The 60,948-nt window shown below is 40.0% G+C and overlaps 2 protein-coding genes across 2 annotated transcripts; both read right to left on the bottom strand.

Annotated features, from left to right (window-relative positions):
• Positions 1 to 1,293: 1,293 nt before the first annotated feature.
• Positions 1,294 to 7,171, bottom strand: si:dkey-29p10.4 (E3 ubiquitin/ISG15 ligase TRIM25). Its single transcript, XM_042412962.1, has 7 exons — positions 6,844 to 7,171; positions 4,465 to 5,396; positions 4,228 to 4,323; positions 3,541 to 3,789; positions 3,406 to 3,428; positions 2,526 to 2,680; positions 1,294 to 2,353 (listed from the first exon to the last, which is right to left on the bottom strand). Exons 1-7 carry the CDS (start codon positions 7,091 to 7,093, stop codon positions 1,809 to 1,811), a joined length of 2,250 nt encoding a protein of 749 aa, XP_042268896.1. The 5' UTR covers positions 7,094 to 7,171; the 3' UTR covers positions 1,294 to 1,808.
• A 3,149-nt stretch (positions 7,172 to 10,320) lies between these two features.
• On the bottom strand, positions 10,321 to 40,508 carry LOC121897710 (LHFPL tetraspan subfamily member 3 protein-like). The gene is made up of 4 exons (XM_042412402.1): positions 39,613 to 40,508; positions 15,500 to 15,736; positions 13,426 to 13,454; positions 10,321 to 11,496 (listed from the first exon to the last, which is right to left on the bottom strand). The coding sequence occupies exons 1-3, from the start codon at positions 40,037 to 40,039 to the stop codon at positions 13,438 to 13,440; spliced, it is 681 nt and encodes a 226-aa protein (XP_042268336.1). The 5' UTR covers positions 40,040 to 40,508; the 3' UTR covers positions 10,321 to 11,496; positions 13,426 to 13,437.
• Positions 40,509 to 60,948: the final 20,440 nt, after the last annotated feature.

The following is a 60,948-nucleotide window of genomic DNA, read 5'->3' as shown; positions in this document are numbered from 1 at the left end:
CCTTAATTCAGGTGGCTTTTCGGCTACAAGGCAAGGCCACATCCAGAGTAATTTATCATTGTACACTGCCATGCCACTGACATGGTAATTCAGGGATTTGATTCTTTGCATATCCCTCTGAGACACAAATACCGGAGTGCATTTCACCACAGCAGCCAGACGCAGTGAGGGGTATCTTGTTATGTGAGGACATTTTGACAAGAAGACACTTTGGCTGTTACCGTAAGGATATGGGAGACTCGTGGGATCATTAATGAAGACTTTGCCTCTCGATTTAGTGATGCCCCATTAGTAGCCAATAAGGCTGTCTAGAGTTTCCATACTTCATCGGGTACATTTTATTCCTTAATAACTATGTGACACATTGTTCCCTGCCAACATACTATACACCCTTAGCTCATTTAATTTAACAAGTCTGGAAAAGCTTGTAAGAGCCGGGCTGATTTTGAGTGCACCGGATGGACAGGGAGAGGAGAATTTAATCATCCTGACTGTTAAAGCCCCTCCTCTCCCTGTCTTGCATGCTGCTTTCATGTGTCAGCTGGGGGGAGAGAGTAAAAGAAAGCAAAATCCAGAGAGGGTTTTTGACTACCTTTGGATCACGTGGTTGCAAGTGTGAAATTGTTGCCATGGCTCAGCGGTGCACCTGCAAGGTTTCAAGTTTCTCATGTGTTTGAAATTGTGCCAAATGAAAGTCTGTCAGAAGAGGAAATAGACATTTTGGAGACTATTAGACTATGAAAAAAAATAATTGCAGGTGGTGATTAGATGTAACTCCTTACGAAGCTCTATTCCCCTGAGCTCTATTCTACAGGCTTTCATCCAGTCCCTTTCAATTATTGTACATTAACCACTGTAGATGCTGAGGATTTCAGGCTAGTCAATTAGCCAACAAGTTTGGATCAACCTAGATCCATGGCCAGCTGTCCCTGAGTCACTGGCATGCTAGCGCTCTACCAATCATCCAGAAACAGTTTATATAAACACCACTTTGATCCCACTAGATGACGTCAAGCGCAAAGAACCCCTCAACTCAGAATAAATGAGCCTGGGAGTTTGCAAGGAGGGCAATTTGGTAATAGTAGTGATCTGTGATGCTATAAGGAGTTTGTGCCAAAGGCAGTGTTTGTTGTCAGTAAAATTCACAAGCTGTGGGGTCAGTGTGAGTTCAAAGTTAGCACACCAACTGTCACCTGTTGAGGGGAAACGCACTACCCACCCACCCACTCACACCTGTTTCTGTGTAAATGAAAAAGGGAAGTATCAAGGCAAGGATTAACGCAGGTCTTTAGATTTCTTTCAAAACTTTGACATTTTATTTCAGTAGAAAGACAATGGCTCATCACAGGATAAACGAGATGTCGCAGAGATATAAAGAATACCTGAAAGATTTTTAAAATATAAAAAAATACAGTATTTCCTAAACCAATGTTTTATTGATCAACAGTGCTAACTTATCTCCTACGTAAAAACCTGCTCATTTGTTCATTGACTGAATTTAAAATTAAAAACATGTACAAGTTAAAATTCTGATATCAAAAAGGTGAAACAAATGTGGAATGTTACATGTGTTGTGATCAGCAGTTAGGCATGGTACAATTCCAGTGCTATCAAATGATATAAAATCACATTTAAGGATTTTTGAAATATTAAACTGTATATAGTACATGACAAAACTATCATCCCCGAGAATTTTACAAAATTGACATGTTTTTAATGAAGCAATGATTTTCACATATAAAAAAGGCACAGCGCTTTGATTTATTCTGTATATTTGCAGCAAAACTGATGGGCCACTATGCTGTGTATTATAACTGGAAGAGATCGCAGATGGCCAGCTGTGTTTTAGACACTGACAAGGCTGGGTAAAGCGGGTCAGTAAACCTGTGCTTGTAGGAATGCATTAAAGCTAGACTGCCCCCTGGTGTCACATTAAAGAATGATAAAATACCCTCCTCAAAGTCGAGGAACACTCCAACTCTCTGCAGCCCGTCTGCATCCACTGGCACCGTCACCTTGTTATGCAGAGCTTCCACCTTCCGTCTGTCACAGGCCAGGCACCAGGAGTACAGGTTGAAGCCCAGACGAGAGTTGTCCTTTTGGCCCTTCCTCTCTATCTGACCCTCACACAGCCCCACTTTCCAGCGGCCGTCATCCACAGACACATTCACCTCCCAATACCAGCGATCCCCCTCCAGGGCATGGGAGGCCAGGACCTGTGGAAAGGAGCTGAATCGTGCCTCGTGCTCTGTGTAGACCTGCTGGACCTCGTTATAGGTCACCCTCCTGTTGTTGTCAGACAGCTGCAGCTTGGGATGGGCTGTATCTGCATCCAAGACGGGGATGGTACCATCTGTGCACAGGAAAGGAAATTTTTGAAAAGGACTTAGATGAGAAGATTAAGACTGATTGAATATGCCACCTTTGGGCCTTCAGAGTGCATTTACCCCTTTGGTTTAATTAGCTGTGATTAATGAGTGAGATGAAAGTAAACAGGTGTTGGTATGAAAACTGTTTGTCCTTACAGAGCAGTCTGTAGAGGTCTCTGTCTTTGCTCGGCACAGTGATGACGACTGTGTCCAGCCGTTTCTCAGTCCACTTCTGCAGAAATTTCAGCCGGGCTTGATCCACTTCCTCTGGAGCTTCGAACTGATCCAAACAACTTCCCGTGTCACTAGCCCTGAGGAAAAAGAGCAGAGTAAGAAGAGAGAATAAGGCCGATATTACACCACAATAGGCTTCAGCTGTTTTTAGTCTGTCGCTGTTTTTTTTTTTTTGTTCTGGGCATAACATATCTAATACCAGAAAGGAGAATGTTCAGTATGTATGTGAGTAGTTCCATCCCGAAAAAAAATGATTAAAAAGGTCAGTTACAACTTGTGGTATCAAGCAGATAGTTTTATTATAACTTGGATTGGTTTTCAGATATTGCTGAGATTTCTACCTTTACCCCAATACAGTGAAGGTGAGTGGAACTACTACTACTGCTACTCAGGATGATCAACAGAACTAGAGCTGCAACTAATGATTATGTTCATTACTGATTGTTTTGTCTATGAAATGATAAAAAAAATAGTAAAAAAAAAACATGGCATTCAGCTTATCAGAGGCCACGGTGTTGTCTTCAATTTGCTTGTTTTGTTGAGCCTAAAACGTTAAGATATTGAATTTAATGTCATATACGACAAGGAAAGACAGCAAATCGCCATATTTGAGAAGCTGAAACCAAAGAACATTTCGCTTTTTTGCGTGAAAAATGACTAATAATGACAAATTGATTTCATCAGTTTTATATAGGTCATCTACTGAAGCTATGCTTTGTTGGTAGTATAGTCAGCTATTGATATATTAAACAAATCATCACTTTCCATACAACAAAGTAGAATTTGAAAGGAAATCACTTACAGTTGTGCCACCTTGCTGTATTCCTGTCATGTGAGGTGGAGAAAAAAATGTTTTTTTTGTATTTGTGTTTTTAAATCAACCATATATATTATATTTTACCAACAAACAGGTTTTTCTCTGAGCATCCATACTCACCATAATGAAGGCCTGGTCTCGGATGTGTTTTTCACCCTTGGCATCAGCCAACGCCTCCAGGGTGTGCAGGCCTTGTTGGATGGATTGCAGGGAGCTCTGGAGGTGTCCGAGTTTCTCCTCCAGCCCCCCCAGAACCCTGCTCTCCTCCTTTGTCACACACTGAAGAGTCGATTGCTCCTCCTGCTCCAGGGCCTCCCTGATGGCTCCGTACTGCTGCTGCACCCCTGCTCGAGCCTCACTTAAAGCCACCTGGTGATAGAGGAGGGATATTTCCACACACAGACACAATGTCAATCAATATCATGTAATATCAGGCTTGTCATTCTTAAAAAGCTGTTCTGATGGTTGAAGTCTCTGATGTCCAATCAGTGGTCTACCATGCAAAAAAGAGAATAAATTCATTTATGGGCATGTTTAAACAGATTCAATTCGTCTCTAATTAGAGGATTAATTGTAGGAGGACAAGTCTTCTTCCCACATGAAACAGTGTGAATGATACACAGTTGATCATATCTGCATACCAAAAAAACTGAAATCTCAATAAATTGCTACAGCTCCATCATGTATACTATTACTTTTTTGGGTCAAAATATCCAGATTAGTCTGCACATCTGTCACACATCTTGTGATCCTAAGCAATTAACTAAGAAATTATTTTAGTGAGAACTGCATAGTTAAGTTTCTTACTCTGGAGGCTTCTTTTTGTTGAGTGAGCTCAGTCACCCTGATCTTCACTTGCTGCTCAGTCACCTGCAGTTGTCTGATCTCGTCTTTTAGATTACCCTGAGGAAAAATGTACACAAAAATGTTAAAAAAAACCCCCCCAAAAAAACTCACTCACTGGCTACATTTACATCTGTCTTAGCTTTAACCAACATTACTGTGTGTCTACAACATGTATGGTGCTGTAAAGTCAACGCTTACCCTGAGCTCTCTCTCTGCCTCTCTGATGCTGACACAGACGTGGTCACGATGGGAACCTATGACTGTACACACAGTGCACACACACACTGCACACTGCCTGCAGTAGATGCGGTTCATCTCTTGATGCTCCTGGCACTTCCACAGAGAAATATCCTCCATGGGAGGAACCAGGGTGTGATTCTGGAACACAGGGGAGTCCAGGTGGGGACGCAGGTGCTCTGCACACATGGAGGCCCCGCATACCAGACAGGTCTTCACAGCAGGCTGATATACTGTTTTAGGGCAATAATGGCAGGGCAGAGGCCTGGTATTTTTGCTTTCCGGCCTTGCAAAGATGCCAACACGACTTGGGGATCCTGAAGCAGCTACACGTGGCTTGATGACATGGTGTACAGGAGACTTATCTTTTCCTGGCGTTGAGACTCCAGGAAATGAATCAGAGTTGGCAGGTGAGGCAGGTTTATTTGGCGATGCATGAATTCCTGTCACTTGTGTGTCTTTCTTGGGTGTTGCAAGAGGAGGTGAATCACATATATCTACTTCATCAGAGCTGTCAGAGTCATTCAGTGTGACAACGTCTGATTTATGCTGGTTCTGCTGGGTTAAGATTTCTTGTGGCACATCACTTGCAGGTACTGCATTGCTGTCACTGGAGGATGGACCATCACCACACTCAGACTGTGTAGACTTTTGGGTCACTCCTTTCTTAGCTGTTTCCACACCGCTCGACTGCCCAGGTTCATGTGACAAGAGAATGGTGGGAGTCTCAGTGTCACTGGACCTCTCAGAAGCAGATTCCTTACTTGATCGTTTTCTGTCAGGTTGCTCTGACACAGGTGTGCTGGCCTTCCTCTTCCCGAGGAGTCGGCTGGTGAGTGAGGGCCTCCTCAGTGTTGAGTCGCATCTGTTTTGTTCATCGTTACTGGATGTGCCTTAAAATAAAAGAATACAAACAATCAAACCTGGTCAAAGCACTTTTCCAGCAATACTTCACATAAACATCTGCAAGCTACCTTCTGCCCAGCACAGCTGCACTCAACTTCTGAGGCTTTCCACTTTCAGCAATTCAAGCGGTGAATTTCTTGCTTGTTTGCACTTCTGTCAGTTAAGATGAACTCAAGAAAGAACACTGTCATTGCTAGACCTCTATTAAAGCAGGCATATACTGCTTATTGATAAGGATGCAGCCTCCAACGTTTTATCTCTGCACACCAATACCTCAACTCAGCATATCAACCAATACCAAATACATTTTGGCTGCTGTGGCACTAAAAAAGGCCACCATGACTGAATGAATGTAACTAATAATGACTTGTATTTATGACATTGCTGAAGAAACTGTATATACTGTGGACTGCGGTCATGTTATAGCTAATACTTGATTCGCTTAAGGTCAATATCAACACAGATACCGATTCAGCATATCTGATAAGTTCATCCCTACAATTACTGTTCAACTTAAAGCTATAATATGTAACTATTCTGCATTAAAATGTCTAAAAACGACTAGATCTATGTTAAATGTTTTGTTGAACTATGTCCTTACATTATCCCAAATGTTTTCAACAATTTTCAAACCCAGAGAAATCTGTAATTTTAATCAAGGTAACAGTCTGTTTTATTTGGTCAACTGTCAATGGCATCATACCCCCTCTACCAAGAGTATACACGCACAAGTTCTGGTTGTATAGTTGGCGATTTTTCTATCGACCGACTAATCAACTTATCAGCAGCTCTAAAATATATAATGTGTAAAGGGTAAAGGTCTCAAAAACCATGATGTATACTAAATACAGTAAAACTGCATTGACACATAATTACTTGTGAGCACATGGTATAAATAAATAAGTTAACTTAGACCGTTAACCTCACTGTCTGGAGAACAAATAGACTAACAGTTAACTTACAGACTTTGGCCTCAAAAATGACTGTTAGGTTGACACTCTGAACCCTAAACAAACATGAAGTATAAAGACGGTTAAATGTCTAAAGAGCTCATGCTAAAAAAAGAAAGATGTGATTTCAGCTCTTATTGCGTGAAGTTAGATAAAGTGGCATTGAGGAAGCCACGTGTTATAGTTGTGAAACTAACGTTACAAACAGTTAATCAAGTAACGTTCTCCACAGAATGTAACGACAGCAGGCGTTAGCTGCAATTACCGTAATGACGGTATACAAAAATGACGTACAAGCCTGTTTTGACGCCTAATGGTGCCTAATGTAACATCTAATATGGACACCGCTAGCTTCATTAGCCAAGTGCCAGTTACAAATTCACTCATGTATTCGAGCACTTCACAAAGTTGTACGCTAAGGTCTCCGCTGTTTTAAACCGCCCGGCGGTTACACAAGGGTAGTTTTACGGTACGTTACCGTTACCTGCAGTGCTGCGAGGCTGAGCCCGTCGACTCGGGGTTGACGGCCGTATCAAACTGCTATCAAACGGCAGAGTCTGGTACACTGTTTTGCACCTCCACTCCGGACAGTGGTACGGCCCGTTTGGAGTAACGCTCCACAGGTCTCCAATGCACCGTTGGCAGAACCGGTGTTTACACTGGAGAGTGACAGGGTCCCGGGTCAGCTCTTGGCACAGGGGGCAGTTGGCCGGGGTGTCCAACGATTGCCCCATCTTGTTCTGGCCGACGTTTGTAATCTGTTTCCGCGATGACAAGCAGCAGACGCGGGGCGGAGCCAAACGTTTGAATCCCGCTCGCCCCTTCTTCTTCTTCTCTGGGGTTTAACGGCAGCTTGCATCCTTGGTATTGCATTACTGCCATCTTCCGGAGTCAGTCAACTCCTACAGTGCCCGGTTTGTCAGATTTTTCCTATCAATCTTGTTCTCCTAGGAAAACAGAGCAGACACTTCCTGCCCTTTCCACTCTCACCGTACTCCAGTATGCCTTTCAAACCTGCTCCTGTTGGGATTGTTCTCCTCATTCCCTCTGTTGTGTCATTTCTTTCTGATGTATATTTCCTGCAATTAACAAGTACATTTTCTCCTGTTTCTGGTACCTGACAATTCTCACAAACTCCAGTTTGATGTTTCCGTATAATGTGGAGAGTCCCGTTCAGGTTATGGTGTCCTATTCTTAGTCTGGTCATTATTTCCAGCCCCCTCTACCTCTCCAAGTGGAGCAAGTCTTAAAAGTGCAGTCCATGCATGTATGATAAAACAATTGTAAGAGATTATAAATGGTAGACAAACTTATTAGACCATATCTTCACTTGTCCTTTAAAATAGCAATACCACGTGAAATACCATGTAAAATGACAAAAACAATTAAAGGTCATCCATTCTAAATTCTGCATTTTTTTAAAATTATTTATTAGTAATAACTGTATTTATTATTTTTATTATAAAAAGTAAACAGAAAGAAAAAATAAACACAATTTACCTCCTTTTTGTTTTTTTGTTTTTTGTTTTTGTTTGTTTGTTTGTTTGTTTGTTTGTTTGTTTTTACCAAATAAATACATTTGTCCAAACATATACCAAAGATATAGAGTACCAGTCAAAAGTTTGGACACACTTTCTCATTCAAGTGAATGGTAAGGTGTAGGTATGTGTCCAAACTTTTTACTGGTACCGTACATTTTTAGCAAAAAAAATATTTTACGCTGGGTGGTCCCTCTCAGAGTTTTATATAAGTCTATATTACATCATTGGATTATTACTATTTATGTGTTAAAAATCTAAGCAGAAATTTAATGTGGCTGATTGAGGTGGAGCTACTTTTAGCTATTTTTAAGACCCTGTGCACACATGATCCACCCCCACAGATGTTTTTTGCCTGATTAGACTTTTCTTCTTCTCAGGACTATGTGAACGTTTACAAACTGTGTTTGATATTTCTTTTACTCTATTATAGGGCGGCATACAACTATTATCAAATTAATCTTTTCTCAATCTTCGGTCTTTGGTCTATAAAAAATTAGAAAATCAGAACCCCCCAATTCAACTTTTTCCTAAAAACATTCTCCATGACTCATCACTCTGTTATGGGATAGTGCAATTATATATTTATGATAGATAAAATTATCAAATAGACTGAGGTTGGTTGAAGTCAAGGGTCTCTTTAATTCAAGCACAAACAACAGACACGGAAAGTACGCAGAGTCTCCGTGATGTCCATATGACTATCATATTGTTACCCTCAAGGCCCTGCCGTCAAATATATACATACATATAATCATACCTACTTATCTAATACATGGATTTTTCTATCAATTTACTAATTCTGATTTAAAAGAGAATTGCACAACTGTCCCTACCATAACGAGCCGACCAATCAACAATTAATCCACCAATAAACTCTCAAGTCAAAACACTGCAGTTATTTTATGCACTTATGCAGTTAAACTGAAATTAAGTTAGTCCTAAACTCACCCCCTGGATACCTCAAAGGTAAGTGCAATGAACCACACACATGCAAACAGCCACAAACCAGTCCTGGATAGTATCATGTGCTGATTTGAAAGGCTGAATGCTTTGAGTGCTATGGATCAAAATGATAAGCTTCTAACTAAATTCTTCTTTATTCAGCCATCTGAGCTGCAAAGAAATTGGTTGTCGCTGGTGTTATTTAAAGCATCAGATGGAATCAATATAAGCTGAAAGTGGTATTTTCTTATTTTCCATCATTTTTCTCCTCAACATTCTTTTCTTCTTGGTGGTCTAGACATGTGACTCGGATAACAAGGCTATTGTTATTGCGAGTGAGAGGTTAATCTCTTCTAATCTTGTAGACATTTTATCTCTCAAAGAAAATGTATTTTATTGCTTGTGTTGCCTAGAGTGAGAGAGACGTGGCATATCATTGTGAATTATGCAACTCTATAGTATACTATTATATAAAACTATTTTACATTTAAATTACAAACTAGTCTTCCTCTCAAGGCCTGCAAATTCAATTTAAAAAAAACTTTCAGATTGTGGCAACATCCAGTAAATGGGGAAGTAAAGTGTGCTGGCTCTTCTCTCTCTCTCTGTATCTGTCTCTCTGACTGGGTTTCATTTATGATTTACACTCTACTTCTTAATATAAAAAAACTCTAAATACTCTTTCTATCTCAAGCATATTATTGAGTGATTGACTGTATAATCCACCAATGTTTTCCCTCAACTACCATAGAAGAAATCAGGTTTCTTTTGGAGGTTTTACATTAAGATTGCTGGAATCCAAAATTACACCCTTTCACTTAAACGTTAACTCTTAGACTGATTGGAGAAGTCAGAAATCACCAAATTTCATAAATGGCAACAGAATGATTTTGTATTCTGTCCGCAAAGTGGCCTCAAAACTTTTCAGAAAAAAATCAGTTTTTTTAAATATTTGGCTCTCCTCCCTTACAATTTACTCATCATTATGGCAAACATATTGACAATATTTGCATATTGTGCCTGATTATATCTCTCAAATACTCTGCACCTGATTGGACATGCAATTTCATTGTTAGAGACAATGATGATAAGGCTTTTTTAAAAAACTTTTGAGTCTTGAAAATCACCTTTAAAAAATACATTTTGTCGAAATGAACAAAACACGCAGCAGTATTTTACAGTGAAAACCTTTATTAAGTGTTCATATATTCTTAAATGAATCTCTTTAATTGCTGTAAGTTTCCCCCCTTTCTCCATATTTGCTAATTGTTTGGTATCTATAGAATATCTATTTACACAAGAACATATCCACAGGTGAGGCTGGGACAGGCCTTAAATTTATTTCCTCCTTTAGTGTTCACTCCCCAGGCACACTTTCCATAATACTCCAATCTCCATCATGTTACCCTGTATGTCCCAACAAAAGAAGAAAGGGAAGAGAGAGAAAGGGAGTCAAAGAGAAAGAGAAACAGAAATACAGTAGAGAGCTGGAGACAAAGACAGAGACAGACAGATTTAGATACACAACAGGACAATTGTGTGTGTGAGAGGCTGGCATATCGGTTCACTAGCCCAACAAACTATTGCACACGGACACGCTGACACATTCACACGTGCATGCACTCACGCTCACTCACATATACTTACAGACCTCCCTACACACACATACAGAAGCACACTCACACAGCAGCTACAAGTCCTGCAGCACACAGTCCTTTAATAGCCCCCATCACAGTGTAGATACCACAGACTATAAAATCTTAGAATCCTTCTGAAACTGAAGCGCTGTGCAAAGTTAGCTAGCAGGGCATTGAATGGATTTAGTTAAAATTCCTAGAACATCTTTAATATTCACTGTACATACTTTGTAATACAAGTTCTTTTGTTTTGGATGATAATATTATTATAAAACAGTCTTAAATATCTTTTTCTAGTAAATTAAGAGGAACAAAGGGGCATATGAGCAGAAGAAGAAACTAATCTTTCATTTTATCGTCAAACCTTACGTACATATGAAACACAATAGATTTACATTAACCTGATATTATCTGAAAATGAGAATTTTCTTCTTTTCACAAATAAAACATGACACACATTCTGACGGTGGTACACACGGCTAAGTGTTAACATAGTTTAATACTTGTAATTACAGAATTTGTTGGTATATGCATGTTTATGTTTGTTTTACAGAGATGTGTGTGAGCTGGCATGTGTGTGTGTGTGTGTGTGTGTGTGTGTGTGTGTGTGTGTGTGTGTGTGTGAGTGTATTTTTGTCTGTGCTCGTACTGCAGGTGTACATTTTCAACCCTGTGCCTTCTCAGGTAGGTAGTGGGTAGTCCATACTTCTCATTTAGGTAACAGTCTCTGCCCCTGCCATGGTCTATGCAATGCTGTGCAAGGGTTAGCTCTGGGATCAATGTGCAGCGGGCTCCGTCTAAGTGATTGGGGTAGAATGACGTATAGGGACTGCGAGCAGAGTAGATTGGATGACATCGAAGGTGGGTTATGATGGGTTTTTGGCAGGTAGATGTAAAAGGCAGGCTGGCTGATCCCACAGTATTCCTCTCCTCCACAAACCTGGACTGCCTCCCTCCTCTAAGCTGATGTTGAGGGACTGGTACTTTATGACAACGGACACATGGAAATTCAGGAACCTGAGAGAAAGAAAGTGAAAGAGATGGTATGTTTGTGCAACCCAGTAAGTTTAAAAGTTAATAAACATGTTGTGCTTCAAGTCACTGCAGCCTTTTTTTCTGTGTTAAACCAAGACCATGATCTTTCCCTAACCTTAAAAAAGCACTTCCCTAACCTTAAGCAGTTTCTTCTAGTGGGTATTGTGCAAGATCGAATATTTTAGCGGGAAAAAAACGACATTGTCTCTAAATATTTCACTCACATGTTCAGTATCAACATTTTTGCAACTTGCCAAATATGTTAATTAACAACATTTTGTCATTATATTAAGAGAAAACCTAATTCAGCCAGCATTACATCTTACTGAATGTATGTCCTGTTGCAGTTTAGTTGTATATAAACTTAATTTCTAGGTTGCAATGTACATGCTGAAGGCAGAGGCGGAAAATGTTGAAAGTTTATTTACTCAAGTACAATTTTAAGATAGGCTACTTGTATTTCCATTTCATGCTACTTTATGCCTCTACTCCACTATATCTCAGAGGGAAACACTGTACTTTTTTTTTTACTAACAACATTCATTTCACAGCTATAATTGCTAGTTACATTTCAGAATAGAATAAGATTTTACATTAAAAAAAACATGTGATGAGCTTATGAAGTTCAATGCATCATTAAAGATTAAAATATTTGTTCCTGAGCTTTTTGGCTTGTGATCCCTTTTTACAAAAAAGCAGTGTCTAGTTTGGGCCCCCTTGTCATGTTTCAGATGTGTATGAGTTGTTAGCAGTTCCATTTCTTCTCTAAACCGCTCAGATGGTTTTGTTTAAATAACTATTGGAGGCCCAATGTGGTGAAAGTATCCACAATATTTATTTTAATAAGATAAGATTGGATAAAAGTCTGAAAAATGAATACACATTTGTGTTGTAGAACATTTTTTCTTTTTTCCTACCCCATTAATCATCTCACAGATTTAACCTGGGAGCCTTTGTAGGGGACCTGACCCTAAACTCCACCAGTAAAATGCTACTTACCCACTGTTGCATCAGTATGAACAGTTTAATTATGTAATATATAATAATATATCACTCACAGGGGGCATTTTATGCAGAATTTTACTTTTTATACTTAAAGAACATATTGCTGATAATACCTATGTAGTTTTGCTTAAGAAGGATTTTGAATGCTGGATTTTCACTTCTAATGGGAGTATTTTTATGTTGTATTTTATTTAAGTGAAGGATCTAATACTTCTTCAACCACTGTTTTGAGGTATTTGTACTTCACAATTTTATACTGCATTTCAGTGTAAAATATTGTACTTTTTACCCCACTACATTTACTTGACAGCTATTTACTTCATATTTATACATTATGATAACCTCATAAAATAAGACATTATTATAGATTAAGCTACCCAACAGTCTACAGTAGGTAAAATTAGCTCCATCTTGACCAGCTACAACAGTAAAATGCTGCTTACACAGTAATACATCAGTAATAATAATCAAATATTATAAAATATAACAGTGACAGAGGCCAAGTGCTTCTGCTTTTAATATTTTAAGTTCATTTTATTGATAATACTTCTTTATTTTTGCATTAAGTTGGATTTTTAATGCAGAACTGTCACTTGTAATAGAATATTTTTACACTGTGGTATTACTAGTTTTACATAAGTACATGATTTGAATAATTCTTCCACTGCTGGCTGAAGGGGGAATAGTCTAAATGGTTTATGTTCCAAAAATGTATTTACATTGAATTTGCACTGTTGTATTGTCAGTGGAGACAGAAATGACATTTCATGGCTGTCAAACATCAAAGAACAATTACATTATGCATGATGACTTATGTAATGAGAAGTGGCTCTTTTTCATATGTTGATCCACATGTATATTTAAAGATGCATGTTTTATAATGTATAAGTATTTGACCTTACTTACCTATAATTTTGGTTAGGCGTTTCCTCCCTCTGCAAAAACAGAACCACAGAGAAAAATGTAAAAATGCTACAACACAGCTCTCAAGGTCATGCTATTAATAGACTCTCGTGTTCACGCATTGCCAAATACATGCACCCTTCACATTGACTGCTTGTATTACACATAAGCACCAGTAGATGGCACCAGGGATGAGCTAATTGATAAAAGACTATTGAGCTGTATTACATTATGCAGAAACGATAGATTCTACAGAGCCCTGAGCTAAGGAATGGTACATCATCGGGCTGTTTATCGACTCTTAAAGCTACTGATAATCCCATTCAAGTTTTCTCTTCTATGACATTGTCTATAGGTCTCTCATCCATTCTCTTTCTCTCATCTTTTGAAGGTCACCAGGGTTTGGATTTTAAAATAAAAACGGCATGCATCTACTCTGAGAGTTTTATGTAAATAACTCTGTAGAGGATATTACCAGCTACATCCACAGATAATTTAACAAGGCATCATAATGACAACATAGGTCACGTGTATTTAAGTGACACCAAACTAAGGTAGACATTAGTCTTTTCAAACACACCCTACCCCTTTCACAAATCTCCTCTCTTTCCCTCTCATTGCTTTTACGTCTTCTCTTTACAGGGTTGTTGGTTGTGCATGCCTGTCTGGTTCCATTACAGCTTACACAACATGAACATACTAATCCCATTTCCTACTGGGAGACATACCTGGACCCAGGTCTTTTCATAGTATCTCACTATGTGAACCTGTGATAATGAATTTCATATGCATGGACACCGGTGTGGGCCATTTCCATGACTAAATCATTACATCCACTGACTGTATGCCATCATATCTTTGATGTGAAAGTCTGGTCTAAAGGTAGGAAAGTCTGTTGGATGTTTCTACTATTTTTGGATCGTTGTGTGGTCATATTACAGTAGGGAGCAGATATGTGATTTTCAAGATAGTTATGGTTACCTTATATTTGAAGCTCCTTAAAACAAGTTAGTGGGAAGGGGATTTGTTACCTTACAGTATTTAGGATGGCATCTAGTTGAATCTTCACTCACATTTTTACAATTTTTTACACCTTTGAAAGCACAAAGACCAGTGACTCTATCTGTGTAAACCATTTTTATATCCCAATATAACACTAACATTTTTTACATTATTTTTCAACATTGCATATAAAACAGATCATGACTGTCATCAAAAGGTGTCAAGAACAGGAAACATTTTATTTTAGGTATGCCAGTTTTAGGGCTTGTGGACAAAAAAAGGGTGCTGCTTAAGAGGTGAATGAATGAATGCACAGTTAATCATTTATGGTTGCTGATGTTTTGGTACATTCAATGCATTATCCACTAGCAGGCTCCATGCAGGTCCATTGGTTATGTTCAAGTTCACCTTCCTAAATTTAGTTTTTAAGGATGGAGCATCAAACGCTCGTTACATAAAAATTCTGGCTTTCATTTGTCATAAATACAAGTAATAGTACTGAGCGTGATCATTTTATGAATTCAGCCCCTATTAAACTATGTGTTTGCAAGAACAGCGTATGTTTTATCACTACCTTGATGGCTTTCTATTTTCAGTCTGGTGGAAAGTCATGTTGGGTTGTGATAAATCAGGAGTCTATTCTTAAAGTATTCCCATTTAGTTTAAGTGTATACTGTTGCCAGCTCCACTATAGCAGAAATTGTATTGAGAGTACACTTTTAGAGCAATTCATCTGGTACCACTCAGCCAAAAAAAGATGATCAATTCCACATCAACGACTCTCAGATTTATAACCCAATAGAAATTTTAAAATAATTGGAAACACATAGGAACACAAATTCAGTAAAAGATGTAGCTTGTGGTTAAAGAAGCTGTCTTTCAACCAAAAGACATCAGTTGGAGTCTTGTTAAGTTTTCTTAAGTGAGACATTACATCCCAACATGGTCCTGGAGTGCTACTTTGAAGCTGACTCTGATTTCCAGTGTGATGTGCAAGCGAAGAATGGATTTCCCAAAGGAGATCAATAAAATATCACATCTTCATCAGATTAGATAGTACATCTCACACTCTCACCCTTGCTCTCAGCCAGGAGCTCTTCTGTCATGAGTCCGTCCTGACGGTTCCCCAGGACAAAGGCCAGGAAGGAGAGGATGAGAGCATCCAGGATGCCCATAATAGCCAAGATGTAGGCCCAGCGCATGGAGCAGGCCCCCAGGCTATATTTGTCCGTCTGCTCGCCGCACATCCGCCGGACCTCATCGCTGTCCCAGCCGTCAGGATAGATCATACAACCCAGTACCAGACAGACACCTGGTGGGAGGCAGAGAAAGGCAGAATGAGTGAGAGAGGGAAATAAAGGACAAAAGAGGTAGCAACATAAGGGGGGAGAGTCAATAAAAGAGATGAAGGAGGAGAGGAGGAGAGAAGGTAGAGGAGGGAAAGGAGTCAAGAAGCATGAAGAGAACAAAAATGAGTTGAGCAGAACAGTGCTGTGTTATAAATGAGGTCAGAGATGATGAGATCAGATGAGATTTTGTGAGGAAATGAGAGATAAAGAAGAGGAATGATCATTTGAAGTGCTTTAAAAGTCTTTACCTTTCTATTCTCTTCTATGGAGATTTACTGTGTTTTCTTTTGCATTTAATACATTGATTTTCATTCCCTCCCTTAGGCGGGAAATAAGTGTCTAGACACATTGTGTGCCAGTGGAAGAGCAGTAAAACCAGCAACGTAGCAGAGAGTGTTTTACAGTGTATACTATGACATGATAATATGAAATGTCATCCAGGATTTCCTTACAATCACATAGTTTACTTGTTTTTTGATACACACTCTTCCCAGCTGTCTCTCCCTCTTGGATTTTAAGTAGTGGTAATATTAGATTTTAACTTGCAGCTTCTCACTCTCAGATTTCGCCCACAAGATAAAATCTCTCCTATCTTCTATTTGGATCTCTCTCATCTTCAGTTTGAAAGAGAATCTTCACTGAGGTGATGCTGCAGCAGAGCAGCATGGAGAAAGTGAGAGACCATGCACAGTATTGCAGCCTTTTCTCCCTCTTTAGAATTTAACTAACCACTCCTCATTCTCAGTGTTTGCCCAAGGGGGTAAAATCTCTCTCATCTACAATTTGGATGAGGCTCTCCTCTGAGCTGATGCTGCAGCAGAGCAGCAGGAGACCTGGAAAAAGAAGCTGACTGCACAATTATCCAGAGTGCATTGCACATTAATAATAAAACATATTCTCCACTTCTTTATCCCCGAAACACTTGCTCACAATGTTTCCTCCCTCAGTGCTGTTTGTTTGTGCGTTACGGTTTATGGATGAACGAGGCTGCTTCTGCTTTTGAACATTACCATAGCTTGTTAAATGTAATCTGCATCTTTAAAGACTTGTTTGCTGCTTTTATTGATACATCTTTTAAACAGAAATATGTTTATGTAATCTATATTATCATTCATTCCTCCTTTTTTCTCATTTGTAGCTCCCCTCTGCCTTCTTCACAGTCTTACAATACAATATGCTCTCTTCTCATGTGCACACACAAGCTGCCCACACAAATTAAAGCACACACACACACACACACACACACACACACACATGCTGCAGTTTGTTACAGTAATGCTGCGGTCTTTAATAGTCCTGAAAGACATCAGAGGGTGTTAAGAGATGTTTCAGTGAGAGAAAGTAAGTATGAGGAAAATTACAGAGTAATATATGCTGCAGACAAACTGCATGCCTAACAGAGCAGAGCATCCACTAGACTCTTCCTCTACCTTCCCCCCATGGCTCTAACTGTCATAACAAATTCATATGCACACAGTGGTTCAGAGAGCAAAGACTCAGGTACTTGCCCTGATTCAGGTGGACAGCTGGCAGTGCAGCAGACTCGCCAAGATGCATGAAAATGCAATTTTCAGCACAGAAAATATTCCTTTACATCTCTTAATAGTTATGTAAGCAAACTGCAGGTGATTAAACAACGAGCAGTCCCCAGTGTTACACAGTGAAGTGTAACCACTGTTGTACTACACCTCTGTTTTATGAATGAAAAATGACGTTTATTTATATTACGTTCATTTTGCCAGACAGCCAACTCAATCAGATGTCAAGCTCTTTTCATTTAAGCAAGATTTAACGCAGTCTTCACAGGCTGTGATAGGGCCTCGATAGGACCATATAGCATCACAGTCATCACGTCCTCTAGAGTCTAGTGCATGATTCATCTCCTGAGTGAGTGTCACTGAGGCCTTGGTGTGCATCGTGACCAGTGAGAGGAATGTTGTTATGAATGAAGAAGCACAACAGATTGTGAGTTGTCTCTTGCCAAAGGGCCACTGTCACCTGCATCACATGAAACCAAACGTCCACAATGTGTGAACAAAACGGCCTCTCCACCGAGCTAACAAATCTCCAATGATCCTATCATTGATAGACTGGAAAAGAAAGCAAATGAAAATGAAAATAGAGGTACACAAATGTTCAGGTGTTCAAATCATGATCGTGACACCTTTTAATCTTTTCTGTAAAGTGATTCAGAGCAAACCAAACTGTCTCTGGCTCCAGTGTATAACAAAGACAGTCCTCACGGTTCCTCCAGTATCTAGTGACTTTTTCTGTTTTGTTCAGCATACAAGGTGTTTGACAAACAGTTAAAACACTTCCACTTGACCGCAGATGCAGAGGGAAAGCTGCCTCTGAATGTCCTTGACTCAGTAACCAAATGTATCTTAAAGAATATGGCTGGCAATTTTCTATATTTTTCTTATTGTCAACCAATCACATGTGCAGAGCCGAACTGATCCCACTTACAAGTATTGTGTGTTTATCCACAGCCTGATATATCTTATTCCTCTGTGCTGTAGACCTCCGTTGTTTTCTAAAATATATATACTATATATAGAATATTGACAGCCATATCCTTTAAATGTGAAGTCTCCCCTGCTCAAATAGTGTTTGAAGACCACCATATCTGCAAGAACAACAAAAACATAGCTAGCTAGCTCAATAAGGATAGAGGCTTATTTCACAGCAGTGAGGACCCTCGCATTGAGTTTAATTGGGTGGAAATGGGTTATTGAGTTATTTGTTGGTGCTGTCTGGAGAAAGCAACAAACAGGACAAATAGTACAAATAGTACAAATGTGAAATGAAGGTTTATACATTTTTAACATGATGAAAGCAATAATTTTGTGATCTTCTCCTTTAAAAGGAGATGTCCATCCTCAGATGGTGCTCTTTAGCTGTTTGGTGCATTGGTTTGAAAATATCTTTTTCTCCTTGGAACGACAATAAGTTGCTTCCAACTGTGTTTCTCTCCACTGTATAAATGCTTTGTATATCATGAGGGTTTATGTAAAAATATTCACTAAACAGAGAGAGTGCCATCGAAGACCAAATAACATTTGACATACTGTGAGTCAATACACATTACTATTCTCTCTTCCTCTTACTACAAAGGTAACAAAAGCTTTTCCAGATCCTTCTGAGTGTCTGCTGCATGGCTTTGGCTTGATTCAGTGTCATCATGACTTTTACATGGAGGCTCAGGGGGAGAGCGAAGACGCGCGCAGAGCTCTGGTTCAGGTGAGAGAGAAAGAGACTAACGGTGCAAGAAAAAAGACGAATAGAAGAGATATACACCGACCATGCTGATAGCATCAGGGGAGAGAGACCAAAGGAGAACAAGAGCTACAAGTGCAGTAAAATATCTGTCACAGTCACTACTGAGCGCTATCTAATCCAAAACCTGCCTCTGCAGATGAACATCTCTGAGGGATGCACTGGCCAGGCTTATACCAACAGAGGGTGCCACATATGCCGCTCCTGTTTCCAGAAACGGCATGTGGTGAGGCGAGAAGCACATGTCTCCTTCATCAAGTGTAACAGTAAGCCCGAAGTCAATTACTCCATAAGCACACAGCACAATCCAGCAGCCTCATTCCTGCACAGCACTGCATACACTTACATAATGAGGAGCTTAATCAAAATTCACAGTGGAAAAAAAGGAAAAAAAACATATCAGTAATACCAGAGGAAGAAATATGGGTTTATTTGAGGTTGTTCCACTTTCACAGGAATCAAGAAACCTTTAATATACTTTAGTATCATATTGTGTGCAAAACTGAATGGCATTCCTGTGTATTTAAGATTTAAAAACATCTCTACAAATATTTTTCTGTGTATATGGAGGTCTTAAACACATTTATATTATCTTAAATTATATGTTAAATATGATATAGTGCGTTCATATACATTTCACGAGAGCGACGATTGACAAATCTACACAGATGCAAAATGTATGGTTGCTGTTTTTTTATGACCACAGATAACAAACCAAACAGGGCAATGAGTCATCATATAAAGATGTTTCTGGCAAAGCTACAATTCAGTTTATATAGCAAAAAACCATTTAAGAATGATTAATAGACAACAACATGTTTTTATGTTAAACCCACAGAATAATAGCTTGAGCTTCTTTTTCTTAAATAAAAAAATCAATATTTAATAAATAAAAAACCCTGTAATACAAAAGAGAGTCATAATTAAATGTCTACAGCATCAGTAGCTCATAATTCAATGCAGTCAAACAGCTCTACTGTACACTTGTTGTCTGAAGGTCTTACACATCATTTTGGAAAATGTTGGAAATCAGGAACTGAATTGAAGTAGATGAAGATGATGATGGGAAAGTGAGTACAACAAAAAGGTAAATTACAAAACTGGACAAATACATAATTTTCGTAGTACAATCTTGAATTTGGTTGCATATATGTGTGGATATTTGTCTTCTGTAACTATTATAGTATTATAAAAAAAGCATGATCTGATTATCTCTAGGTATCTGCTGGCTTCACCCCTCGTTCTGCACTGGAACAGAACTTCATGCTGCAGTAAATAAATGGCGTGCTCAATATCCTCACCACAGAACTAGCAGCACACCTGACAGAATGCAGCTGTCAGTCGGAGCGGAGATATTAACTGACGGCATTATGCCATCCTTTCAGCTTTTCCCTTCTCTCCATCTCTTTCCTGCTCCGTGGAGAGAAGCAGAGAGAGGAGAGACAAATTACAAGGCAGGGCGAGGCAGAGACGCACATAAAAAGAGAGAGAGAGAGAGAGAGAAAGAGAGAGGGGAGATGGTGAGAGACAGAGCCCGTGTAGGGTGCCATGCTCCAACCCTGTGTGTGGCCGCCAGCAAGCACCAAGCACTAACGTCACTAGCGCTGGCTACCATATGCTGGAGCCCCTCGGCGGAGCTATTCTCAGCATTTACTCGTTTCTGTCTTTTCCTCGCACATGTAAACACCTTTCTGTTTGTCTCTGTCTCATCCTGGGAACGCTGGGATCATACGATTGGAAAACTGGCCTGAGAAATTCTTGTTGGCTAACAGCAGCTTATGTAAGAGACTGTAGGTAGGGCAGATTATGTACAAACAGCACTACAGGAGAGTCTGAGGGCAGACCGGCAGATGGTACAGAACGGTATGATGGTGAAGATTTGTTAGAAGCACATTTGCTCATTTTCCCAAAGAGACTAGTAAATCCCATCGACACTGATAGAATCCCACTGACTCTTATGATCTCTGTATGTCATTTGCAGGTAGTATAGGTGACTGGAGGTCAAATGTGACCTCCAGGGCTGCAGTGAGATTCGGTGTATCTGGTTTGCACACAAAGAAAAGTATTTGAAAAACTACGATGGATTCAGAGTTTAAAGTACCTCCATGTAGCATTTGGCTCATGTTTTAACATTGCCAATGCTGTTGTATGTCTGAGTGTGTTTTCAGTATGTCAGCATGTCATTGATTGCACTGGGTGGCAGATGGCAATATACAGCTGTGTGTATTTCCTGCTCTTTCCATCACTTACACATCTGCAGCACATCTAAGCAGCCATGAAAAAAGGGATTCGCATTTTTTCAACAGCCACAGTCCTCGGTGGATTCCATTTTCTCCAGCTCTCTGTTTAAACGGCTGTGACAAACTGAATTATGCATGCACACATCCTAAACTGTTGTATCTCATACTGCATACGGATCCAGGTCTACCACACACACACAAACACACACACACACATGCACAGACATATAGACTTGTACAGATGGCTCTCTTTGTGTAAAACTGACACCGTGGCTTATGTGCAGAACATCATTTGTCACCTCTAATAGTGACACATGTTGGCGGTAATACATAAAAGACTGTGTTTACTCAACTGACAGCCTGTCTGGTAAACGAGCCCTGGCTGGCAAAGTGGCATTTAAGGTAAAAATCTAAAAATCAGTTCAAAAACGAAAAAACGGCACAGACGGTCTGGGAACAGCTTTGAATGTTTATCCCAGTGGGGCCTCCTATGAATATGCATAGGTAGGTTTGCTTTAATGTAACAACTAATGTTACACTCCCACAGGTAAAACAGTGACCTGAATGTGGGCAAAATCTTACTAGTTCAGTTCAAAGTGCTCTGCTCATTTTTCTTTATAGTGCCTTTGTAGTCTTTTGTAGTCTTTCTTACAGAAAGCAACTGATGAGAAACACAACACAAGAAATGAGATATAAAAAGACAGTAGCATTATTACTCACGTCCAAACAGAACATAATAATAGCATGTGATTGTTCCTCTTTGGCTGGTAATGTGATCTACTACCCCTTAAGACATGGTTCATCCCTGATACTTGTTGTCTACGTTGCGGTTCTCAGCAAAGCTCCAGGCAGAGTGAGACTCCTGCCAGTGCTGAGGCACTTGTGTGACAGTGAGGCTGGGTGCTTGGATGACTCACGTTGCTGAGACTGGAGACAAGCAGCCCAAGGCTGAACACCACGTTGTTAGAGGGAGGTGGGAGGAGTAGCAAGAGCCTAAAGTTTAAAGGACCACACAGGTGTTTTTTGGTGTATTTTAACGGTTTAAATGACAGGTTCACAATTTTTCAAGTCTGTCTTAAAACAATAGTCAGGTGCCCATATGAATATTGAAACATGTTTCTCGCTGTCATCAGTCTTCCTGTTCATCCTGACCAGTAGAAGATCCCCTCCTAATGCACTGATGTAAATGATCAGGTAAAAAATTCATGGTCCTCATTTTGAGCAACAATTAATTTAAAAGTTTATCTGAAGACAATAAAAGGCTTTATCCGTCTGAGTTTGTCAAATAAAGTGACTGGAGTGATTTGTCCTTTAACAACAAACTAAATAAATTTTACATCTCCATTTTCCAAAGCGTACTTGAATATTGAAGTTTCCTGCGTGGAAGAGTTTTCAATTTATTCCCAGGCAGATAATACCATTCAGTGATCAGGAAGAACATAAAGCAGACCAATTTTTTTTTTACTGTGGCTCAATTTTACCTGGTTCAAGTGTACAAGACATCCTTTTTGTTCTCTATGTACACAGCTACTGTTGAGGAGCCCTTGAACAAGTCCTTTCAACTACTCCTGCAGAAGTGCTCAGTATTTTATCCCTGCTCATCTGCTCTCACAAGCTACTGGCCTGGTTAAAAGCCCAATCAGTATTTTTGAGTATGTGCAGGTTTATTCTCATATATAAAATTTTCACTTGTAGGTGGAAAATCAGCATTTTGTGCTTCCTGAATGATGTGTTTCTTGTATTTAGCAACATAAATGATATAAAATATTAATCTTTGTCTATAATTAGTTGATGTATTTAATGACCTGTCAATCAGTTTAAGATTACAAGTTCCTGTGTTCTGAATTTTAGTGGTGAAGTTATGCCCATTTTGTTAACATTTGGGTCACATTGTACCTTTAAGTAAGGGTTAGTTGATGGCTGTTTACACCAAAACACATTCAATACAGTGGGGGAGGAATAGTTTGGCAAAAGTGTCCATTGCAACATTTTGTTAGAATTGACTGAATGTTGACTGAGTAGTAAAAGGCAAATGGACGTCACTTTTACATGCACACATCGATGGAGCTGCCATGCATGGTGCTGGCCTGGCCGTTGGAAGCAATTTGGAGTTCGGTGTCTTGCTCAAGGACACTTATACGAGTGGACAGCAGGAGGTGGGGATTGAACCACCGACCCCACAATTAACAGATGTCCTGCTCAACCTCCTGTTGGTTATGTCCAGTGTATGGCCTTTCGGACAACACTGACCTGTAGCCTTCACGTTAAATGTGAAACACATTGGTATATTTTTTGCGATTCAATGAGATTATCTGCCACCGTCCAAAAGGATTTCAGTTCATAATTTGAGCCAGGGAAAATCTGACTTCTTTCATCTTTACTCTGCCTCCAAGGGAGCCTGTCATCATGGTCTGATCCTCAACTCAACATGCTTCACTCTCTCTTCTCATCCTCCATTTGCATTTTGCAGCAGGATTCTGAATCTGAATGCATTCTTAATCTACAAATCCATTTTGCATTTTTGCACCTCTCAGAAGCTGCCATTAGAAATCTATGTTGGTTTCCATAATCATGTAATAGATGGTCTTGTCTGTGATTGGCCAACCTCATATAATTCTCATAACTCTATGCTAAGAAAATATGGTCCCCGCTTCACCTACAGAGCCAATTTCTGAGAGATTTGTGTGGTTAAATGAGGGACTAAAGTGAGACTGATTAATCCAATCTGTCCCATGGCTACTCCAGACTCTAATGAAGTGTGGGCAGCATCAAGCTCCTCTTCACACTCGACAATTAAGACTTCTATCTGGCTCTAAAGATGAGTGAATGAGTAGCCAAGAAAAATGGCCTAAGACTATGGCAATGATATGCCATAATTGCGTCCAGATAAATGAAGCAATTAAGAGTGTATGATCTATATAATGGGACTAAATGGAGCATGACAAGGTGTCACCACTGAAGCCTGTTTCCAGGCTTATGAGGTGGAAAGAGAAAGAAGAAATAAGGTTATAAATATGGTGAGAGTGCTCTTCTAGAAACAGTTTATTGTATTACTTTGATAGTATTATAATCTGTGTCAGTTCATGTGCCTTTAAGAGAAGAAAACAAGACAAGAGATGAACATACTTTTAGACAGCTGGCTGGACACAAATTTAAGACAGTTCTTTAAAAAAAAAAAAAAAGTGTCAAGGATTGAGTGGAAAGTGGAGCAAGAGAAACTTTTAAAACTGACTCCAACTGTCTCCCCTGGAAGACGAGGAACATGCTTCTCGAGATGAGCTGTCTAAAGTCCAAATCTATTTCTGCTTCGGTTGCTGGCAAAACTTGTGGTTGCTAGAGGGGAGCGAGGAGCTTCCAGGCATCCTCTGTATCCCGCTCTGTCAACATCTTCAGCAATTTTCTGCAAAACGAGCACACAAGGCCCAAAGCCTACCTATCAATTCCATTCAAAGGATTAGAAGAAGCAAGAAATGGCTTATTTGATCAACTCATCTCTGTTCTGTGCCAGCACAAGTCTTGCAAAAAAAACTTTTAACCATCTTGCAATCCTGCAGATAATCTTCCCACAAGAGTGCATTGAATATTATAGTGCACCTCTAGGCAGCAAGAAGCACTCTGACTTATACAACAGGGAATAAAACTCAACTAGGAGGAGATCTTTAGAAATGAAATTGCAACTAGAGCTTCTGAACAAGGCTGATGTGTGAATCTATCAGCCTGATAAGGAGACATCTCAACCTAACAGGAGAGGATGAAAAGGAAAGGCTACGTGGAATAACAGTGCAATGTCTCTATAACCACCCACACACTCATACCCATAATCATTCAATAAGCCAGTCAATTAATTAAACAAGAAAGTGATTATTTAATATTATAAATAACTATTCATTCATTCACTTAATTAACCAATCAAATAATTATATGTCTATATTTGCCAGTGAGGACAACTGAGATACTTATTAATTAAAAAATGCTTTTTACCTAAATAAACTTATCTATTAAATACAAAATGCTTATCTATCTATCTGGAGACACGCCAACGCTCGCTCATCATCTCCTTAGAATACATGATCAATGACTTGTCATCTTTAAAAGCTTTTTTTAAAAAATATTATTCTTTCTACTTTGGCCAAATGCTGTATAGTCAGATATTCGGAGTGTGTGCTCTGACTTTTAATGTCCACAGAGAACATCCTGTGAGACGGCATCTCATTATTACACATGGATTGAATTTGGTATTAGAAAGGATAGCGGGCTGCGGATGCCTACAGGTGAAGCAGGACATATAGAAGGACACAATGTGCCCAGAAATTATCGAGTGACTACACTCAAGTGATATAAGGTTGACAGAAGTAAGCTGTGTACCTCTATAATAGATGTAGCACTTTAGGTTAAAGCAGAGGTGGGGATGCGGAGGTGGGTGGAGGGAGGGGGCAGAGGGATCGAGGGAGGAGCACAGCCTAAACCGCAGTGAGCAGAGCAGGAGGGAGTCAGGCTGGGGTGGAGAGCTTATGTAACAGGTCCAGATGCGGGATGTACCTCCACAGAGGATAAAGATTGGCAAGGGCAATGGGGATCAAAAGAGACATTTGGATTCTCTTTGAAAATACTGACAGCACCAGCAGTCCTGGGACAACAGAGGCAAACAGCCATGGCTTAACTGTTGACTGTGCTCTCACAGTCAACAGTCCGTGTAGCCCTAACCCTTGCAACAGCATTTTTTGTGAAAATATTAAACTAAAATAAAAATACACAATTTCATAAAATCTCCTTCCAGCCACTACTGTCTAAGATAATAGAGCTTAAGGGCTACACTGACTCAAGCTACTGCAGCTGACAGAAATAATTTGTACGATTTAAATTATAAGTGTTGCATATGCAGTGGTTGAAGAAGTATTCAAATCATATGAAAATAGTCCTGCATTCAAAATGTAAATTTCAATGTATTAAAGTTTTAACAACTAAATGTACTTGAAGTGTCGAAAGTAAAAGTTAAATTAGTGTTATATTATTATATTCTTATTATATTCTTTTCCTTTTCCTAATTCTGTGGGCATCATTGTATTTTGTTTTAACGCTGTAATTTAAAAATGCATTGATTTTTCACATGTGCTTTTGCTGTGTTTTGTGTTTATAAATACGCAGATGATGTTAAACACTTTATAAACCATGTTTTTGAAAAGTGCTATATAAATAAAGATAATATTATTATTATTACGTAATATGTGAATGGGACTTTAATGTTGTACTTGCTCAAGATTTAGCTAATTTGAACTACTTCACATACTGTCAGGTCATTTAATCCATAGCAATGCATCCTGTTTTATAAACTGATCATACTGTATGTAGTGGGAAAAAAGTAAATTGCCCTCTGAAATGTAGTGGTGTATTAGTATAAAGTAGCATCACATGGAAAAACTTGAGTTAAGTATAAGTGAATTAAAGGGAACATATTGTGTTTTTTGTGGTTTTATTATTTATACACTGTTATGATGTTGGATATCTATGCTAAACACGGTCAAAGTTCCTTTAACATATATAGAAATGTTCCCTGCAAGTCAAAAGCCCATTGCTCTGAACGTTTTTTTCTACCTTGCTGACGACCTGACGTTGGCTTGTCCTGCATGCCCATAAATGGCCGTCCGTTCCGTAGCCTTTGTCGCTAGGTTGTTGCTAATGTCTTTCCATGTATTGTTTGCGTTGTCCACTCTCTGGATTCCAGCTCAAACACGTATGGATGTATTTGAGAAGTTTACATTCCAAGTAAAGAGCGAGAAAAAATAGTGAAAGCTTACTGTTTGTTTCATAGTTTGTTGATGTAGCCTCCTGAGCCTGCGGACATCTGCCAAGGGGCAGCTTCCAAGAGCTGGCCAATCAGAACAGAGGAGGATAGTGGCCTTAAAGAGACAGGAGCTAAAACAGCCTGTTTGAGACTGAGGCTGAAGTGAGGGGCTGCGTAAAGGTTAAGTATAAGATAAATAAGGATTTTTTTGAACTATAAATTATGCAGAGATATTCCAGTAAAGCCTCAGAATATAAATATAGACCTGGAAATGTGCATAATATGTCCCCTTTGTCTCCTCAAATGCAGTACTTGAGTAATTTGCATACATTATGTGTGCTTGTCTATGCATGCATGTACACACAACATCATACACAAACATGTGCACTCCTACCACCACTGTCACTACAGCCTGAAAAGTTTTTTCATGGGTCACAGTGTCCTTGCTGTCCCACCTCATCCCTCCCTCTGTGGAATAAATGAGCAGCCTCCCCTGCCCGAGCCCTGGTCTGAGCCAGGCCACTTCTGAGATCACAAGGATTAACTCTGACAAATCTATAGTCCACACCCTCCAGGGCTACAGCCACACTAAACACAGGGGAGCCATGATGATGACTTGGCTGGTATTTAGAGTTTATATTCCACTGTGCTACACCCAAACTCACAGAGAGCGGGCTAATTAATCAGCATTGATCTCTTAAGTTTGGACTGATGTCCAAAAACATGACCTCAGGGTTCTTAAATGAAACCAGCTGTTCTGCATTCAAATGAGCATTAAATCTACAGAAAAATTTTACAAAAGCGCACATGACCATGGCCATAGCATGTAATTACAGGAAAGAAAAACATGCACAGTACATGCATGTAAATTAGTATATAACGTGTATAGATATCCTCCATCTGTTCTTTCCTCCTCCTGTCCACCCTGTGAGCCGCATGGATGATGGATCCCCAGTGCCTCTGGCCGCATATAATTAGATGGTTCAATTGGCTGTGCGTGTGTTTCTTAATTACAAAGATGCAGGAGTGGAAGGGTGCGAATGCAGGGGTGATTTGAAAGCAAATTACCTGTTTGGACATGAGGAAAATGGGTAAGAAAGCAAAATTAATTGCTCCTTGTTGTGTGATTGCGTATGAAATAAGGCAAGATGGCAGGGGCAGGTTAAAAGACGCACATTTAAAAGGAGCAAGGGAGAATCACAGTGATGAGTTTGTAGTCTAGAGATCTTCCCCATCTCACCTTTCGAATGTTGAACCGCCTGCTACGAAGGTGGTGTGCAGCCAGTTGATTTGATTGAAAAAAGGTTGTGGGTCAGCACATTCAGTTTAAATGCTGTTCTGAAAAGACCCAGTGAGAATACAGATTGGCAATGCAATTATCCCAAACCAGTTGTCAACACCTCTCTTTACTACCCGGCTGCCACTTTGGATCCCAGTCTCAGTCTCAGACTCTGAAGCCTATTTAGGATTTGTGAGCAACTCTGTAGGGGATTCATATTTCTGCTGCCTCAAAATCTCACATCTCACATCAAGATCTCTACATGTATCCTTATCTTTGTTTTGTTACTTAACTCCATAGTAGCTCAGTCTCTTATTCTCTTATTTGACACACAAAGGCACACTCACTGGTGTTTAATAGTTAAAAGTGCTAACACACCTGACTGTAATAGCAGCAGACAGTACTTTCTCATGTTGTTTCACTATCTACGTTACACAAATCTGCCCCAGTGGATATCTGACTTGATGTGCTGTAGAAAGACATTATTCCCTGCTCTGTGCGTAGCTGCACGACTGACTGGATACATCAAACTCTTTCTAACGTGATGATAATAAATTGCAACCCCCAAACTGTCACAGACTGCTGTAAAATAAAAAGGCCCAAGGTAACATTGGCCTCCTGTCATAGGCTGCAGTTTGGACGTTCCAGTGTTGGAACGTCCAAAGGTTAAAGGTTTAAGGTTACTCTACTGCACAGTCATGCAACTGGACAAGTTCAGACAGCACAGACTTTGCAGAGAGGAGGTGCACACTTATAAATGTTATTTGACTGGACAGACCTCAGGCAATTTATTCATCAGATTGGTGGTGTAATCTGGAAGTTGGTAGGGCTCAAGGGTAAAAAATCCTCTATTATTTTTACATCTAGTGAGGGACTGTTCGTTATTTATCAGAGCGGGGCACACAGCAGGCTGAACTTGTCATTACGTAGTGATAACAAAGCCCCCCCATTTAGAGGGAAGATATGGTTATTATTGGTCAATTTTACTGTCATTCAGCGCTCTGTAAAATTATAGTCAGACCATCAATCACAGAGCTGAAAGCAGCACTTTCTTCCCAGCAACTGTGGAGGCACAAAATTCTGACAAAAGGGGCTTCATTCATTTAACCCTTCACATTCCAACACAAACTGAATAGGCAGGTTTGAATGGTTTATTTCCTCAGAAACATTTTCCTGTCCTGTCACCATACAGCGGTAACACATATTTTGAAAAGAAAAAACTTATTTAAGGTAAATACAAAATGCAGCCATTTAAAGTTCTATGTCCCTCCCCTAAATTAAAATACAAATTACATAAGTCCCTCCTCAGTCCTTAAAAAATTATTTGACGTGCCTCCCTCATTTTGCACCACTCACCTCCCTCTCATAAATAACGAAACAGTCCCTGACAAATGGAAAGTTCCAGTCGACGGTCTGAATCAGTCACTGGTTTATTATATATTATTCCCATTACATTTCTAAAATTATGAGTTAACTGTGTCTTCAATGAACATTAGCTCAGTCACATGACTTTGCATATACCTTCTAGAAAGATTGTAAATACAAGTAGAATGGTGTTTTAAAGCCCTATTTACAGGTATCAATAGAAACCTCTACATTATCCAAAAAAACTTAAATTGTTCAAATTCCTTGATATGTAAGCTGCTCTACAGCAACTGAATACCCAAATACAGAAAAAGGAAGATAATTATATTTTTATTACTAACACACTAAAATGAACACTGACACTCAGAGAGCAAAATCTCAGTTCAAGTCTCCAAAACTCTAAACACATTTTCTGCTCTGTATCCAATATGTAATTCAACATGGCGCTTTCTGCAACACACCGCACACAGTTCTCTACATAAGACACAGGAATCTGACGTAAAGTCATGTCATAAGGGACAACACACTTTTCAACAACATCTGGCATGTCAGCCTGTCCACACTGGCCCATATTCTCCATCGAAACCAAGTGCACATGAAGCAGCTTTACAGGGTGTCTTTTGAGGAAAATTCTGAAAGAATGAAAGATCTGAGACATGAATATCTGGATGTAAGTACAAGATTGACTACAGCACACTACACACAGTACAGCATTTATTTCCAGTGGACTGGACTACACCATACAGACTGACATTTTTATTTTTTGGCTTTCAGACAGTACTGGAAATGGATGCTAATGATGATCCCACATGAGTTTATTTTCATCAATGAGGCTTCAGCCTCACAAAGACCAGAAGAAGGAGAAGGAACATTTTTGGTCACTGAGCCATTGTAGATGTTCCTGGCCAATGAGGTGGCAACATCACAGTGTGTGCCGCCATCGCACATAATGGTGTCCTCCACTGCCATGCCAACCTTGGTCCATACAACACAGACCACATACTCACAGTTTTGGACAGACTGCACAATATTTTGATACCAGGTGGACCATATGGATGACGCAGAGCAGCACAGATATGTTGTAGTGTGGGACAATGTCAGCTTCCTTTGTGCAGCCCTGGTCCAAAACTGGTTTGTTGACCACACACGATTTCTTGTTCAATACCTTCCATCCCACTCTCCATTTCTTAATGCAATTGAAGAGATCTTTTTGGCATGGTGGTGGAAAGTGTATGATCGTCAATCCTATGTGTGCATACCTCTTCTGCAGGCAATGGAAGAGGCATGTGATGATATTGATGTCGGTGCTGTCCAGGGCTGGATACGACACTCAAGGTGCTTCTTCCCTCAGTGTGTAGCCAGGGAAGATATCGTCTTGATGTTGGTGAGGTGCTGTGGCCAGACCCAGCTAAGCGGTGAGATGCAGCGTAAGTATTTTCTTTCCTGTTTTTTTTCTGTAATTTTTTTTCTGTATATTTTATCCTCAAAGTTTTCTTTTCTGTTTACTGTATTTGATAGAGAGCAGTTGTTCACACTGTTGTTATGATGCACTAATTAGTTGTGGGGGAAAAATAAAAAGGTTTTGTTTCAACAGTATATTTGTGTTTCTGCAAATATTTCTGTAGACTCGAACAATCTCTCTCTGAAGAATTCTCTACATACAGAACTATTATTATGACAAAGTCCACCAAAGAAGAAAGTGCTTTTGAATGAGCACAACAGTGTGTAGTTGGTTGGACAAAAATCTGATAGGAATATAGTGTGTGCTGTTTGGTGCAAAAGTTTGATTTTCAATAAGTGTTTATGTAGTTTTGAATGTGGTGCTTCATTTTGCAGAATATATAAGTTGTTTTGCACTTTGGGTGAGTGGTTTTGTGAATTGTGTTAAGTGTTTTGAGAAAATGAGCTCTGTTTTATCAAAAATGTCTATTAGCAATTAAAAAAAAAACAAAAAAAACTGTATGCAAAGTAGCTAACTCTTTTTTTTGGTCACTTGAGGGCAGCACCACAAGACAACACTGACATTTTAGCTTAAACATTTTAGCTTAAAAAATGACTTAATTAATTGATTAATCCACTAATCATTGCAGCTCTAAATAGTTGCTTATTTACACATACAGCAGACAGAACATTAACATCCAATTGGAGTTGTGTTTCTGGTGAGCTCACCAATGTACTGTCCAATATTCACTCTCTTTTTAACTCTGTTTTTGGTCTCCACTCACTCCTGAGGAAAATATCTCACTCTTTAGCTGCTAAATGCTCCAATATGTTCAAGTTTGTCTGTCTGCATGCTGTTTAGTGCTAGGCGGGTAACACAGAGCGGTTTTATCAGAGCTTGTGTGCTGAGAACAGTTTCCTGCTACGACTGGAAAAGACGTTGATGAGATGCTATAAAGCTCCCGAGAGCTGAGGGGAACTGCAGTGTCGGATGATATTTATCAGTGGGTTTGACACTACAAGCAACCCTTCTAACATTACACATAGTCATCAGATCCATTGTCAATATAAAAATATTGATTTGAACAGCCTTAAGTAACAGTACTGGAGCATTTTGTAAAAACTCAACCACAGAAGAGCACTTCCACAAAGTCAAACCAAATTGAAGTGAACTGAACTGTAGATAAATAATAATTCTCTGGCCTTGGTGGAGCAGTACAATGTTAACTTAAATCTTCTGGGTAAACACAGTGTAGGCACAGCTATGATGTGTGAAAACAGTCAGGTTCACTCACTTGAACTCTATGCAAATTAAGATGCAGGAGGTCATTCAAGGATGAATGCCAGAATATAGCAAAAGTCAGTCTAAAGATGAAAAAAGTAACTTTTAATCTCCTGAAGGTTAATATATGATGCGTTTGTTTTTGCGTGTGGGCAAATACTTTTTTGTTTACTACTTTGGGATCAAGGCAATTACGGCACTTCATCAAATTGAAGTCAATTCTTTTGTGCATTTTAATAGAATTGTAGTTAATTTATATGCTAATTCTTGCTATAACATAATGTTGCTTGGCATTGGGAACTTATAGAAGTTGTTTTTCAACAAAGAAGTGAGTTCATTCACTCCTGGGTATGAAGGGTCATGAATTAGCATGCAGACAAAGAATGTGCATCTATTATGTGTACTAAATGAACTGCTTCTATGCGAAGAATGCACACATACACGCACGCAAACACACGCAAACAGGAAGCAAAGCAAAAGACAAAAGTAATAGAATCAGCCTCAGTCAAGCATGGATCTGCTTTTAAAGGCCTGATAGGTATATAGACAAAAGTGCTCATTTGCAGCATTAACTCTGGAGAGCTGGAGCACACAGGTCTGGTCCTACCGCAGAGGAAAGTGCAGCTCTATGACAGCTGCTTTCATGCCGAGCTCAACCACTTTCCACCTCTGCATTCAACTAGGCTTTAATGCTCCTTTCATAACAAACCTCTCAATAGAACTAATGGACCATGGGAGTTTGAGCCTGCCAGAGAGAGACACAGATAATCATACATAAAGAAAGCGAGAGAGAGATGACCTGAAGTAGCTCCGTTATCGGATCTGTATTCTATCTTCCTTCTGTCTCTACTACTTTCTACCTTCAGACCTCACGCTGTTTCCTCACGTTATTCCCAAGTCTCTTTTTTTCTTGACTGTCATATCTGTTTCTCCTTTATCTTCTCTTTCTCCTTTCTCACCTCTGCCAGACAATAAAGGTTTAACGTTTTGATGTGCTGATCCCTCTTTCTGTAAGGGTCGGTTTGTTTGATCTTTATCTATCTTTATCAAAGTTGTTTTGTTTTCTTGAAGGCTATATATGCTGTGGAAGCATACTAGTACACTCACTCACACACACACACACACACATTCATATGTGCAATAAAATGAATATAGCAGTTACAACATCCAAGGCACTACTAGAACTAGAAAATGAGCTAAACTGGGTTGATCTTTAACAAAACTTCAATCTGCATCCAGAAAGATAAAAAGGTCTGACTAGCTATATAATTCCCCAAAAGTGAAACTATCTCTCAAAAGCTAAGAATATCTCAACATGAGGAATGCAATCCTCTTGGGCAACCTAATGAATCACATTTTGTAATGAAATAAAGCATAAACTCTTCACACCATAAGCAAATCATATAAGTGTGTCCCTCTTACAACATACTGACAACTCAGGAGGGTTTAAAATACTATGCATTGACAAAATTACACTGTGGCCATTTTATGTATTTATTTGTTGAGGATTTTGCTTTTATTTTGACAGACAGTGTAGAGACAAGAAATGTAGACAGCGAGAGAGAGGGGTATGACATGACACACAGGTCCCCAGCCAGGAGTTGAACTGTGGACATTGTGGTTATGTGGTCTGTGTCTTAACTGTTAGGCCGCCAGGGTGCACCATTGAATTTATTTTTTAATTACCTTTAACATGGTCTTTGACTGATGTGGGTTATCCATATTTTTAGTATTCTTAACCAAGTTGGATATACCAGATCTTTCAGAAAAATCCCCTTGGAGGCCGACGTGAATGTTGTTTACAAGTAGGAAACTCTTAATTACAGTATCTGTAATATGATATAAATGTGGCATAAGCACAGAAACTAGTCCTTTTGGATCAATGAGCCATCAGAAACAGTCAAGAAAAGCTTGTTGAGAAAAAAAACTTTCATTTGTTTGAATTTTCTTCAGCTTGTCATCAAAAGAAGCCACACAAATGCTGCAGAAAGTAACAGCTTGTGCACAGTCTGAAAAGTTGTCATACACATCAAAGCAGAAGCAAAGGATGTTCCCAAATGCAATTTTGTCATTTCACTTGAATTCTAAAGCAAATCATTTTGCATAATTATTTCATGAAAAACTAAATCCAGACACCCAAGCCCACACTAACATAACTGGCCATATAATAAAATAAACAAAAGAGAGGGAAAAATAGAAATCTGACCCTGAGCAATTACAGCCCTTTGAAAAGTCTTTTTAAATAGGCCACCGTCTGTCTGCACAATTGCTCTGCTGACTTTACAAAGCTTACGTCTTGCTTATTCACAGGTGACTCATGACTCATTTCTGTTTTTGAGGAGAAACAATCCTTAAATATAAAAAAGACTGGCAGCCGACATGACAGAGTACGTAGACTGGGTATAAAACTGTGAAGTAATTATCACTGACCTCACAGTCATCTTAGTTAATTGGTGTACAGACCCTTGAAGAACTGCAGTTACAGGACAGAGGAAAGAAGTGACGAAGGGAGAAGGGAAGAAAAGAAGGAAGGGAGGAGGACATGGACAGCACATATTGTACTTTAGGTGGTGAATAGAAAAGAGAGGGAAGGGAGAGGGGAGTCTAAGAAGAGAAAGGCATGAAAAGAGAGTGGAACGGGAGATATGGTAAGGTCAGAATGAGCAAGTGAAACGAGTTGAGATGCACAGAGGGGTGAAATTGTGTGAAGGTAACAGAAAGAGATAAGGTAAAGGGGCTTGTGCAGCATGTATCTTGCTGTGCTCAGCTCAGTGGGGTGAAAAAAACACACACATTTACTGTACATCTGCATGCCATGGACCTGAGCAGATGCACAGACAGAAATAGCTCCAGTGAGAAAAGTAAAAGAAAGATACAAGTCCATCTAGGGCAGGATGGATGCAGGAGCACTCAACTTAGCTTTAGCTCTGGTGGACATTTTGAGAGCTCTGATGTTTCCTGGTGGTTTGCTTTCTCATTTCTCAGCATTTTTACCTGAGCTTCGCAGAAAACTCTCTTCCTGGAGATGGCTAGAGATGTGTGTGTGTGTGTGTGTGTGTGTGAGCTCACACTAACCAATTCACTGGAGAGTAGCTCTGTCAAACGGCGTGAATTTGTTATATGCTGCAAATGCACACAACCTTCTGACCTCAGCCCAAGGGGATTTGTGAAAGCTGCTGCAACAATGGCATACAGTATATCACTTAAATTACGCATTCTGGGCAAACACATACTGTATGACCTTCATATTGATTTAGTGCATCTAAATAGCCATTTTACTCAATGAGGCATGGTACTGTTATATGCAGTTTTGTCATACCTATCATACTGTGTGGCATCCAATTGAAATCTACACAAAAGACAAGAAAAAAACTATAATATGTAACCTCACATTGAATATAAAAAGGCCCATAATAATGATTTCTAAAGCAGAGATCGGTGCCATGGAGCAGAGAGCAGTGCTGTGAATACTGACTGTGTCCTTGGACCAGGCATGGGTGACAACAAGCTATGGCTGAGCCGATATGTAAATTTTAATTTCAGTTTGCTTTATTGGCATGAGATGTGAGCAGAGTAGAGTAGAGAAATCTTTATTATCCCCACTGGGGCAATTCATTTTGCAGCAAACATTAAGATTGAGTCCTAAAACATACAGCTAAAGGAACATAATAAACATTAAGATTAAATCCTAAAACACACACAGCTAAAAGGAGACACAGTTTCAGTACTATTTAGCCAGAACAAACAAAAGTACCTATCAGACATAACAGTAACAAACACAATATCACGATGTATCAGTCCTAGTCCATATACCCTCCGGTTACAAGTTCAAACTTCGGATAGCGACTATATCTATTCCTGCTGCATCTAGGCATCCAGTACCTACATCCAGAGGGAAGGAGGGAAAACTCAGAATAAAGAGGGTGTAGAGGGTCCTGAAGAATATCTTCAGGTTTCCTAATGACCCTCTTCTGATAAACAAGACAGAGGTCATTCAGATCACAGCCAGTGATTTTAGAGCTCATCCTCACAATTTTCCTTAACATATTCTTATTTGTCAGGTTTAGGTTCCTGAACCAGCAAATAAAAGCAAAGGTAAGGACTGACTCAATACAAGATGAGTAAAACATTTTCAAAAGTGATTTCTCTACATTAAAACTGCTAAGCTTCCTTAAAAAGAGTAAGCGCTGGTGACCTTTGTTTAAGATTGACATTAGGCTCAAAGCTTAGTTTGTCATCCACAATTGTCCCCAGATATTTGTACTGGCTAATCACTTCTACCTCTTCCCCATTTATGAGGGTAGGTGATGGGGGGACAGAGGCCCTTCTGCCAAAGTCAATAGCCATTTCTTTTGTCTTTGGTACATTGAGTTTGAGAAAGGAATTATCACATCACTGTAAGAATTTGTTAACAATTAAAAAACAAGCAAGTTTCATCGTCTTCGAGAAGACTCACTATAACAAAGTCGTCATCTGCAAATTTGATAATATGTATGGACTCATGGTGGTTCACACAATCACTGGTGTACAAAACAAACAGTAGGGGTGAGAGAACATTTACTTTCACCCTCTGAACAGTCAGTTAAAAAGCTCATAAGCTGGCATAAAGTGTTAAAATCTATAGCAAAGTTAGGCAGAAGAAAAGTCAATAAAAAGCAACATTAGCATAGCTTTGACTGAATGAATGAAGTTAAGGAGGGTAATGGTGGCATCCTCTAGCTCCCTCCCTGGTTTTTAAGCAAACTGTAAAGGATTCAGTTTATCTTTGGTCATAGTAAGGATCTCTTTTCTAACAATCCTCTCAAAAGCTTTCATAGTCAGAGAAGTAATGGACACAGGATTTAGTGATGTGGGAGTCCCTACCTTGGCCACTGGCACTACAATAGAGTCTTTCCACATTTTGGAACCTCTCTTTGAAGAAATCAACACTGGAATATAAAAGAAAGAACGCCACATAATTGCCTGGCACGGTTTTTGAATAGCCTGTCCCCAATGCCATCGAGGCTGGGACTTTTTCCTCTACTCTCCACTTTCTCCTCGTCGATGATAATACTGCTCTCATGGGCTCGAGTATCATCCCTCAAAACTAGATGTTCATTTTTAAAATCATGCTCATCAAAACGTAAGTAAAAATGATTCAGTTCATCGGCCAGCGCTCCATTAGGTTTGTCAGATAAAACAGTTTTCTCGCCTTTCCTCTCCATCCTCTCCCATGCAAAACGGGAATTACCTTTGCCAAGTTCCTTCTCTACTTTGTCTTTATATTTCAGCTTAGCTTTCCTTATTTCCTTTTTCATATTTTTAGCTGCCTCTGCTCTTTGGGTGGCATCCCAAGATCTCAAATCAAAACAGATTTGACAGATTTAGTTATCCAAGGTTTGTCGTAGGGAACACAGTACACGATTTATGAGGGATAACATTTTCTTCACAGAAGGTCATATAAGCAGTAACAGTCTCAGTCAACTCATCTAGGTCACTGCAGGCATGTGAAAAAAAATGTTCGTTGCCAAAGCATTTTGGATAAAGGGAAAAGGAAGCAATAAAGAGCTTCTCACATTTTGTTCTTCCATATATCACAAAAATATTAATGATTGTACCTCCCTATCAAAACATCAGTTGACAGTAAAGGGCCCATTACAAACGCCAGTAGGCCACCTGTCCTCCGCAGGGCTAGTAAGTGAAGGCAGCGTGAGTTTAACCTTCAGCTAAGAGTAATGAAGTTTGACAGTGCTAAGCAGCCATGCTTGCTCATTAAGCATCCCTGTGCCAGCTTGTCGTGGTCAGGGTCTCTCCTCTTGGCTTTCTCTTTCATCTCTTAGCTGCAGAAGCACAAAGCCCAGCGGTCTCCTCATTAGACAGGCTTATTGCGTTAATTCAGCCCAACATAACACACTGTGCTGGACTTGTTCCAAATAATCCCCCTCATTTGTGTTTGTTGCAAACAGGAAGCCGGCTTCTTCGACCACTGGTACAGCTGAACAGACCGATGTTTGGCAATGTTTGGACCTCTTTCGGATGATGGAGGCCTCCACTCACATTGGGCGACATTAGCCCACAGTTACAGTGACAAAATGCTGCCAGCAGCTGAACCATTGACCTCTACAACATTTAAACACCCTCAGCACCCCCAATTCTAACACACAAACATACACACCTGTTAGCTGATAATCTGCATGAACATGAGAAAACACTTCACATACCGATTAGGGTGCTACAACACCTGTGTAACCATGTCATTAAGTGAATATCTTATGTGGTCACACAGCTTCATAAAAATGGAATTAAACTTCTAAATTCATTGTTCTGTTGCCATTTTTATATCAATTTTAAAGTATTAAGCAAAGATCCTGCATCATTTTATCAAATCTCACTGTACCCTAATTTTTGACCATTAATAAAAACAGTCATGCACTTTTCAGAGGTATGAGCAGCATACATGTGCACTTATGCTGTGGTAATGTATTCAGAAAGAGATCCATGACCATAGACAAAGAGGCTTAGCTGGTTTAACTTTTAAAGGCATAATCCAAGACCCCAAATATATACAAAAAAAGATCAAAAACACAGAAATAGAGCTATTGCTATCAAACTGATTGACAGGTATTTTGATACACATTAACACAAGACAAAAACTAATCAAGGTGTCTTCAGCAGTTGCTAATGGTTTGTTCACATCAGTCATTTTTGTGAATATTACAGGATAATATATATTTTTGAAAAACCATAATCTGTCAAACTCTTCATGTTCCACTACACCTGTAACTTGCAGTCAGAAAGTAACTGATGGGGCCTGTAGTCATGCCTGCCATTGCCTCAGCAACACTTCAGCACCATGGACAGCACTGTCTGTTCAGCAGTGTTGGCTGACAGCTCATGGGGAGATTCTGGATGCTGTCTGCTTATCTGCCTCTTGGCAGCTCACACTGACAACTAATTCATCTAATCAACGGATCAATCAAATTCAAATCCATCCCAGTGTTTAGGAGTTTAATGGTTTACAAACTTATCATGTCAAGGACACCAAACAGCCTCAAATCATTTCTGTAGCTGAAGTCAAATTTATACATTATCTTCTATACATTATTTTTGAATGAAGTAGCAATAAACTATCCTGAATGTTGCATTCTTCCAAGGCCCCCCTCCAGCCACTGCACCCCACTTTGACAAGCACTTACCTGACAATGCTTGCATCCAGCCACAGATCTTGTACACGGTGGAGGTGCTGAGGAGAAAGAAGAGACTGAAGCAGCCGATGCAGGTGACAACCAGCATCATGGACATTCCAATGAAGAAGGAGGCGGCCTTGAACGCACTGGAGGGGATAGCGGCGAACTCGGTAAAGCTACCCTGGCAGGCCAGCTCTCTGGAGATTCCGTCTCCAATGCAATAGTGGAAAAGGCCGAAGTAGCCGGCCTGCGGCGTATCCACGCCATCGCCAATCCAATAGGGCTGTGAGAAGATGGTCACGTTAACAATGCCGAACAGGATAGTGAAGATGGCCCATAAAAGTCCGATGACACGGGAGTTGCGGACGTAATTGGTCTGGTACAATTTCGCAGCTTCTGCAGATGGTAGCATTGATGCGGCAGTTCCAGGTATCATTTTATGCAATACCGAAGACTAAATGAATGTTGCGATCTATCCGAGCACAAAGCGAGTACTAAACATCTAGCACATAAACCGTATATATATATTTTCTCTTACAAAATCATCCCGAAAACAGCGCGAACAAGCGGAGCGGAGAATCTATGCCTGTGCAGCTGCAACACAGCAACATCTGTCAGGCGCGATCAACTCATGACGTCGCATCCTAAAGCCAGGCAATGAATCAAGTGAGGAGCTAAAAAAGCAAGAGTGTTTGAACCCTGGATGTGAGCGACAACTGTGGAAACTCAACGATTTACAGCAGGAGAAACAGGCTGCCTCCCACTTGCTCCGTGTAGCCGTCAGACGTGCACATCGCTGCCGCACTGTGTCGCTCACCGATGCCCTTGGAGATCCTCGAAAAACCACGGACTGAAAATATGTATTATTCACACTGTACTCGGCTGCACAGCATGTGACGCGCACTGATCCGTAGCAGCCAAAATACTGAGAGCCTATAACAAACAAGCTGTTTTGTGCATCTGAACGGGGTCGCATCCAATAACGCGTTACAGGCCTGTACTTACGAATTAACGCAGTCTACCGTAATAGCCATTCAGAAAATTTGACAGCACCCCTCAGGATCGTTAAATGGGAATTTATTCTCCGGTTTATGACAGCATCGCCGGTCAGCTAGTGATGCTGGGAGTCAGAGAGGGAGGGGCACAGACTGTAGACGCAGAGGCAGCCTCTGATGTGCGTGTCTATCTGTGCAAACAGTGACACACACACACACACACACACACACACACACACACACACACACACACACACACGCACACACACACATGCACACACTTCTGGCCAACGCTGCGTCAACATCCACTAGACTGATGGTTCAGTGCGATTTTAAATATCCTAAACAGAAGGGTTGTCCGCCTAAATCTGGTGCGAGTCCTGCATGTCACTGTTACCTGCCGTGTTAAAGACACAGCCAAGCACTGCTTGGCTTCATGAAGTGCGCTGCTTTGCTGCCAGGAGGTTATATAACACTTCATGAAACTGCACGACGCCCCGAAGAAGCATATAAATACACTGACTGCACACTATAAGCACCGAATACTGTCTTTGGCTTAAAATGTCAGACGGTTCCAGGGTCATTATTCTCTTTTCTCAAGAGAAGAAATCATCCTATGAAGCAAATCATGCAGCTTCTGCCACATTTTTCCAATTCTACTTGTGTATTTGTGACATGCACCCAGCCCACACACCAAATATGCTGTAGTGGGGAAAAAGCATTTGTCAGTAAAGAACGTAACTTCTTCCATAAAGCATTGCATTGCAAACACAAAACTCCTTTCCTATGCTCCATAAGTACAATCCTCCACAAAAAAGTCTCCATTTCTAGAAAAAAACTCAAGTCTCTTCCAACCGAAGGAAATCAGCAGAGATTAAGACATCTTAGTAAAAAATATTGCCCTTAGATCATCATTATAATAAGCAATAAACATAATCTGCACTTTATCTTTGGTATCAACTAAATCACATTAACTGTGAACATAACTGTGCACATACAGACTTTTGATTAAGTTCTGCTAGTCTAGTAACAACCCAGTGCCTTTATGCTTCTGTTTATGACTTACTGGGCTTTATTATGCATTATTTCTCACCACATTACCAGAGTAATCGTGACTATTCTCAGCTAAGACCAATGCATGATGTCGCTACACTGCGCTTTCCTGTGTCAGATGCACTGTCCAAATTTTTCACCCTTGATGGTTATTCTGCACAATGCTGTTTTCCCTTAGATTAATGTTTGGAGGATTTTCTCAATGCTGATTTTTGAAAGCACCAATGGATCAGTCTTTAAGAAGAGGCAGTAGTATCATGATATCTGTGAAATCAGTTTCCCATAATTGTTCAACAGATCATGTTAAAAAAAGCAAAATATGTACAAAAATCTGGTGTAATGCATATTATTCAACAATTCTGAAGGCACGCATCTTCGGGAAAAGAACATATACATTTATGCATTACGGTATGGTGCAGACATGTGCTCATCTGCACATCATACAAACGAAAAGATCATTTTTCATGCAACACAGATGTATGAGCATAATCCAGACCTTTGATTGGATGCCACAGACATTTTTTAACAATTTTATAATGATGGAGGAATATTTTGGTTAATATCAGATAAAAAAGTACTCCGTGAAAGTAGCTCAGGTTTTTAATCTGTTTTAATTAGAGGTGGCGTACATCTGCATCAATATATGAGATAACAGGCAGCATGAAAAGGCTTTGACGTGTCAGTTTGAAAATTTGTTTTTTTATATTTTATTCAAGACATAATGAAAACTTACACCATCAGTATTTTAATTATACCTGTACAATCTGCAATCTGATACAACAGCTATGTAACCTTGTGACATACATCATCAGTGATGTAACCTGGGGTCAGTGAGTGTTTTGGGTTTTTCAACAATCAGACACCCTTGCCAAAGTGACCCAGCCAGGGTCAGTCAAGCCCTGGCTTGTGTCCAGGCACTACACCACCCACAGCTCTCCTCTCCTGATCCACAGCTACCTTGATGGCAAATTTGATGGCCCTTTGCCTACTGGTCCCTGTGATGCCCAGTATGCTGAAAGCCCTGCAGAGGGACTGGCCTGCGAACCCTCTGTAGCCCACCTCAATAGGGTTGCACCTTACTTTGACATTCTTCCACTAGCTCAGCGTACTTTGCCCTCTTAATCCCATTGGTCTCCTCAGTGCGGTCCTCCAAAGGATTGGTGAGCTCCAAGAGAATGATCTGCTTGGAGGCCTCTGAGATCAGCATCATGTCTGGGCTTAACGTTGTTGTGGCAACAGTTTCTGGGAACTTCAGTTGCTAATTAATCTTTGTGAAAGTTACATTCAGTCTTGTTGACGCTGTGCCAGAGAGGTGCTGATTAAACTCTATGATTATTTATGAGGCCATAGTTAGTGATGGCATTATATTTAGAGGTGTTTCTAGTACTGTACTGTATGTGAAAAGGGGTGGACAATACATTGCATTATGAATGTTTCTATTTAAATATTTCAAATTTATTACATATTATGGAGCCCTCTGAGGCAGAGGCAGAGGTCAAGGAACCAGGAGTGATTCTTGTTTTAAGTTCTGCATCTGTTAATTTGTTGCAAAGGGGAACACAGTGGCAACAAACCACTTCTGTACTGTCTGCTCAAAGTATAAAATCAGCCTTTGCAAAGATTCATATGTCTGGACACTCTGCTGTATCTGTATCTGCTGTACTGTAGGTGTGATCAAATACTTGAACCTGAATCATCCAAAAAGCAATGACACTCCTTCTTACTGCTGTACACTTAATAGGCTTTTTCTGCAACTTAGCTCCAGTTTTCTGTGTTTTCTGAGACTTTAAACAATTAGTCTGCAATAACACAGGAATGCCTCTGATTATGAATTGATTTATCCAGTGGGGGTTAGGAGTGGAGGGTGGGGGGCAAAAGAATGTATTATGGGCTCTTACCCACTGTGGTGTGAAGAGCACCCTCTACTGTTCATGACAGAGCTTCAAGTTCAGACAAGAAGCTACACTACAGTACAACCTCTCTTAAAGGGTCAATTTGTAAGAATTATGAAAGAATTTACATGTAGGATTAATTGTTTTTTATTGTCAATGAGTGTACGGAATTTAAAATATTAGACCTTCCCCAGCTTTCTCGGTTGTCTGTAACAGCCTGTGGACTGATTTCTATGTGAAGGACCTGGGCTGGATTTTCCGCGAAACTCCAAAGGATGTGACGTTTTTGCGCACTTCTGAGTGCCTTGTTTCTCTCCCACTAATGTCAACAAACTACCGGCATAACGACACAACAAAAACGGTGCTATCCGAGTACAAACCAAACACCCTGCAAATATTAGCTCTCCAGCCAATGAGACAGCTAGCTACCTCTGTTGACCCACAGTCTATGTGTTGACCACAACACACTTCACAACAAAACACCCCCGCAATGACAAGTCGCCCTCTCCCGCGCACACACAGCTAAAACATTATACAAAGTAGCAGTGAACAAGCTCCAGAGCGATAGCAGAACATAGCTTACCCCTTTTGTTATTTAAGTTGTGTGTCCAAAGGTGGTAATAAGCACACATTTCACAACGACACAACAGCGCATTGCTCCCCGGCCACTGCTCGCTGAACCTACCGGTGTTTAGTAAACAGGATCGGTAAATCGGGTAATTGGGTGGTAGATTGACGCATATTTTTGCGGGTCACCAAATATTGTGTAACACTCGTCTGCTCTGCTCTGCTGGGGCAGTAGTGAGTTGACTGGAGAGGTAACCAGGATTACAGGATTGAAGAGACGGCGCGGGAACATCGAGTAAAGTTAGTCTACTGCTGTTTTGGATTTAAGTGACTTAAAATTGGGAGAAAGAAACCAAAAAGTTGTCTTCAGTATGTTTCCAGAGTGTCTTCTTCAGTACAAAACAACCGCTGTTCATACTCAGATACTAGCATTAAGCAGTGCTAAAATAACAGTTTATGGTAAAACCACAGTTTGAAAAAAAGCTAACGGCTTATTTCTTTCATTATTATGCAGCAAACTGAATATTTTTGTTCCAGCTGAATTGAAGAGTCTGAAGAATCCGAAAATGTCTTCAAAACAGAGGTAAGTGCTGTCAAACTTGTGTTTTAAAGTTTCAGCTAAGTAGCTCCGTGACTGGAAAGCCAACTCTCACATATGAAACCTTTATTTAAGATTAGCTTACATGACTTATTGTGGGCAAGCAAATGCCAGACCAAATAAATGTCAAGAAATGTTTGTAATACTAGATATTCAAAAGCTCTTTTTCAGACATTTAAACTTATTACAGGAGGAACAACATGGGTGTTATATATAACATTAATGATGGCTCCATTATTAAACACTGTTGTTTGTTAGTACACCTTTGTTTTTTCTGCATGTCATGTCAGAAAAATTACATTAATGTAATGTCATTTCTATGAGGTGATTATGTCTGTTTTGAATAAAGCAAAGTAAATTATAAGGCAATGTTTACATTATTATTATTATTATTATTATTATTATTATTATTATTATTATTATTATTATTATTATTATTATTATTATTATACATTATTACATAAGGAAATGTTTACATTGCCTTATAATCTATAATACATTCTGTACCGTTGCATTTTGCCACATTTTAGTCTGTTTATTAAATCAGGACTAATGAAACTTAGAGATTCAGTTGAGTTACAGACATTATTAGTTATGTACAGGGCAAAAATAGAGTATCGACAAAAATATTTACAGAGGTTGTTTGTTTTTAGCTCTGAGGAGGAGGACCATAGAAGGAAATTTAATTTCAAGCATCAGTATGCACAGTCTACTTTAAAGCAGATGTGTATTTCAGTATGTGGCGTCAAGCTGTGTAATTCTCTAGAGAATGACGGAGAGGGTTTTTCGATATTTTTCAGTTCAAGAAAATGTATAGTGAAAGAATATGAGAGTTATGAAGCAAATAACAGCTTTTATTAGTTGATAGTAAATTATTGTGTATGGCTTTTGATCTTTTTTCTCATGTCACTTGAAAGTAATGGTTGTTGAGCAACTGGAATCGACAGACCACATATTTCTATTGTTTAACTATGTTTTGAGTAAGGGGCAGGCAATGTAAGATTTCCTTTCTGGTCATGGAATGTGTACAGGGACAACAAATAACAACAACAAATAAATAAATGAATTAAATATGAATATAATGTATAATGTAGTACAGTATGTTATTTTGTCCAATTAACACTGTACACTTCATAGTATAATGTAGGTAGTTTGCTGTTAACACCATAAACTAATTCCTCAAACATTACCAGAGTTGAATCCTTACCTCACTGACAGATAATATTTGTCAAAGGTATTGCCAGGCTTCATTTAATGATGGATTTTGATATGAAGTGTTCATGACTTCTCCTCTTCTCTAAGGTGAGTCCCATAAAAGAGGAAGACAGTAAATCTTTTTATTTAACTTCTAAAAACCAATTCAGCAACAGTCTGGTAGAATCCAGTGAGACATTATTTCAAAGCAAAACGAGAAGAAGGAGCGTACCTGAAGCTGGATGCTTCGACCTACAGGCGTTTGATGTCGTCTGTTGCTTTGCTCCCAGTTCCTGTTTCCTCCAGCTTATCTTTCCTTCTCTCAGCTCCTGCTTTCTCAGGTTTCCCAGATCTCCTCCTTTGCAGAGTGTCTCTTTTGGAAACTCCTATTGGAAGCTTTCCTCCAGAGTGTCACATTTGCTGTTAAACTCTATGTTATTTACTCTCCATTATGACCCTGATCTTTGTAGTCGTCATCATTTCATTCATGTTCTCCATCTATTTCCTCATGTCCTTTCTTGAAGTAATGAGAAAAAAATATATATGTATACATATTTTTTTAAAATTGTGGTATCATGGGTTGGTAGAAGTGTTGGCCCTATGCTCAGCTGTCATGTCAGCGATGTATTATTAATTTGCACTATTCTGTTCATTAAATCAGTTTGTAAATACATCCAGTAATTTGTTTAAGATTTAGACAAATTATTAAGAAATTATAAAAAATATGGGTCTTACAAGATAATGTAAACACAATGGTAAATAAAATGTATTCACTCGTCAAACAAAAAATAATATTATCTTGTTTGTTTTGCTTTATTTCAATGTTGTCATGTAGTCATGTTGACTTACAATATTGGCATTAAGGATTAAAAAAGTTAACACATTGTACTGTTTGCTGATGACTAATTTACACTGAACAGATTGATGAAATATTTTAAGAAGGCAGTGCGTAATTGCAATATGACATCTCTACCACCTGCAGGCTTATCTACTATGAGGCCTGGAATATGCCACCAGAGTAATTGATTGTAATGTAATTTTTGACAAATACATAGTAAATAGATACATTCATTAACTATTAAACAAATTATCATTTAAACGAACATAAACTGAAAGTAAATAAATAATAATAAATACATTTACCAATTAATAATTCCATGTCCTTATTCTGTTCAATCCCCAGAGCAGCAGCAGCAATTCTGAATGGCCAGGTATGTATGCAAAAGTCAATTATACAATATATTGTCAAATAATAATAATAACAACAACAACAACAACAACAACAACAACAATAATAATAATAATAATGATAATTAGCTTAATGTGTAAATATCTAATTATTTTTGTGGCAACACCTGTAGAAGATATTTTGTTCCTGCTTGAAGATGCTGATTTAGTATTGATGTGACTTTAAATAAGAAGCAGAAATAATCAAATGTTTCTCTCATCTACTTGGAGATGGAGCTATCCATGGTCTTATAAACAATCTTCATCACATTTACAAAGGGATCGACAAGTGGATCTACATTTTTTTAGTATTAAACTTTAAATATGAAAACGGTATATTTAAGATTTTGGGGGACTTTTAATTTTTATATTAATATTTAACACACCAATTTTAAGCAGTTATTTTACCCAGGCTTTTCTTGTAAACACAATCTTAAGGTCCTTCATGTTTTACACAGAAAACCCTCTTTGACTTACAGTAATTGTAGTACTTCATCTGACCAGCAAGGATCAGTATAGGCTAACATTAGACTGTGGTACAGGCAGGCAAGCGAAGAGGGTCTAAAGATGACTCACACTTGCATCAGAGCTATCAAAATCATATCCATTGCCGCTGTAAATCCGTGTATGTTCAATTGTATCATATTATACTATAATGTCTTTAAGTCTAGCTTGCTGTTGCTGTACAAAAAAGGCCAAAATGCTCTGGAAGATGATTTGTGATGTCACTAATCTCTTGTAATCTATCGTCTGATGCCTCTGAGTGTTGTGGCCTAGATACAAAGGCCGTGCCTCTCATGCTCTGTGCCCTCTGGACCGTACCCCTCACTAAGCCTGGTGCTGTGTGGAAAGATATCAGAACAGAAGGAAGAACAGAACAAAGAAATTATTTGGGAACCAGCTTTAGTCCATCTATTCTGCATGATGAGGACCAGTGGCACAGTGCAGTTTATAATAGCGTAACCAAATGAAGTTATTACTGTGAAGTCACTATATATTTGTTGTGCCACAGGATGCCCACCGAGTCGGTCTCACCTGCTGTTTTGGCGGATGAGAAAAGTATTTGTTTAGTAGAAAAAAAGCCACAAATGGCACTGGACTGAGACAAGCCAAAGAAAAGGAAGGATGCAAAATGAGTTATGACAGCAAATTGTTCAATGTTTGCCAGAAAAAGGGAGGGGGGGCAGATTTTAGAGGCAATGCTGGGACAGAAGAGGAAACGGTGCCTGCGAGAGTTGATGAGAAAGAATGGTTGGTAGAGGATGAGAGAGATTTTCCTCCATGAATTTTGGGATGAAAGATACTGTAGGCCTGTGTGTGTATGTGTGTTTGGGAGAGAGTGGGTGAATGCCAAAGAGAGAATGCCTGGGTGTGTTGAGATAAGCATGGGTTGTTGGGAGGTTGTCTTTTTTTTTTTTGTATGTGTGTGCCGCACTGTGTGTATGTGCCCATGTGTGTGTGTGTGCTTGTGTTAATGATTGTCTCTGTATATGCACATAATGATTGTGACCAGTTGTTGAGTAGCGGTTTGGGACTTCACACAGTTCTTTTTGAAATGTCGACCCTCAATGGCGCCACTCTTCGATAAGTGTCTCCCCTCCTCTCTCTCCCTCAGTCGGCTCCTCTGTCTCTGTTTCCCCCAATGCCGTCTCATCTCTTGGAATTGAGCAACTTTCAAAGTTTTCCTACTGTTGTTTACTTTTTACTTTTTTTTAATTATGGCCAAAAGTGTCTCTTATCGTCTTTGTGCTGGGAACGGTGCCCATTAATGATTTCTTGCTGCCGTGTTGCAATCACTACTGAAAGGCCCACTCCACCGCATAAACACTGTGCTCAGACTAACTTTGTGTCGGTTGATGGCAGAACTGTGTGGGTTTGACCATCTGTTGACTTGTACTTAATTCATTCAGAGGACATAAAATCTTCTTCATTATGCTGTACAGGCATTTACAACTAAACCAAATTTATTGAACTGCTGACCTAAATGTGTTGTTATGTATTATCATCATAATTTTCGGTAATTCATAAAGCTGCAACAATTAGTTGAATAATTGATTGGTCGATTGATAGAAAATGAATCGCCAGCTATTTTTCTAATTGATTTATCATTTTGTGTCATTTTTAAATAAAATTCTCTGGTTCCAGCTTCTTAAAGATGAATATTTTCTGGTTTCTTTAGTCTTTTAGATAGTAAACTGAATATTTTTGGGCTGTGGACTGTTACCGGGACGACACAAGACACTTGAGGTTGCATCTTGGGCTTTTTTCGCTTTACTAATCTATTAAATAAACTAATCGTTTCAACTCTAATTCAGTTATCAGAAATGTTTCTGATTGACTAATTGATTCAGCTCTACATCCAACCAATCAGTTGACTGGTCCAAAATATTTAACTTTATCAGGACAAACATAACATATGAAGAACACAAGCAGTCATCTCTACATTTCTTGTTATTGAGATAAATGTGAAAATGTATTGTCATAAAGAATTTGATCAAATCAACACACCGCTTCAAATCAAATTTACAATCATATGTTATTCATTTGTAACTGAGAGATCTGAAGACGATAAGTGGTGAAACCTGGCAAACATACAAAGTGGTGATGGGTATTTTCTCTCTCTTTTTTTTTTTTTTTTTTTAAGCCTTTTAGTAATTAAAACATCTCTATGAGTAAAACCATTCATAGAAATTCTTTGGCAAATCCTTGTCCACTGTGCTTTGTTTTTCTTTTTTTCCCCCCCAACATCAAAAATTGTCTTGTGGTGTTGCTGAAGCTAAATCACCACCAGCCTGCTGAGTGCGGACTCATAGCCTCAATGCTTGAAAGGGCTGGTTGGATTGCGAGGAAGTTTCCGGACTTTTTATTTCCCAGTTGAAACTCAGACTTGTCTATTGTAGAGGTGACCCCCACTGTGTCACACAAACACTCCCTCACAGACTGTTTACCATCACAATGCTGACACTGGCACTTTCCCTCGCTGTCAGGAGGGCTCATATTTATGTATTTTCATTGTAATTACATGGCAGTGTTTTTATATTTCCAAAATGCCCTTGTTTTCCCCCACTGGCGCTTTTCATCCACAACCGCAGATCAAACTGAGCTACTGCCAACACTTTGCTTCCCCAGTGCCTCTGAGAATAAAACCCACCAGTAAACAAAAGATAAAACACCCAAATGAAAGCTGGAGAGGGAGCAAAATCAACACAATGAGAGGGGTTTTTGAATAGTGGCAAGAGTACTCGGTTGTCTGATGCTGGCTGGTGTTGGAATTTGTTGATTATAGAGGGAGAATGTGTATGGGGATGTTTATGCATGTGTCTCTTAGTGTTTGAGGGTGTTAAGGCCAACTTAAGTAGTATTTGCAATGTTTTGATAGCCTGAACTGACAAATTGTCTAGTTAGCATCTCTTTGCTGGTGAAAAAAAGTTCCTGGTTGACACTTGGTATTTGTTGTCGAAGTTAGAAATCCAGAGTAGACTCAAAACATACAGAACAAGTATTTTGTAAATTAACTGTCATTTTGCTGCATTTGATATTAGTGAGATGTCCAGACTGTGTTCATATCCTGACATGTACCAGTGTAGAGCGTGTTGATGGCTCTATAATCTTCACCACTGCCTTCTGGGATTTTTTTGGCAGGATGGGAAGTCTGGTCTGTCTCTGCCTTCCCCGTTTCTGACACTCTGCTGTCTCCCTCTGATTGACATGTTTACATCGCTCTCATTGGACTGATAACACCCTGCACTATACTAATGAGCCTCTAACATCTTGTGGGTGCTCGTGCCTGTCAGTGGTTGTGGTGAACATGAGAAAATAAAATGCTAGTTTGAATAAGCATACATCTGTCTTGAAAAAAGATTATTGTACATTGGTGTTGAGGTGAAGTTAATCAATTATTTACTGGTCCTGGCTAATCAGTGGAAAGCTACTATTATACAAGGACATGTCTTTTATGAAACATATGTAAGAATACAGATTGCACGCTGACCTGTGCAATGTTTTGCTCTCCCCTCAGGAGTTTGGCATCATTATTACAGGGTGAGAGCTTTGAAGCGGCACAGAAAATCAGCACCATGAAGCTAATTTGACAGATTATGTTCTCTATGAAGGATTTTTGGACTGTTTTTTCTGTTTAAACCTCAGTAAACCTTGTTTAATGTGTGGGAAGGTGTAATGATATATTGGAGAGTCACCCATTTCATTCAAAACCACAAAGTACATGGCGTGTATGTCTCATGATATACCACTAGATGGCATCCTGAGAGAGGCCTTGGTCACCCGAGCGGCACAACTGGTTATTTCCACAGGAATACATTTTATATGTTCCTAAAATGTCTTTATATATTTGATGCACTTTAGGCCTTTTTGTGTTTGTTTAATGTATGAGTATAATATTGTCTCTCTGTTCCCTTGCTTCTTGTGCAGCATTTCTTTTTCTTTAAATGCACAAAACAATTGAGAGCTGTTAGTTTGCTGTTGATGCAACCGTGTTAATGTCTTGAGATGTTTTTGCACAAATTTTAGTTATTCAGATGTATGACTATTAAGCCTGCAGGCACATTTCCCTTTTGAGAGATAAGAGAATTGGAGATGGTACTTAAAACACTCACAGGGTTTTTTTTGTTAATGTGTTCTGATGGAAAAAAAGGGAATCATATTTTATTTTATATGATTTTTTTGTGCCTGTGATAATGTTTTCTTCCACATAAACGAAATTGTGGGAAACAGCTTCTAGGGTTGGTCAGTTCTCTATTCATTATCTTGCATCCTGTAGTTAAGTATCTCCGTCCTTGACTGGTGAACACTGTCCAACAAGGCTCTCACAATAGCTGCGTTAAGCCTTCAGGAATGTTAAAAATGGGGGAATTTACTAGTTTCACATTTTTCTGTGACAAACAGGCTCTTGAGCAATGAATGTTCTTTTATAGTGACAAATATATGCCCTGTGGCAGTGAGGTGATGAGAACCTTGTGTGTTTCTGTGTGCGTGTTTCTGTGTGTGTGTGTGTGTGTGTGTGTGTGTGTGTGTGTGTGTGTGTGTGTGTATTGAATGTTTGGCGTTGTGACTGAGACAGGCCAGGCTGCGTTTGCTGTGCGTGACTGAGTAAGAGCAGAACACCAGGAGCCGTGCCAGCTGTGTATACCCATGGACAAAGGCTGCAAGTAGAAGAGAAATGTTTTACCACACCGGGTCAGATCACCTTCTACATACTTCGACACTCCTTCTTCCTCTCCCTACCTATAAGAACCACTGTTCAGCAACTCTTTTGTCACTCCATCTGTCTCTCATCCATTGTGCTCTGTCCATCCATACGTCATCCCCTACATCCTCCTCCTCACTCTCTCTCTCTCACCCCTCAGCTCAATCGCACCACAGTGGCTCTCTTTTCTTAGCAAACCTTTCTCTCATCCATTATTGAGGCTTGTTTTTTTTCCTTGAGTCTCAGAATAAAGAAGGGGAACGGATCTATTGAATTTTTAATGCCCCACATGAAAAATGTATCATCAGTCATTTCTCAACGATACGAACTGGTAAACTTTTAGCAGGACACAACACTCCAAGTCACGAGATGATGCGAGACAGGGAGAGAAAAAGGGGGAGACAAGCCTTGTGGCCTCTGATATGGAGAAAAGAGGAGCTTGTGTGGAGGACAAAAGGAGAAACGGATAGTTGGAGTTAAAGGCGACAGGAAGGTGATGTGAACGCACCAGTGACCGCAGCCATACACACATCCTCGCACAAAACCAGAAAATATGGAACATAGTAAAATTGGTGGACTGAATAAGACTCAGGTTGATACAGATGTTTACTGGAGAGAACACGGTCTTATCTCAAGCATGAGGAGATAATCATATTCAGAATACCTGGAATTTTTTTTTTTTTTTTTGAATCCCAAGGGTTTTTGTGGATGCTTTTTTATTATCTGTATTTGTATTGTGTTAGAACTCTGTCTCCCCCTCAAGTCATCTAACCCACCACCTCCTCTCGCTTTCCCTCTCACCTGAGCCACAGAGCGTGCTCCTCAGCTCTTCAAAAAGCTCCCATGTCAAGGTCAACGTAGTGAAATGGAAACAACCTTTGCCAAGAGAGGCTCACTGCCACACATTAAGTCTGTTCCACATATCCCTGTCTATCAGGGATTTAACAGGGCCCCAGCAACCAGCAACACATGTACTGTGACAGGAGACAGGCAAAAGCAGGTGGAGAGTGGGAGTGTGCATGCCATGAGTAGGAAAGAGAAGTGAAAGTAAAAGCTTTGTATGTTTGCATGTTGCCTGCTTTCATGTTTCTCTCTTTTTTTGCACTCTTTGATGTTTCATACAAGCAGCTACAGAAGGTGATTTATGGCCCTGGAAGGAGGCAGAAAATTATGGAACATATTTTCACGATGACTGCATGCCATGCATCAGCCGAGTCGCTACTGTGTGTAAGACAAGAGACGAGTTACATGAGGCAAGGAAAGTAGAATTCAGGTAATGCATTCTATGGCTATAGTGCAGCAGGCTTTCTGCAGAATATACCATACCACCGTGGATGTGACAGGCTGATCTGCCCTCATCTAGTTATCCAGATCATAAATCTGACTCTTAAAAAGCCTCAGTGCCTTCCCCCTCCACCTCCTTCCATACGTACATACATCTCAGAGCTCAAGGTGGGGGAAGAAGCAGAAAAGGACCAATAGCCTAAGGGGGTCGTATATTCATGCCATAAGCCTGGAGCATGTCATCTATATTTATACACTCATTTAGTTGTTTGTGTCTGCAGATTGGCCACAGCTTGTTGTAGCTCATAAATTCTTCTTGGGCAAATTGATGTAATGTATAGTACCCTGATGCCCCTCCTTTAAGACCTTGCATAATCTCAAATGGGAGGTTAATGTCTACATATTCAAATGAGTGAATGGATGGATCAATGTATGATTGAATTAATGTGTGTTCAGTCACTGCTTCAATAGTCATATGTAGCATATTAATGCAGTTGGAAGGCCCTTTTAGGGAATTGTTTGATTGCCTAGATCATGTGGTTGTGCTACTTTTCATAATATCTGTATTTTTGTTGATATACAGGTATATTTCATTATTATTGTGGATTTATGGCAGTTGATAGGGGGTTCTATACTGTTGTTATTTGGCTCTCTAATGTTGGTTGCTTTTCTTGCATGTGTGTGCTCACTAGTACCCTTGGCCAGCTTATCGCTGACTGCCAGCCATCCGTCAGGGGGAGCGAGGTAGTCTAGAGGACAGGGACAGGGAGGGGCCCACTGCTCTAGTTTCATGAGTCAAATTGACGGCAGGAGGATGTTTCTGCCACAGGCCTTGGCTAGTTATGACAGTTAGGAGGATCCATTAAGGGACCTGCCCTCATCTATATCACTGTCTCTCTGTTAACCCCATTTAGCCAGAGGTAGTGTTCTCACAAACAGCCGCAGCATTGAAGGACATCAGGAATGTGGTTTACACCATGTTTTACAAGGCACCTGAGTGGACAAACAATGATCAATCAAAACAGCAAAGCAGCAAAGCAATCACTGGTGTCTTTGAGCTACACCAGCAGGTTACTTTACCCTCTCAATAATTCACCAGGCTTGTGAAGTGATTTCTTCTCTACATAGCCAAGGAACTGCATAGTAAAATGCTGTGGAAAAAAAAGTCCTTTTTACTGAATGTAATATTTTACAGTGTGTGTAGAAAGCAGGTGTTTCATATGTGGGTTTCATCTGTACATGCACAATATGCAGAATGTTTAGCCCACGGCAATGGACAGAAATAGAACCAACAGCCTGGCAATGAACTGTCAAGAGACAAGGAGCAAGAGGTTCAAATGAGGAGGAGTAACAGTATAGGTCCAGCTAATGAAAGAGGGACTGAACCACTGAAATTCCTCCATAACAACAGGAGGGAAACCAGAGAGCATCCATAATCATCTGACAAAGGTGAATGTCTTCTGTCTTCATTTAAACGCTATTCCATTCCTTCTTTGATGGCGATGAAGTTCTAATAAGGAATTGATTTTTTTAGGGAGAGGGAAGGCATTTAAAAGGGTGACCCTCTGACCCCATTGCTCATTGTAGGTGTGGCAGGAGATGGTCCTCATCCCTGAGAATCGATGTAGCACACCTTATAACCACCCTAGGCTGATTTCAGAGGCCCAAATGTGTCATCAATGTGTCAACGAGCATACGTCTTCGCCAGAGGCGACAGGACGTTCCTCACCCGCCCCCCTGTCGGATGAGAGGGCGGAGAGTGGCATTTCCCCCAATTCTGTGAAATGGTGCAGAAAACAGGAGAAAGAGGGACACGCCCCACAGTGTCTATCAATCCTGAGTCTGCAGCACTGACCTCCTGTGAAACTTCATCTAGCTGCCCTCATCTATCTGTCAGTGAATGGGAAAGGAGGTAAAAGAGGAGGGGGTGGTATTGGAGCCAGCAGCCAATCTCCCCTCCCTTCTCAGATGCATAATTCAGTGTTTCTCTCACAACAGCCTGCGCTTCGAAGGGCTCAGCTCCCCCAGCCATGCGGCCGGCAGTCTGCTTATATGAAAGAAGCTCAGAACCCACTCTGTTGTTCCTTCAGGCTTTCTGGCTCAACACACTCTCAGTCATACTTGTATGATTTATTCAGCTTGTTCATCCATGGCGTGAGACTCGGACCCCAATGGACGAGTTGGGAAACATTTTTGTCCTTGTCAGGATCAAGCCGCAGAACTTGGCACAGGAAGTGTGTCGGCATCACTGTGGGTTGTCAGAGTGACACTGGAGTAGCTTAACCTCCCACTGGTGGTTAGTTTTACTGCTCCTTCTGAGAGGCCCGCCACTGCGCCAGTGTACAGCAACCCTGCTTTGGCCTCAATAAGCAACCAAGGAAGGAAGCATAGAGGACAAGAGCACAGGGTGACTCTTCCTGTTCCTCCAAATACAGTCCATTTGCTTCAGACATTTAAATTTCATTAAAAATAATGTACCTATGCTTGCTTATATTCCTTTGTCTCTTCTGTGTCAACGCCAACAGCCTACACCTTATCCAAATATCTAGTGACAATAAGTTAGAATTGTGGTCTTCATTCATATTCCCACAAAACATTTCCCCCATGTGAGGGAGTTTGAGAGTGTAGTGGTTTGTCTGTTGAGGGAGGGAGACTAGCTGTTTATAGAGTTAGACCTCCAGCAGGGGTATAGTGTTGGGTCAGACCCAAAACTCCACATGGAGAGCCTCTTCACAGAGCCACTGGACTACTTTTTATCTCCTTGAAGGAATATATTATTGAACCCGGCACCACAGCCAATACATTTTTTCTGCTACCAGAATACAGTGACTATAGGTGGAAAAGTTGCAAAACGCCACCATGATTTTCTAGGATAAGGGTCAACAGTTACTATATATTTGGCAAAGAGCTTGTTTTTTTTTAGCATTGTACCCACATTTACAGGTGCAGCAGAGAAGCAGGCCTGTGTTTGTTAAATTATTTCATTTCTATTAATATTTATAAAATTAGTTTGGAAACAAAGAAGCTAGATTTATGAAACAGTTTAATTGACTTTTTCACCTGAATTTATATTCAAGATTTAGTTTATTGTCATCTTCTTGTGTATTTGTATACACAAAAACCCCCCGAAATGCTGTTCCTCCCATTCCACGGCAGTGCAACAACAACAGAAAGGATAAAGAAAGTACATGTCTCAGTTCAATGTAGACAGTTCTTGCATGTCAACGAGTGACCAGCACTGATGGGGGAGTGAAATAATCCATTTTGCTGTCCAGAGAACATTAGGCAGCATGATTGTTGGAACTGCCGGTTTGTATGGGTTAACAGTTAGCCCAGCTTGCACTCCTCCGTGCTTACCCAGCTTCCATGTCCTGTCGTTTCAATGTTTCCTTTCCAGTGCAGCTCCAGGCAAGGCCGTGGTCTCCTTTGAGACCATTGGGAATAGCAGACCAAGCACGCTCAGCTGATTTAGCTCCCAGCCAGTATTTCTCGTAGCAAAAGTCTTTGTTACAAATGTCCAAAACAAACTGACGATCATAGACATATTTCCCTTGCACTCCACACCATGACACAGACGTAGACGCAGACATGGACAAAGACACTGCATAGTTGGAACTAGGAGAGGCTGCTGCAAATGTTGCGCTGCCATCACACCAGTTCATGGAGAGAGAGAGAGAGAATACTACCAACAAGGGCCCCTTCATTTCTCTTCTTATCTTTACAAAATAACTCTTCTGTTAGCTTCCTCCGTGCAGTTTCTCCTCTTCTTTAGAGTCTTTTCTGAAGATTATTTGAAGGTTATTTTGCAAAAAAAAAGTTTGAGATGTATTTAGGAGCCCATCCCTGTTGCAGCCACTCTCTCTCATACCAGACTGAAAAGGAAATGGACTTTTTTTGTAATATCTACAGTAGATTTATAAAACATTAAAGTTTTGATGTGGCTAAATGGAAAATGGGCTAAATAATCTGGGTGGAAGGCCAGATTTTGTCGTCTGCCGTTTTCCAAACTCTTTTATTTTTTTATTTTCCAATCCCTGTCCTAGTGTCTGGATTGACCTTTGGCTTCTCATTATATGATTGTTTCCCTTGTGTATGTGAGGTTTTATTTCTGGCTCTGCAGGGCCTTGCTGATTAATATGTGAACATAATATTTCACTCTCTTATCTCTCCTAAAACAAAATGCTCTCTCCACTTGACTGCTTCTATAATCTGTTTATGTTTTGCTTCAGAGGCAGAAGATGATGGTGATTCTTTAATTGCTGCTGGGCTCTCCCCGACCTCACTGCCCATGTGCTGCTCCAGGTCAAACATCCTACTGTGACGTCAAATGTAATGAGATGGCATAATGGCTTGTTAAATAGCTTGGCGTAAATGATGGTGAGCAGAGGGGTGGTGGGGTGGGTGGGGGGGATGAGCCTAGCCTGGCCCTCTGACAGCACTGCTCAGGCTCATGACCATAATCCATCAGCTTCTGCTGATGATGAGCTCCCCTCTCCCAATTCATGATTGGAATTGCCATTTAATTGCATGGAAAGTTTCCACCCAGGCCCAAGCAAATGGATTTGATCTCACACATTGTTGTGTGAACATTTCATATCCCACCCTTATCTCTCTGTGTCTGGTGCTCTCTTGATCTTCTCTCTAATAGAGAAGAGCATAGCTTCGGGAGCAGGTTAATTATGGAGGAGCTCATTACTCATGTTTAATTATTGCAACTAGATTTTTAGCTGATCAAAATGTTGCCTCCTCTCCTCTTTGTGTGGAGCAGAATTACTCCATTGTCTGTTTTACCTCTTCAATGATTGATTTCACTTTAGCTGAATATTATTTTCTTTTACAAAGTCTCTCCTTATGAATCCCCCAGGACTCGTTGAGCCCTACAAAGCATGTCAAGTAAATGTTTTATTCAAATTATTTTAATGGATAAAATCTTGGATCAGATGGACGTTTAGAAACACTGACAATTCATAGATGTACCTGTAGACTGATTCATGCAAATTGTAGGTTATTTAAAAGTTTTTGCTCTGCATATGCTGTCACTGAGCTGCCAGTGTAGGACTTGGTCATTAGCTGGCAGTCATTAGCAACTTGTTTAATTGAACTCATTTACAGGCTGTACTAATCTGCTGAGGTGACCTTGATTCTGCGTCTGGGTAATGTTTATGCCAGTGCAGCAGAGTGTGTCTCTCTCTCTTTATGCCATTATGAGCACAAAATGCAGTTAGGCCCATGTTTGGCCATAAAAGTCTGCACTTCATTAGTCATAATTACCTTTGCTGTTGCCCAGAGAGGTGATGAGTTTCTGCGCTCTTACTAGACTGATGCCAGGAGAGCAAAACTCATCAGCAGATGTGCTGAGGGAGTGGAGTGCTGAAATCTCAGTTCTCATCTCTTCTTCTTTTTCATTCCTCTCTTTTTTCTTTTTAATTGCTCACTGTATATCAACCGGCCCTGTGCCGGTGTGGAGAGAGGTTGTAAATCTGGGGCACTTGTGCAGGACAAGTAGAAAATGCATGCTGGAGGAGAGGAGTGAGGGTGTGAGGGGGTGCTTGTTGGAGTGATAGATTAATGAGGCATGGCCTTGTCTGTGTGGGGAGTGTGGTTGTCTGTATGGGGGGTATATCTCTGTATGTGCGTGTATCCTTGTGTATCTTGTGGCATCCACGGTTCCTCTCCTCCCTGTGTCTGTGGTCTCTCTACCAGTTATTGGATTTTATGATGGTTGCTTTGACTTTGACTATACGTTCTATTCATTTTAATTAACAGTTTTATCTACGTTAGAGCAGATTTAGTGAGCTTGAATATACTAAATACTTTGCACCATACTATCATAAACACGTTTAGTGAATGACCAACAAAAACTTGAGTGAAAATGAGGAATGTCACTATGCACCGCACTACAAAGCCAACCATATATTGACACCGTGACTGCCACACACAGGATGGACTTCCCTGTCTAGTTACTAGAAACAATCATAGCGCAGTGACACAGAGGGAGGAATACATTTTTCTTCTCTCCAGGTCCAGCGAGTTGAAAGGGAGAGCTTCCCTCAGGGCAAGAGCTAGAGACTAACCATGTGATGGGAGAAGAGAAGAAGAAAAATGAGAGGAAAGGAGAGAGTAGGAGAGAGACAGAGTGAGTAACAGTGGATGAGCGTAGGAGAGAAAGCTTGGAGAGGGCATGATTGAGAAAAGGGCAACCACAGAGAAAATAGATTAGTCGAGAAACTGCAGCAACAACACTTGGAATGCCAGAGGATGAGAGCAAATTCATGGAAAGCGTTTTTAGATTCAAAAAAAGATGGCACACTGCTCCCTCTGTTTTACAGGAGTAGAAGAGGATTGTTTCTCTTAGATGTAGGGTTGGTCTAAACAGGGTGGTGAATATACAAAGAGCATAAGCCTGTGATTGGCAGACACATTTGTGATGGAGACAGACAAAGAACGAAAGCTCTGTGAGCGCAGTCAATAGCCATTTAGAGGAGACGAAGTGAGAGATGACAGCTGAGCAGAAGGGTGTGAAGAGAGGAGGATGAATGAATGAGGGAAATGCTGGGAGGATGGGGAAAAGTGAGTGGGGGAGGTCCTATTGTATATTGTGGTAGGATGGGACTGTCTTGTGACCTTTGACCTGTAATTGGATCAATGAGTGTGTGGAGCACTGTGCTGAAGGACCTACAGTGAAGGATTCAGTGGGCCATTTTATTTTGTGTAAAGGTGTGGCTGTGTGTGTCTGCATGCGTGTGTTCATGGTAATGTGTATCTGCACCTCACTGTTAATTACAGTCTCTAGCCATCATGATGATGGTGGAGCAGGTGTGCATGAGGCTCTCTTCTCTTTGTCATCGGTACACTATAGTGGAACAGCTATTGTCCTTGGTTTTTATGATTGACCATGCAAATGCACGGTGTCCTTTTTATTGAAAGCTGAATACAAAGTCAGGAAACAAATTCCACTGAGATGTTCCTCTTTCTTTGCCATCGTCTATTTTTCCTGTTCAGTTTTTTCCTCTTGAGTGGTAAAATGATTATAAATGATATATGCATGCATATAACTCTTTGTGTGTGTGTGTGTGTGTGTGTGTGTGTGTGTGTGTGTGTGTGTTGTATTTGCATTTTGTTAGGCTTCACCATATTATGCAGGGCCTCATCATTGATTGACTCCCTTTAAATCAACTGGCTGTCTGTGCATGTGTTTGACTTGTTGAGCCCCTCCATGTGAGACCACCAGCTCCTGATCCGCTGACCCATATAATTAAGGCCAAATGCCTCCCCGCTATCTATTCGTAACCACAAAGATGAAGGGCACATTATCATTTGTATCATCTGTCT

This window comes from Thunnus maccoyii, chromosome 5 (assembly GCF_910596095.1).
Source record: "Thunnus maccoyii chromosome 5, fThuMac1.1, whole genome shotgun sequence".
In the NCBI taxonomy this organism is placed as follows: domain Eukaryota; kingdom Metazoa; phylum Chordata; class Actinopteri; order Scombriformes; family Scombridae; genus Thunnus; species Thunnus maccoyii.
Note: the sequence above shows the minus strand (reverse complement) of the source record. Positions and strands in the feature narration are given on the sequence as shown.

Coding starts and splice junctions, on each gene's coding strand:
- LOC121897710 (XM_042412402.1), bottom strand. CDS start 40,039: ATGATACCTGGAACTGCCGCATCAATGCTACCATCTGCAGAAGCTGCG. Junction 15,737..39,612: donor CTGGATGCAAGCATTGTCAG/GTAAGTGCTTGT, acceptor GCCTCCCACCAG/GTGTCTGTCTGGTACTGGGT.
- si:dkey-29p10.4 (XM_042412962.1), bottom strand. CDS start 7,093: ATGGGGCAATCGTTGGACACCCCGGCCAACTGCCCCCTGTGCCAAGAG. Junction 5,397..6,843: donor TCAGCCTCGCAGCACTGCAG/GTAACGGTAACG, acceptor TTTTATTTTAAG/GCACATCCAGTAACGATGAA. Junction 3,790..4,227: donor AACAAAAAGAAGCCTCCAGA/GTAAGAAACTTA, acceptor CTCTATCACCAG/GTGGCTTTAAGTGAGGCTCG.